General features: G+C 38.7%; 2 protein-coding genes across 6 annotated transcripts in view; one reads left to right on the top strand and one right to left on the bottom strand.

Moving 5' to 3' along the window:
• Positions 1 to 13780, top strand: part of SULF1 (sulfatase 1) — a 97998-nt gene extending 84218 nt beyond the window's left edge. For 4 of the 5 annotated variants that reach the window (XM_027905212.1, XM_027905208.1, XM_027905209.1 and 1 more), the window contains 8 exons: positions 1924 to 2170; positions 3909 to 4005; positions 4109 to 4203; positions 4625 to 4690; positions 5194 to 5366; positions 6330 to 6472; positions 6577 to 6700; positions 7608 to 8053. In XM_027905212.1, coding sequence (XP_027761013.1) covers positions 1924 to 2170; positions 3909 to 4005; positions 4109 to 4203; positions 4625 to 4690; positions 5194 to 5366; positions 6330 to 6472; positions 6577 to 6700; positions 7608 to 7714 — 1052 coding nt within the window. In that variant the 3' untranslated portion in view covers positions 7715 to 8053. Of the gene's footprint in view, positions 1 to 1923; positions 2171 to 3908; positions 4006 to 4108; positions 4204 to 4624; positions 4691 to 5193; positions 5367 to 6329; positions 6473 to 6576; positions 6701 to 7607; positions 8054 to 12789 lie in introns of those variants that run through there. The other variant, XM_027905211.1, reaches the window with a different exon arrangement.
• Positions 13781 to 26743: 12963 nt separating this feature from the next.
• On the bottom strand, positions 26744 to 60804 carry SLCO5A1 (solute carrier organic anion transporter family member 5A1). Its single transcript, XM_027905214.1, has 8 exons — positions 60644 to 60804; positions 55268 to 55494; positions 47739 to 47903; positions 44345 to 44543; positions 34458 to 34617; positions 31339 to 31580; positions 28485 to 28549; positions 26744 to 27246 (listed from the first exon to the last, which is right to left on the bottom strand). The coding sequence occupies exons 1-8, from the start codon at positions 60769 to 60771 to the stop codon at positions 26801 to 26803; spliced, it is 1632 nt and encodes a 543-aa protein (XP_027761015.1). The 5' UTR covers positions 60772 to 60804; the 3' UTR covers positions 26744 to 26800.
• Positions 60805 to 72089: the final 11285 nt, after the last annotated feature.

Genomic DNA, 72089 nt, shown 5'->3' with positions numbered 1-72089 from the left:
AGTCAACAACAATATTGTCTAAGTTGTCTCATTGTTCAGAATAGGTGCTGCCCTGATACAATTTCTCCCGTTTGTTTAATATGATCTAAGGAACCTCACAATGTGTACAAGCAGACCTATGCTGGAAAGTCTACATGCCACAGACTACCAGGGTGATTCCCAAACTGGGGAATGTTCCCTCAAGTGATATTTTCAAAGGGAGATAACTGCTGCATACCTTGGAAAGAGGTGTTGCCAAGTCACCAGCAATGACTGAATGGGAATTGCAACCAAGGGAGGTTACCTGGGGAGAGAAAGCGGGTAAAGGCAGGAAAACATCTGCAGGAGACATCAGAAAAAGTTTCTTTGTTATACTTTTCTCCTTTACAACATTCTAATGCTTCTTCCCTCCTCTGCCTCTTCCAAATCAGCCTTATCACTCCTCTGAGTAGTGGAGAGAAAGACTCATGATGAAGAGACATTGTTAAGGGAATGAGGAGTTCAGGCCTCAGTCTCCAGACAACATGTGGATGAGATGCTTCTATATTCCATCCATTCAGTCACTTGCTTATTAAGTAGTATCATCAGAGGCTGTTAAATTAAAGAAATCATCCCATCTGACCCTATGAATGTTTCTGCATAATTTTATTAAAGAGTAATATGGCTATAGATCGGAAAGATCCTTTAAAACTAGGTTTTCTGTTCAGGAAGATTAATGTCTTCACTGCCTTGACTAAGAAGTCTTTTTTCACCTGACAGCAGGCAACCCTCAGGACAGGGTGGTTTGAAGGAAAAGTTGAATCAGGCTCACTGTCTGCACTTCTAAAAGATTCTTGCAGGAGAGGTTCAGTGTGAGGTTCTTAAAGACACTGACGTGAAAACTTTGAGTAGAACTGACATTGCCTGACAAAGGCAGTACTTTCTTACAGCTGCTATTTTCTGCTGCATGAAGAATTGTTAGGTGACATAGGTGTGCTCAGCGTAGATGTAACAAATGGAAATGCCCTACAACTGATTTTTTAACAAGATGAATTTTGTATTTCTGGAGGTCTCTGTGTGTGGTTTTGCATGGCAGAACATGCTTTGGTATGGTATTGACTGTAGGTTTTATCAGCTTAGTTTGAGTCAAATGCAATTCGCAAAAGAAGTTAAGGCCTTTCAGTCTGAGCCCAAACACAGGTTTTCTTGTACTTAACATTAAAAATCCCTCAAAGAGTTAATTGTCTCATTAGTCTTACTCACATACACTGTAACTAAAAGAGCTGTAACCCTGCTAAGCTCAGAGCTTTCAAGGGGGGGAAGTGACATAATAAATCTCACTGTAGCTCTGCAATGCAGCAGTTTATTGGTGATCTATGACTTGCACACATAAATACGGATGACATATGTGTCAAAGTATAGGTACATATGTACATATAGATACATACAGATACACATAGACTATCTGATGGACTCATACCATTTCAATTCTTACCTTTAAAAAGGAAACAGTGTTAACCATTTAAAAAGTCATTTTATTTTAAAGTGTAAGTCAAACATGTCACGTGCCAATTTGCACTTGTCTCACGGTGGTGAATGGTTTAATTTTCTAAGGTGGTTTCTGATTTTTCTGTGGTCTCTGATTTTTTTGAGTATCTCTTTCTAGATACCTGATTTCTGAGATACTGATTTTATTTGCAGATATAGATACTAACTGTGGCAGAAGGCAGTACAGTCAGAATAACGTGAAAAGCAAACCTTGAAGCAATAGAAATTGCATGCTACTCGTGAAAGTGAGGGCCACAATGTGTCAAAAACCATTAAATAAGTTTCTGTAAAGTCAGAGGAAAAATAAACTGGTTTTGCTGAACATCATTCTTGCTCTTTGGGATATGTTTTGCATTCAGGGCATGGGTCATATAGATATGGATATTCAACTGGAAATGTTTCTTTCTTCTGCTTCAGAATACAAACCCCGATTTGTTCACACGCGCCAAACCCGGTCCTTGTCTGTGGAATTTGAAGGTGAAATATATGATATAAATCTGGAAGAAGAAGAATTACAGGTGTTAAAGACCAGGAGTATCACCAAGCGTCACAATGCTGGAAATGAGGAAGAAACAGGGGAAATTGCTGGTGCTGTCGGTGATGCGATGTTCGCTGATGGCACTGACGCCATAGGTCAACCCAGCTCTGTTAGAGTGACGCACAAGTATGATTGCTTTTTCTGTGCTTGTTTTTTTTTTTTCCTCTTCAAATGAAATCTCCATTTTCTAATTATGTTCTCACTCTCTCCATAGAATATTTAGGAACTTAAAACTGTCATCATGGATTTTAGATAAACATGAGTTGTACTTTTTAGGAAGTGGAATCTTTTATGTTTAGTATATGTCTTTTAAAAGGAGGCCTCTAGTTTAGGTTTTATTTCTGAGGAGGAATAGGCATCTCCAGAGGCAGATTCATCCTCCATATCGAAACATGCATCTTATGATGGATTAATCACCCCGTTAAGCTGATGTGACTGCTGTTCATTATAGTCTAGGCTTCCAGCTTAACACAGAGGCCCAAATTTGAGATGATTGAAATCCCACTCTACATGAGGATAGATTAGATCACTTACATCATGTTTCTTAATGCTTGGTTGTTTGCAGCCATTAGCATTACCTAAGATACATTAGACCTGTTTGTTCGGGCTGAGGGAGCTGTGGCTGTTCAGCATGGAGAAGAGAAGGTTCTGGGGACACCTTATAGCAGCCTTCCAGTACCTAAAAGGGTCTTATAAAAAAGTGAGAGAGTGATATTTTACATGGACAGAAAATTAACAGGACAAGGAGGAAAAAATCAATCCTAAAAGGAGACCGATTTAGACAAGATGTTGGGAAGAAATTATTTACTCAGAGAGTAGTAGAGCGCTGGAACGGGTTGCCCAGAGAAGTTGTGGATGCCCTATCCCTGGAAGTGTTAAAAGCCAGGTTGAATGTGGCCCTGAGCAACTTTGTCTAGTGGGTGCCCATGGCAGGCAATTTGGAATTAGATGATCTTTAAGGTCCCTTCCAAACCAAACCGTTTTAGGATTCTATGATCCTGAAGAAATCTGCAATCGCTTTCCTATTCTAAATGATGTTTAGATTTCAATTTTTAGCCCTACACTAAATCTAAATGAAAAGGCAAACATCTCAAATTATTTTTTAGCTTAAAAAAGCTAATGTGAGTGATCTGAAAAGCCAGGAAGATGCAGGCAACAAAAATCTCTGTTTAATCCCTTTTATTGTATTTAAAACATAAGCATTTATTTCTTTTTTTCTTCTTTCTTTTTTTTTTTTTTAAGGAAAACATAAACGTTGGTTCTGAATAAGTAAAAGTTATCCCTTTTTTTACATTGATAATTTCCAATCAAGGAATTATTAAAACTTTAAATATTTTTCCAGAAAAGTTATTATTTCTCAGTAAAGTGTTTTGACCTTTACAGAATACAGCATTGCTTTAAGAATTCTTTGATTGAGGTAAAAAACAGAACAGGATAACATGGGAAGAGATAGACGTCTAAATATTTTGTCTGCTGTTCTTCTCAAAAATTAAAAGAAGGGTTCTGATTAAGCTGGTAGTTGAATAAACAATGGCACATTTGATTAACAAGAGGATTAAACTCTGAACAGATTTTTACTTCAGTTTCAATTTAATTTCTAATTGATTAAGAATGTTAATGCATTTTTTTTTGCTTAGCAGGCAGAGAGCATCTGTCATTGATGAGGATATTTTTTTCCAAAGAAAAGAAATTAATGCAGTTATTATTATTAAGTCAGCATAAGATGGCCTGGTAGAGTTTACTTATTTATTAACAGAATATTAAAATTAATTTATTAGGCATGTCAGAAGAAAGATCAAAAATGGGTAGGCAGCTGGGAAACCACTGACTTTCTTTTTTCTGTTTCTTAAACTGACACCTACAGATGTTTTATCCTTCCAAATGACACTATTCACTGTGAGAGGGAACTGTACCAATCTGCCAGAGCCTGGAAGGACCACAAGGCTTACATTGATAAGGAGGTAAGAGGTATTTTAAAACCTGAATGAAGCTCTTTGCACTGCTGCCTTTTCAAAGAATGGTTGAAATGTCAAAATAACTGAAACTTGGAACTGTTCTCTGCAGATTGAAGCTCTCCAAGACAAAATTAAGAATTTGAGGGAAGTTAGAGGACACCTCAAGAGAAGAAAGCCAGATGAATGTGACTGTAGTAAACAGAGGTAAGAGAGATGGCATTAAATACTGAAAGCTAAACTGACTGATAAGGTTACACATTTTCCAGGGTTTTTGAGATGGAAAATAAAGAACCTAAGCTTTATTGATATTTATAATCATTGTAGGTACCTATTTTAGTTAGATACATTTTATGAGTAGAAGCTACTGCAAATCACAAGAAGATAAAATTTAAGAATTTAAGATGAAATATGTTTGCATTCCACTATTGTGTTTGAATCCAGATTTAGTTTTGCTACAACCTCACATAGGATCATTCACACAGATTTAACTTTCTTAAATGAAGTGAAAATTGTAGGTCATTCTGTATAGTTTCTTAAGAAAATGTCCAAGATAGTATTTTTCTGTTTTGGTTTTGTGGTGAAAATAGTTTCATAACTTAATAATTCCTAATTATTTTTCCTGTAGCTATTACAACAAAGAGAAAGGGGTGAAGGCCCAAGAGAAACTCAAGAGCCATCTTCATCCCTTCAAGTAAGATTGTTGTTAGCCTCTCATTCTCATAGTTGGCCTTTTGGTGACTGAAGAAATGTAGGTTTTGAGACTTGGTGGATTTTTGGTTCTGGGTTTCGTTGGAGTTTTTTTATCTAGAGAGGAAGGGAGAGTAGAGAAAAGTAAAGGTCACATGCAGCAAGCTCTGCTAAGAAACATTCAGTAGTTTTGGACCAGCTTGTGAAAACTTATGGATAATATTTTTTAAGCCTATTTATAGAAAATGGATGAAAATAATTAGAAACTGATCCATCATCTTTTTAAAAAGATCTAGAAGAATGTAAATGCAGCAGAGCATCATTTCTTGTGCTTGCTGAAGGGAACACCTTGTCACAATAGCTGGAGTGGAAGCTGAGATAGGAGCAAGTCATGTTTTCATCTTCACACCTTCAAAAAACCCAGAGATATATAATAGCTGTTAGTACTGTTGCTAACCAAGTAGAGACTGTTCTTAGTCAGCTGTTCCCAACTTTCTCTCTAAACAGAGAAGCAGCACAGGAAGTGGATGGCAAACTGCAGCTGTTCAAAGAGAACCGGAGAAGGAAGAAGGAAAGGAAGGGGAAAAGGCGCCAGAAGAAAGGAGACGAGTGCAGCCTTCCTGGACTGACGTGTTTTACGCATGACAACAACCACTGGCAAACAGCTCCATTCTGGAACTGTAAGTCTTATGTCCACGTGCAAATGTGATCCAGGTTATCCTCTGCTCTTATTACAGTTTTTCCACTTAGTGCAATCAGAGCATTATTTTGACTTCTAGTCCTGTCACAAACTTCAGAACAGGTCTACTTAAACTTTAGCATTTTTATTTCAAAGTGTATAATAAACTTATCATGAAGAAAATGCACTTACTATCCCTTATGAATTCTTCTCATTATTCCCATTTTTTATATGCTAAAATAATTTTAAAACTGCAACAGTGTAGCACTCATGTGGTATATATGAACAAAAATCCTATTAAGGCATACTTCAACATTTCTCAGTGTCCTGCATTAACAAAAAAATTATGTTTCTCGTCTTTGGTGATGGAGAAAGAAAAGTGGTTGAAAATTTTACTTTCAAAAGCTTCTTCAAGATAAGGTGATGATTAAGGTACAACATATTTGAGTCCCAGCAGAATATTTGCTAGAAACAACTTTTCACTTGGAGAAAGAAATTGTCTGTTAGTGACAATCTTTTCTGATTGCACTGTGACTTCTGTTATTATGCATTTTGCATTTTAAAATGTACCTAAAGTAGTCATATGCATGATTTTTGGTTTAAAGACAACAATTAAATTGGCTCGTTAAATTTTAACTGTGGAGTTACAAATAGATATGAAAGGAGTTCTCATATTGCTATGCATTCTAGCAGTGCTCCAGCAACAGTCATGGGGTAAAAAAAATGTCACTTTGACACAGTCTATAGTTTAAAGAAGAGCTAATGTATTATACCATTCCTATTTTTATGAAGTTTGTTCAAAAAACTTTGATACTGTTACAGTTAATCACAGTATTCAAATCTAAATAAATTTAAACAAACATATTAGGCAATGTTTATATTTTATTATTGGAATGAAAGATACTGGTAGAAGAAACAGGCATATTTTTCACTGAAAACTAATAACTTGCTTCTTTAATTACAGTGGGCTCCTTCTGTGCTTGCACAAGCTCGAATAACAACACTTACTGGTGTTTGCGAACAGTTAATGACACCCACAATTTTCTCTTTTGTGAGTTTGCAACTGGCTTCTTGGAATATTTTGATATGAACACTGATCCCTATCAGGTAAACCCCGTTCCCTGTTACAAAATGCTGTTCACCAGAATCTTCTAGGGGTTTTTTCCTTGCTGTTAACAAGTATTGTTTCCCTCCGTTCCTCTCTTTCCCAGCTGACCAACACAGTGCACACAGTGGAAAGAGGCATTTTAAATCAGTTACACATACAGCTAATGGAACTGCGCAGTTGTCAAGGTTATAAGCAGTGCAATCCAAGGCCGAAGGGACTTGAAACAGGTATAAGATAAATAGTAGTCTTTGTTTCCATTTTATTCTTTTTTTTTTTTTTTCATCTACTTAAGTACTAATTACGTGCATGAAGTGTCACTCCCCTAAGTGTTGTTCTGAACAGTTTGGAATGATCCATATACACCTACACAACCACATGACCAGGAAGCTTCTTTGAGGGTTTGCTCAGGTTATTCTCAACAGATGCTGATGGCAAACAACAGCATTTGAGAGAAATGCTACAAAAAAGATATCATGGTTTTGCAACTAATCCATAACAAGCACACACAGATCTTCTTCATAATCATAATTCTTTTCTCTGTTGCAGGATTTATTTGGTTAGTTTTTGCCTCCCAGTACCGGTTGAGGTATTAAAACTTGTGTTTACTCAGATTCCTGTCTGCCTATGTGAACAACTTCAGGCCCTACATCACAACCGAGACTTAACATTGTGAACTTCTAATCAGCAGTAGTCTCCTCCAGATTTTTAAGAAAACTATATTCTTTACAAGTGTCTCTGAGTACAAAAATAACCGGTGTTTTTGCTTCATATCTCTGGAATTCATTACACTTAACTTTGGTCGATTGAACACTGTGATTCATTTTTTTTACAGGAATATTCCCTCCTACATAGTTTGTGGTGTTGCATCTTTTCATCTCTTTCTTCATCTACAAATATTTCTCTTTTTTACAATATCTGATTGTATGGGGGTTTTATTATGTTTGAAAAACTGTGGTTTTTCAGTTCTTTTATATAAAACTTCCAGGTAATCTCTGTTGGACTGCAGCTCTGTCTTTATTTAACACAGTACATTTCTTTTTAGGAATTAGATGCTGTGCATGGAAAACTACATTGTGAATGGTTTTACAAGTTCTAAACACTAACAAAAGTTACTCTTGTATTTTCCTATATCAGGAAATAAAGATGGAGGAAGCTATGATCCACACAGGTATCCACACTTTTTTATTCTACTCAGCAGCTTCTTTCCAAATAATTGCATGAGTCCAGTTCATTCCAACTAATGTCTGTATCCTGCCATGTTGCACACAGCACAGCTTTTGATGCATGCGTTTCCTAACTACTCTACACTGAACTTGGCCATTGTTTTTTAGATCTACCATCCTGCATTTAACGTAGCTCATTGTCATAGCAAGACTTCATACAGCTCACATTTCATGCCTGTATTTCTTAGATGTTTACCCAAGGAAAATGACACAAAAAGAATCACCTCTTTTGGGTTGCTTTCATGTTATCGGGTGGATTTTGGATGGGTTGGAGGTTTTTTTCTGGTTTTCTTTAGGAAGTCTGTACACCTGCTTTTTGAATGTAAACCAAATGTGTTTAAAAAGCTTTCTGCAGTACAAAGAACCTAATCAAACCTATGAAAGTAAAGCAAAATCTTCTCACTGGCTTTAGGAAATGCTGGCAGATGCTGCTTTAAGGAAAAGCAGTGCTCAATATGAGCAGCATGTGCTCAGAGGCCAGCAGGAGACTGTTCAGTATAAGTATGGCAGAAAGATGAGGCTCCTTTGGGCTGGGACCAGATCAGACAAGCATGAAATGAAATTTCTTAAAAGGGTTATTTGAACTGAGGAAGGGCACCAGGTGAGGTTTTTTATACCTAACACTTGAACCTACATGCAAGTAGGCTGTTTGCAAGTATATTTTTCTGCTTCCAAGTATACTTATTGTACCTACATGTTTATCATGCAGAGGCCTGTGTCTGCTGCTAGAGAAACAAGCTAAACATAAAGCAAAAACCTGAAGAGACTGAAAAACCGCAGGTCTTAACAGTACTGCACTTGCTGTTCATTGAGCAGTACTTGTCCTCAGGGTGAAAAACAGATTAACATCTGTCGAGTGTCACATTTAGACTTGAATCCTTTTCACAGTTTATCAGTTTTATGCATGTTCATCTCTGTGCACTCTGGAGGAGTAGCTCCTGATATACACTGATATACACTACTTACTGAGAGGTAAACTGAGTCCAAGGGGCATACGAATCTGCACAAAACTTTTTTCACTGGGTCTTCTGAAAAGAACCTTGTCATTAGTTTCCAGCAGCCAGGAAACAATTAAGCTAACGTATTTCAATGTTTTATAGATCTCCACTTTAAGCAGCTAATTTTTCTCACAGCCAACTTTGTGTTTTCTCACTTGAGTAGTTTTGGGATCTAGGAAAATGATAAGCTTTTGTTGGGTTGGTATCCCGATGTTTGCATTGCTCGTTACAGCCCGCTGGGAACTGGTTAATGTAATGATGGAAAGTAATCCCTATAATTATGCTTTTAAGTCTTTAATTAGAAGGTGTCCTTGTAAGCATTCCTGATTTTAACTACAGATCCAACCGAAACGGCATTTTTTGAACTGTAGGATTGCATGAAATAGTAGAGCACACCTGATTAATCTTTAAATTATATCTTGCTACACTCTTTAGTAACAAAAACTTTTTAACCTCTAAAACCAACAGAACATAAAATAAACACTTTGCTACTGGGATAAATAGTAGGTATAGTATAACGCAAGCAATATTGCTCCAGACACCCAGTTTCTCAATATATGCAGATGCCTGGGTTCAACATTTTGGTTCAAGTCCCACCTTGGTGGAAAATGTTTTTCTTTTCTAAAGCAAAACGAAATTAAATTATTAAAACGAATTTATCAGGCATCATTAAAACCATCTCTTAGGGGATCCTTTTCTTGATGCCTGCAGAGAAACAAGTGGAATAAGAAAGGAAGAGCCCTATGCTGCTAAATCATCTGAGCTGCTCTTTAGGTTTCCTTCAAACCACGCACTTTACTCAGACCTGTTTCCAGTTCAGAATGCCATGAATTGCACTACTTGTGTTGCAATTAAACACCGGGGCAGCAGGCCAGTATGGAAATAGCCAATATAGTGCTGTTTGCTTAACACAGGGAGAGAGCTTCAGCAGGGAAGAACTAGTGTCACCTCTGTGCTGTGATGGACAGCATGTGGCTCTACAGGCGTAGCTGACAACGGGATGTGTGAACTGCATGTTCCTCTCTCCTCTCCCACTTGTCTGAAGAGACATAACCAAGTCTCTTCTGAGTTTTGAGACAATACATCCACAGATGGCATCATAGGACTCCAGGGTATGATAAATGGAGAGCAAAGTTTAACTAATGCTTGATTTAAAAACAAATAAACAAAAAAACTGAATAAGTTTTGCTGTGAACAGTTAGCAACAATTTTTCTCTCTTCTGGATCTGTGCCATAGCTGAGAAATTCCAAAATACTGATCAAGGAAACTACTGCCATGCTGTTCCTCAGATGTAATTCATCTGAACTTTCCTGTTTCAAATCTACTTGTAATGAAATTTCTTACAGGGGAAAACCTTTTCTTTCCTCTCTTCTTCCCTCTGTATGTTTTGATTTCAGTGGGAAAATTTCAGGCTTACTGCAATTTGTGGGACTAAGATGTGAGGTTAACTTGCTCCTTCAACCAACATAGTCAGCTCTGGGACCTTAAGACTTTGCTTTCCCATTTGTTTAACATGTATGAATACAAGTTACCTCTGTCCTGTGTGTTTAAACAAGCTATTTCCTCCTCCTTGACATGAAGATCAAAGAACAATTCCCGATGCCTTTCCAGCTGTGAAACATCTCTGGGACTGCAGAAACAGTGCCACATTTAGAGGGTAAAAGTTAGATCCAGTGTGAAGGACCATGTAGCTCAGACTTTCAGCTGTTTTGTAGGAATACAACAAACTCCTTCTGGTCCTACTCCTCCACAGCACAGTCCCATTGCCTGTTTCTCTTCACTGGTCCCATGACTTTCCCACTGCCCAGCCTGCCACTCCAGCTTGCTCAGCTCAGCCCTCTGTCCCACTGCCGGGGATGGGCAGCAGAGGCTCTTCTGGGCCCAAAAACACCTTTCTGGCTCCTTCTTTGCCCCAGCGCTGCCCTGGTCCATCCCCAAACCAGTTACCAGTTAAACACCCCTCCTGTTTCAGTTTCTGCCATAACATAGCAAATTGCTTTGGCCACTTATTGTCCCTACAGCAGTTTGTTTTCTTATACAGGCTCTGATGCATGAAAGAAAAAAAATTGCAAAACTATCAATAGAAATAATAACAGAGAAAAATTTAAATATCATCACATTTGCAGCATGGTTAAAATGTTAGAGGGTTTGGTGACTAAATTACCTGAAAAAGCGTCCCTGCCTGTGATGTTTTCTAGGGCCCTTTTTGCCTCTCAGCAGTGGAAGAGTAAGTCTTCTTTCTTGAAATCTCTGTGGTATTGAATTATCTTTTGTTTCAGGAAACAAATTATCTATATTTGACTTGCCAAGGTGGCTCTCAAGTGGTCATGACATTATTTCATCTCTTTTGTCTACTTCAGGAAAAGAAAGAAGGAAGACGCTCTGTCATAGCTGTTCTACCATATCCAAAAAGCTTGTGTTTCTTCCTGAAACAGGAACTTTGCCAAATGTTTGAAATAAATAAATAATTTTTATACCTCGATTTGAAAAAAAGAAAATATTTAAATTTTATGTTGCAAAATATTTACAGTTGCATGAAGTGAGAAAATAACGAGCAAATATTCAGGTGTTTTCAAGTACGGAAAATTATGTCCTTCTGGTGGGAGCAGAATAAGGCCCCACATCATAAGAAAATCTCAAAGTTTTTTTCTGACCACAGTGGTATTTTTCTGACTTTCTATATGATGGACTAAATATTGGAGAAATTCTTGGCACTATGAAATCCCAAGCTAGTAAGAAGCAAATAATATAATCTATGATAGACAGAAGTTGTATCTTCTGTTTTACTTGAATAATGAGAAAGAGCAATTTAAAATGCAAACAAATTAACAGAGATGCCAAGAAACAACTGTAGGGATGAAAGGCTCAGTATAGATGAATATTTGAGCTCAGTTCACACTGTTGGACTGTAGCCACTTGAACTTCTAAAGTAATTGCTACTAGCCTACCTGCCTGTACAATTTTCAGAAGGAGAATAAATCATACCAGTAAACTAATTACTAAAGTTTGCCTGCAATATCATTTGTAAGGACAAATTTGTCACTTTCCCTGGCAGACATCTCCATTGCTTGATTACTTTTTCCTTGTAGACCACTTAGTTGTTAAAATCTTTGGACTGAACCCAGTCTGCACAGTGAATTAAATAAAGCAGTGCTGTTCAGTGTTATTTGTCCATATAAAATAGGCTTCACACCACAGTTGATAACCTGAGTAACTACAGTTACAGTAGTGACTTTTTAAAATACTTTGGAAATGGGTGTCCTTCATGTCTTTGCATTTTCTGGCTGTGATCAATAAAAAATACAGTTCCATTGCTACTTTTAGACTCATATCTATGCCCTTTATTCAGACTTTTTTTGATAAGGCTGTTGGATATTTTCTTTGAAAGTTTTTTTTTAGAAAACAAAACCTTAGGAAGATTCTCTATCTGTGTATATTTTAACATTATTTTACAAAGTGCTGCAGTCCCATAAATTCATTCACACAAATTTTTTTCCAGCTTTTTATTTCCCCTAATTGCTCCATTTGGATTAAAATCAATGTTTACAAAATAGATCAAAACCACCTTTGGCTATCCTTTGTTAAATAAAATGTGTCTGGTTAGTTTGTAGATCTTATTTCTTAAGCTACCCAGAAACCAAACTCACGTGAGCATTGAAGTTCAGGTCACCAGTGACTTTCAGAGTTAGTCCCGTCTTTTATCCTTAACCATTGATTGGTTATTGCATATTTTGCTGGAGTGTTCAGGAAAGGTGAATTTGTGTATTGAAACACCTTTCCTGCCCTGAAATATCAGAGGAAAGACTGACCTCTGAATGCCATCACAAAGTCCCATTAGACCAGATTTTGTTCTTTTTTACTCAGCCCAAGGACGTAGCAGAAGACAGGGGCATTATTGCTGTGTGTTTAGCAGGAGCTGTGAATATATCCAAGGCCAGAGCCATTCATGTGATGACAGAAGAGGTGGAATGTCTTACATTTTGAGCTACCTACTATATGAACAGTGGTGCTTTCAATTTGCTTTGCACCACGTGGAAGCTTTGCTTGCACTTTTAATAGTGTTCACCACTAAGTTTTATTCTTTCTTTCAACAGAGGACAGTTATGGGATGGATGGGAAGGCTAACCTGCCCAGTTTCACTGGCGACATTGACTGGCAAGGACTGGAAGACTTGTACAGTGTGAATGAAAGTGTATATGAATACAGATACAACTTTAGACTTAGTCTGGCTGACTGGACTAATTACTTGAAGGATGTAGATAGAATGTTTGCACTGCTGAACAGTTACTACCAGCAAAATCAAACAGACAAGGATAACACTGCTCGAAGCAATAGGGATGGGGAGGAATCATCCACGCCTTTTACCTTGGTGGAAATGACTTCTGCTGAAGAGTCGAGCGGCCTGAGTGCAGAAGAGTCGCAGCTGATTGTGCCAACAGACTTTGCAGCCCTTGCTTTGAGCACAGTGACTTTAAGTCAGGAGAGGAAACTTGAATTAAACAATGATATTCCTGAGAAAAGTAGTTTGAATGACGCACACTGGAAAAATAGTCATCAAGCTGAAAAATGGATGGAGGATAAAGAATCGGACCGTTTTGATATGGATTTCAGTGGAAATGGTTTGATAGAGTTGGAGTCCCGCCATACCTTCATGCTACAGCCCATCAGCATTCCTCAAAAAGATGCTCATCAGGATAGTGACACTATGGAAGATATATTTGAGGATCAAATGTATCTTCCCATGAGGTCTGATGAACCTCTTGTTCATCAGGTTGTAAACATATCCATTAGGGATTCACCTATCAGTACCCAGAAAGCAGGAACTTTCTTAAAAAAAACAGAACAGAGTCTTGCAGGAGAAAGTTCACAAATCCTAAATGTAGAAGGCAGTGCCTCAGCTCCACTCTCCTTGGATTAGATCCAGTTGTAAACTATTAAATAAGTTCTCCTTTCTCTTATTAGCAGACTAATAAAGGTAATCATGACAACTGACATTCCATGTTTATTGTAGATACATTTTGCAGCTAAATTGAGCCCAGTTCAGTATTTGTGTGCTTTTTTTTTTTTTTTTTTTTACATGCACATGCTTTCCCCACCGGGAAGCAAGATTTCCAGTTTTTCATTAAAAGAAACAGTGTTAACTTTGAAATGCAGTAGCACGTTCTCCAAAAGCGAAAAAGTATTTCTTTGCAGTGGCTGTCAAGTTATTTTCTCTATTTCGAAATGATCCCAACATGAATGAATGTTTCATTTCACCCAGTATGCCTGCACAATGTCTTTCTCATCAATTATTTTAACCACTGGCAATTCTTAATGTCATACTTTTAAGTAAAATGCACTTTTAAAATCTGTATGCCATACCATTTATGAATCCAATACCTTACAGGTTCTTAGTTTGCTCATTGTTTCATGAAATTGTGAAACCAATAAATAGATTGACAGGAAAGAGGTAAACAGCATGGATTGTGGAAACAGACTCTTTGAATATTATTTTAGCACAAATATTGCATGGTTTTGTTGCTTTAATTAAATTTACTGTCAGAAAGGTATGGCTAATGATTGTTAACTGAAGAAGGATTTGTTTAAATTGGATTGTTTCCCTATATGTTGATACTGTCAGTATTAAAATTCCTTTTTTTTTTTTTGTTTTCTGATACTGGTAAAAAGGTTTACATCAATAGATAAATGCTTCTGTCATCCCACCTCATTTTATCTTGAAAGCATTACCATTTTGATTCTTAAATTCTTCTTTGTTTTGAACAGGCATTAAAGGGAATGATAAAATCATGTTAGATTTTCATTATTTTAGATACAAAAGGCACATGAGGTTAAAAAATAGTAGTTTAGATAATTTTTGTTGTATTCTAAATTTTTTCTTGAACTTTACCAAACATTAAATTTTGTGAAGTATAACACCAAAATTACTTTGAAAATTTGTATTACTCAAAACTTAATATTTTCCTTTGCCTTTTTATAAATTTCCAAATAATTAGCACAACAACAACAAAAGAGAATTACCTCAAACAGATGTAATTCCACAGTGTCCAACTCACGGGTGTTTCCTATCTCTTACATGTTATTTAGCGTAGCGAGTATTTTTTGGCTATTGCAAGCACTGCAGGTTAAACTTACATTCATTACATTATATTTTGAGTTGAAACTTTTTAAAAAGGAGATTCTTTTAGTAGGATTAATAATTTTAAGAAGCAGTCTTTTTGATGGACTCTGTAAATATGTTAAAATTACTAGTTCTTTATCTGATGTATGTGTCATGGGCTGATTGATAGAAAAACATATTTATGGTCATGAATGATGCTATTTGTACATAGGTTTTAAGTTACTAGGATATAAACTGTGTTTTTAAATCTTGTATAATATTTCTGTGATACTTTTATAGTACAATTCTGGCTTCGGGAAAGTCTAGAAGCAATATTTCTTGAAATAAAAAAGTGTTTTACTTTACCTGCTTCGGAGAAGTCCAGATGATCCAATTTTCCTCCTAATTAAGTTTTATTTTAAAAATATGTTAACAGTTCAAGCTTTAAGAATTCATCCACATTTAGAGCAACAGGTAACAAAATAGCACACAACATTCTGTTAGCTATAAATTATTCCTGGAGATGTGAATAATATATAGTTCATTGTTGAAGACATGCTGTGATTTCACTTTTTTTTAATGCCAAACACATCTGATCCTTTCTTCCTGGAAGTCAGTGCACCGAGCTGCACAACCAGCAGTTCCCAGAAGTAAGGCAGTGTTACATAAAGCCACGTCCTGCTTTGCTGCCCTCTCTCCTCCTTGCAGAGTTCTCCCTGTGACAGCAAAGCACAGCAGACAGGACACACACAGGGCTTAGCAAGAGTGGACCACAGATCTCTACCCAGGAGGAGTGTCTCGTTGTACAAGAGTCATCACAAAAAAGAATTTAGGTTTCAAGGTAAACTCTCTCTTATTTGCACTCTATGTTTGTTTGACAGGCTGTGAATTAAGATTAGCTTCATGCCTTTACTCAGCCTCTGAATCTGTGCTTCTTGTACTCTTCTTTCTTTTACACAGTCCTTGGACACTGATGCTCCTGCCAACGTGAAGTGACAGGTGAAGTTTGTGGGAATCAGGAAAGGGGGTGAACCTAAGTGTTCAAAAAGCAGTCACTGCAGTGCCAGATAGACCCCTGAGAGAAGTCTGCCCTGGAAAGCACACTGGGAAGTACAGGATGTATTTCAAAACAGGGTGCAGATCAGGCTGAGCCAGCGAGTTTGGGAGGACTTGAAGGACAAAGGCAAATTGAAGCAAGGTCCCACACAGCTACCTCTCCTCTCTTTTGCAGGGAATTATCCAGCACCAGCAATGTGCCCTACATTCTTTGGAAGAGCTCTGCTTTGAAAGAACCAAGCAAGATGCTGTCTTCTCTCTTAATGCTTGGGTAAAGAAGGGAATGGTGCAGTAGTGTGGTCACCCATTCACTTGTCCTTCCTACCTGAGAGCTTGAAGTACTCGCTCAGGAAATGGAAACTTCTAGGACAGTGCTCAGTCTTCTAAACTATCAGAAGCTTAGACAGTGCCCTATCTCCTAAACTAGGTGGGAGGGTTTTTTACAGCTCTCTTACAGGAATGTGGAAGAAAAAAGGTATAAACAAACTCATTCTGTAGCCAAGAGGTGCAGGGAGCAATGAATTCTGATCCTTGCTCTCTTGGAAACATGCATCAAATATAAAACTAGGCCAAGTTAAAGAGGGCAAAATCTGTCATATATTAAGTATGCATCCTAAGCAGTGTGTTGCTGTCTGAATATCTCTCGCATTTCTTTATGTAAAGCACTTCTTGTCCGTAGCTGAAGCAGTCGAGTCCACGAGCAGCACATGGTGTGACTGTCAGGAAGCTTTTACAGGCATTATGCAGTTGCAGGCTCAGGAACAAAACAAGTGCCTTAATCTGACTTCATCAGCAAGCACTCAAGGGAAGGGGAGGGTTCAGAGGAGGACCTTCTTGGCTTTTTCTGATCTGCAAAGCAGTGGCAGGTGTGTCTATTCTGAAAGGAAATACATCGTTAATTACTTTCTGAAGAGTGCCTGGAGGTGGAGAGGAAGAATAAGGTCTGCACATCTTTGGGAGGTACCACTGTTCTGGGAAAAGTTTCTCCTAGAATTTCAAATAGGGCAGCCAGTACTGCCCTCACACCCTTGGACAGAATGAGACACTTTCTGAGACTTAGCAACTGAACCGTGAAGGAAAGCAAAGATATGTAGCGCTTCATTTCCAGAAGCACACAGAATTCCAGAATGGTTTGGGTCATAAGGAACCTTAAAAATCACTTAATTCCAGCCTCCCATCACGGGCAGGGACATAGGAGCTATCGTTAGCAGGTAAATCCTGTTGTTCCTGAGGCATTAAAGTACACTAAAAGTTTTGGGAAAAAAACAAAACTAAACCAAAACAAACAAACAAACAAAACCAAACAAAACCATCTGGATCAGAGCATTGTTCTGGAGTTCAGGCACCTCTAGGTTTTTGTGACAGTTGAGTGAAGGTTTTTGTGACAATCGTGTGAAGGTTTTTTTAGAGTTCAGGTCTGAGCATAGACCACCCCCACTCTCCCCACCAAAGTCCCTTTAGATCCCTGTAGCCATCTATAGTGGAAGTCATGCAAGCGCAGTGGGAGAGGATCTGTGTGTAAAACAGTCAAGGCTGAGAAGGCAAGAACTGCAACAGCCCTGTTCAGGGAGCATCTGCCCACACCTCAACTTGAGGCCTGAGCAGCTGTAGATGGCTGTTGTCTGGTAGGCGTGATGCTGTCACAAAACATCCTTTACTTTGGGCAAAAACCAGTCCTGTTTATGTGCTCTGACACCATTTTGCAGTGAGAACCGGTATGTAGTAAAAGGGGTACAAACCAAAGAGTCATTTCGGAAGGAGATGTGTTTCTGTCCCCAGGGGAAGCAGTCACACCCCGAGCTGCCAAGGGGCTGCCCAGGGTTACTTTACACCCTCTCGGGCAGCAGATGTCAGTGCAGAGCCACACAAAGAGCGCTTCTCCTTGAGCTCTGCACACCCTGCTGTGCTTCCAGCCGCTGCCAAGGGGATTATCTGTTCGGTTTTCAAATAGCAACGGTACCCATGATGTGCTACAAATCCACTAACTTCATCCAGACCACATTTCCTTGGTTTAACAGTTCTGGTCTGGGACACTGGTGACATTCAGGGGGATCTGCAAGATGCTTTTTTCTGTGGTTATATTTATTGGAAATGAAAACGTGCAAGTCATACTTTGAACCTGAACATCAGAGAGGATCTGGACCCTATAGATTTCTCTGCTGTCAATGAACAGTAGCTTTTCCCTGGCTGAGCACAACAGCTGAAGCTGCAGGGTTGGCTGAGGGCTTGAATCTGGTAGGTGCTGGGCACACCACCACAGTTTGTGACTACGGTCTGAGAGCATACAGATTTAGGTACCTCAGAAAGACAAGCCATATCCTGAATCAGTGCACATTCAGCTGCCCCATGGCAGCCGTTTTTGCTCATTGTTTGGTCATTGCTGGGGTGTGGTGGCTCGTAGCATTCACAGTACAACAGACAGTGAAGAAGTTTCATAGAAACAAGCTGCAGCTCACCCAGCTATGAAAACTACTATAGGTCAAAAAGCTGTAAGTATAAAGATTCAATAACAAAATATGTCTAGAAAAATACATTTAACTTCACCTTGCTGTTCTTTTGATCTTGAAAGACCAGGATGCCTTGGGACAGAATTGCCAACCATGGATACATCTGTATTTTTAAATTGAGTCCAGAGAGTAGAAAACCTAGCTCTGAAGCCAAATTGTATGAGCAAGGTCACATCAACACTGCTAGGCCAGGCTGGCCCCATCAACACCATGTAGCTCTTAGCCCTGGGCCTCCCCTTGGCTCTGTGCTGATGTTCCTGTGGGCCCAAAATATAATTTCCATTTGTTCTCATTTTTAAATGTTTGTGGTAATACAAGGCCTGTGTTGCAACTCCTAGAGCTCCTACAGCGTGGTACCGCAGGGTGTGCTGCTGTCCCTGTGGTGCTGCAGGGGGACACGGGAGTCCCTGAAACAGGCTCTGCAGTGTTGGGTGGCTGCAGAGGTGGGGGAGAAACCAAACCTGGCTCAGCTCCCATGAGTGGGAGCTCTATGCACTAGAGCCCTTCCCCACAAACCACGTAGAGGCATTTAGTTGGTGTGACCCAAATCAGAGCCAAGGAATGAACTCAGCACTCAGCAGAGTGGACATCAGGAGTCCAATCCTTGGGTTCGTGTCCTGGCCCTCTTTTTATCGAGCAGCATAGATGCACATAGTCTTGCACTTTGTGTATTTTTTCCAACTGTCAATATCTATTTCAAACTTGTATTTCTTAGCATATAACTAATATCAATCAAATGTATGGCTAGACAAAATGATGGAATTTTACAGTTTAATTCTGTACAATCAATGCTTAGTTGTGATTTTGTGGTCATTGAATTCAGTGCAAAGATTTTTTTTGTCTGACAAGGGACTAAAAGACCAATCTTCATCAACTCATCCACAGTGATTACACAGTTACCCCTGTACATTTTTTCTTGCCTTCTTTTCTTCTGTTTGAAATAAAACACACGTGATATGCTGTTTTTTATTTCCAAGTATCAAGTATTCAAGAGTTTGTTTTGTAAACACATGTTTACAACAGATGCTGACAGTAGATTTCATTAAGTCATGAGTTATACAGCTTCAAAATTATTCTAAGCTCTGCTGAGAAATAAATATTAAAAAAAAAAAAAAAAACACAAAGAAAACCAAACAAAACCCCCCAAACCATACAGAAGCTTAAAGTATGCAAAAAAAACAGCATAAACCAATTATTCTCTTTTTACCACAGCACAGCACCCACACACTCATACGGTCAGACATACTTTACAAATTTCCTTAATACTCTACACATTTGCTTAATAGTGAGTTGTTTAAAAACTAACCAGTTACAGGCAGTGTGCCCACTCCATGCCCTTAAGAGACTACCCAGACTGTTGCTGTTCTGCGTAAGTCATTTGGTAGAGGTATGCATTGCAGCCAAGGGCAAAACTGCCACAAGCTCAACCGGGGGAAAGAACAGGTCTTCTTTTGAGGAAAGCCTTCACTTAACCATGGAGCTCACTGACACAAAATTATTTTCTTCTTTTTTTTATTGAAACTCAGCTCTGGATCATTTTGTACTTCTTGTTTGTTTGTTTTATTTTGACACTTCCCTCCACAATTTCAATTACAGAGTTTGTTACAGAGGTAAAATTTCTGGCTTGTCAGCCGCAAGTGTAATTAGTGCTATTAGTGCTCTTAGTGCTATTTAGGATACAGATACCTGTTCTGCATGAGTAGTCCAGGCACAATAACACAAAACAATTGCTGTTCAGAATTCAAAATGGGAGGGAAAAAATTTTGTGTTCAAGATTTTAAGCCCAAACCCCTCTGTTTTAAATCGTAGCTCACCTCAAAGTCAACCAGATTTGGCCTTTTCCCATTGCTAGAGATAGAATTTACTCTTACTGTACTCCTCCTTTCTAGTATTCCATGGAAGAACATTCATATTTCAGATCCGAATCCTCATTTTAATTCAAATGTTTATTAGCATTGCTTGGTTAAGAAGTGCCAGAATTTAGCCCAATGTTTCTTTCTTTCCTCCTCTATAGAATTTATATTTAGCCTTTGCTTAAGCAAAGCAACTAAATAAAGTAATATGCTACAGCAGGATGAATACATTCTGTGTGAGATTTCTGTGGCCTGTATAGCTTTTACCTTAGCTATTAGTGCTGGGTCAAATCCTACACTGCCTCCTGAAATTACTCTCCCACAGAAAAGCTAGGTAGGAATTGGCCCACCAGGAATTAAAACACTGTCTTTGCTGGAACAGTTCCAGACTTTAAGACCAAAAACACATGCAGTTGCATCACTGACATGCCTTGAATATGTCATTTAAGTCATAGTGAATACATCATAAAATACTTCAGTACCTATTAGCACCACAGTGTTGTTTAGTCATTTGTCCAAAGATTATCAAGCTGTCTTACCCTTCTCAAGGTGAACAATGTTTTGGATGCTTTTGGTAGCCCTTCATGAATTCCACAGCTTTTCACCTATTCTACATAATGAACAAAACATTTTTACAGAATAACATTGTGACAACTGGTTTGAGACTGAAAAACTAAGAAAATACAGTACACACAATGGGTAATGCAATCACTAGAACAGTAGAATGGAACCTGGATAAAGAAGCATCTATTTTGTAACACTTGAAGTCAAGAAAACTTTGGAGCTACTTTGAAATTGCAGAGCTACTTCTGTGTTTAAAAGGCTGTAATAATTGGGAAGAAAAGCTTCTCTTACGGACTGGAGGGGCAACTGCTAAAATCCACAGGCACTAACTGTAGTTCAATGTAATGGATATAGCTACAGGATATGGGTAACTCTGTGACAATGTTTACATGTAACCTTTTTGAATTCTTATTTGTAAAACAAGATGGTAAAAGAAAAAAACAAAGCCCTAATTCTCTACCAAAGAGTAAGTCTACCACCATTATGTTGACTGCCCATCTTCTAAGCACTTTAAAGTCATAAAAGTGTCCATAAAATCAAGTCCAGTATGTGAAGAACCTGAAATGTGTTGATACAGGTTTAATCTACAAGGGGCAAACACTCTGTCCAAAGCAACAGTGATTCAGATTGGAGTCCAGGTAAATCTCTGTTACCAGGTATTTTAAACCCTTGGAAAGCAACCACAGCTGGATGGATTCAGCTGGGGGAACCCAGATACTGAAGCAATGCATCATGACATCTCCTATTCCATTATAAAAGACACATTACTGAGAAAACAGAAAAGGATAAATTTGTTTAGGAAGTTTTTTCTATTTGATCTCTGAAAATAGTAGTAGTAACCAGTGAATAGAGTATAAAAGCTAAACAAGCACTTGCTAAAGCTCCAACTTGGTAAATTCCAACTCAAGGTATGGCCCAGTTTTTCAGCCTCAACACTGGACTGATGAGGCTGAGAATCTGGCTCCAAAATAGCAGTAAGACACTTTGGATCTATTTATTTTAATCTTCAGTTTTATGTCAACAGAATGCCACGAAGAGCTGTGGTATTACACACATAGGAAGTGCAGTAAGGCAGCAATTAATCAGGCCTTTTGGGGCAAACCCCCAAAAGAACAGTACAGAAGGTGCTGACCCCTCTCCCAGACATGCTCTTAGGAGTTACACTGAGCAGGCAATGCTCTGCTCCACTTGTGCGGGATATTGAAAATCTGTCACCTCAACCACGAGGTCCAAATTCTGTGAAAGGGCGCAATTCAAACTGACAGCATCGCTTAAGAAATTTCATTGGCTCTATGGTTAGAAAGATGCCCTTATTTAATCTACCTCCCCATGTAACACACAGGTTTTCAGCCAGATATTCATAAAATAAGTGAATGGCAGGAAGAACTAGAAGGTATCTTAGAGCATGTCCACAAAATATTTTTAACTTGAAACCTATTTGAAAATGAAAACTTTCCTCCATTGCCAGATATATAAGTAGCCACACGTAAATGCCACAGGAAAGTAGTACTCAACTGCTACTCTTTGTGCTGTTCTGGTTACAATTATCACTAAATCCATAGGGAAAAAGCTCATCATGGAAGTTACTCTTTGGGTAAAGGAATTCCTTTTTTAACGCAGATGGGATTCAGTCCCATACTTACATACATGCCTCATTTTTAAGTGCATTACTTAAGTATATAAATTTACACACATAAAAAAGTGTTCTGCTGGATCAGAGCCATAATGAATTAATGGCTAATACTACAAATTAATAAGCTATATTAAAGGAAACCAAACAAACTTATTTCCACACTCAAGTGTTTGTAACTAGTTTAGGGCCTTTCAAACTTACATTTCTAATACCTGGCAGGAGATCTGTGCCCCTGCTTTGCTTGCATAACAGCAAGTTCCAAGAAACTTTTAAAGATACACAGGCTGGCCAAAGAACTGAAAGTTTCCAAATAAATATAAATTGCATCATAATATTCAATGTTTCTTGCAGCTGCTCAGACTGTACTGAAAGGATATAAAATGTCACCAGATCCAAATTATACCCTATTATATCCAGTATGCTCATGGAGAAGAAGGGGAACCAAAACCACAGGGGTTTTGCCTAAAACTAGAAACAGTCCCACTCTCCAGATTATTCCAGACCCACAAAGATCTGTGAACCATCTCCAGAGGGTGCTGCACTCATAAGCACCCAAGGCCATGGCTACACATTTACAATTCTGAAGTTTTCTCCTTTTTGAGGAAACAAGGATGAATGGGAGGCTATGCAGGGACAATTACCTGTTCAGTAAAGTCCATGTATTTGGGCTACTTCTCCTCTCCTGTTCCTCACTCTAAATCAGGAATAAGTGGTGTAAGAGGGAATTAGTCTGTCCCTGTGAGGGCATGATGGCACTTTGTAGACTTGTAGTTAATTGCTGCTCCATATTACCACTGGCTGGTTAAGTGCAGATAGGTGACTTGGGTTTGCTACCAACAGCAGCCTGTGGGTGAGCAGGACACCTGCTTTATCTTTTCTTGTACTCGCTGCTACCAAAGCTTACGTATTTTGGGGTAGAGAGGGAAGGTGGCAAAAATTAATGGAATTTTATATTCTATGGTGAGAGGACTTCACAGTAGGAAGACAGCATGGGCCCCTTCACTGTATGATAGGCAAAGTTCTTTTTTAGTTACTGTGAAGTCGGTTTAGCACCACATGTCAATCATGACTACTGCTAGGGAGGCACTCAATTTCCCTGGCAGTTCTGCTTCCTTCAGCAACGACAACCACAGAAAATAGTGTTTGCTCAGCAGGTCTCAGTCCATATTTCAGTCAATTACAATGTTGGAATTGACTTCTCTAGGAAGTTAATGTGTCTCCCCTACGTGCCTTTATTGGTCTAGTTTAGACTGTTACAGCTTACTCACAAAAAAACCCTCCTTCAGGGATGAAACAAAAACTGGCCACAGTTTGGGTTTTCTTTCTTTCAGAGGATGATGATTTAATTAAATGATTTTCTAAAAATTTACTAATTTGCTCAAATTGTCAAAATTATCTATATTCAAAAATAGTAGCAAATTTGTTTGAAAACCAAATAATTTTGTTTTACATATAATTTTCAAAGAAAAATTAAAAAGCTATTGAAACGCTTTTCAATATTTCCAAAGTTAACATCTTTCCTTCTACATTCCAGTTTCTCAGAGATTTCAAAATATGAATCTTTTTAGAAGTGGAAAGGCCAGGATTTCCTAAAAAAATCAGTGGTCTCCATCCCAACAAGCTCTGAATTCCCTTGAAATAAGCTCAGAAGCAGCAGCAGCTGCAGATATGTCACTTCTTTCATTTTTTGGCATCAGTGCCATTAGTTCCTGACAGTCCTAGTCTGCTCTCTCTTGTTATTCATATGGAACAGAAGCGCACCCAAGGCATGAAATACAAAGGATCAGAAGAGATGATTCATCTCTAGTCTTTTACAATTCCCTAAGTGCTCTGTTTCTGAGGTATTTGAAAGATTGTCACTCTTCATTCACCTCACCCATGATCATTAAAATGGGGAAGTGATTAAAATGCATGGGTGATGGGCTGCAACTACACTTCGTCCTACTACTTTGCCTCAAGTTTTGTCATGGTAGGAAATTCCTGGTGCAACAAGCATTTGAGACTGGAGCAAAAGGAAACATTTATATCATCTATTCTGATCTCCTATAGCAAAAAAAAAAAAAAAATTATACCCAACACCTTTGAGCCAAGGAAATTTATTTCTCAGGATAAGAAGTGTAGAAGCCAACATCTCAGGTGGCATGTGCTGACTGAGGACACGTATCTGGTGGCTGCATAAGAGACAAAAACATTCTGTCTTTACCCCAAAAACCTGCTCACATGGACAGAATAGTAGGAAATCATCAAAACAATATTCCTCTATGTTGTAGTTCAGGGTAGAAAAATCTGAGTTTGCACACAGAAAGAGTGAGAATTGTTACAAACTACACAAATGGACTAAGACATTCTGAAATAAGCAGCCATCATTTCAAGCAGGGCAAGCAGCCCTATGGGTAGTCCCATGTGCTGCTCACAAAGAATCAGCAGATGGCAAAAGGCAGTCAGCAAAGGTGGAGAGGGAAATCTACTCTTCCCAGGACAACTCAGTGGATGCCAAGGAGAGTACTGCCTTTAATTTCAAGGACTTGGTTCCATATAATGTTTGATCAATTTACATATTATAAATTGAAAAATCAGGAATAACTCCGTTCAAAAATATGTAGAAGTTCTGCTCTATTTATTTTCACACAAGCTCTCTACATGGCAAAATCCAAACCTGACTATCACTGAGTCATATGTAAAGACTGCTTTTAATTTCCTACACTTCTAAGACTTCCTCTACAGGGTACAATACAGCTTTGACTTCCTGGTGTCCACCTGAAATCATTCTCTGCCCTTTGAGACAGCACTAGTACATCGTAAGCATGGCATTACAAAGCCTTCAGAAAAAGAAATGAAATGCCAAGCACATCTGATTAGAAAGTCTCAGCGTCTCTCAGGGAGAAAACACACTACAGTAATTTGAAATAGGCAAAGGCCACAGCACGTGTTGTGAGTCCACACTTGCTGATAATTTCTATTCTTCTAGCTCTTCTCCTGGAAGGCCAAAGGAGAGATAAACTCATCCTTTGCCTTCACAGAAGCTTTCAACAAAGTTGGGAAAAGGAAAGGCAGCCACACATGGGACAAACAACAACTCTAGAACCTCCAGACCTGTGCCACCAGCCTGCCCAGCACTGGGGAGCTGCAGAGGCAGAAGTGTGGCAGAAACGAGAGGGTCTGAGCTGGAGCTCCCTCCCCAGCTGTCCTGGATGTCAGAGTGCACAGTGCCCTGGCAGCGCCAGGAGAGGAGGGAGAGCCTCGTACCCAGCACCATGAAGGGCAGGCTGCTCTCAGCCCTCTTAAAGGGTTTCTCTACTCGCTCCTGCAGCAGGTGCAAACAGCACCAGCCTGAACTGTGCGCCACCGCTGGCTGCAAGGACCCATCAGGTCCCAGGCTGCCACCCAGACACAAGACAAGGCCATTAGCTCCCCTCGGGACTTTTCCACTGAAGTTGAATTATACACAGAATTCTGAAGGACAGCCAAACTCTTCCTATCAAGCTATAACCGGCTGTTTTTTTCTTCAGGAAAATATGGATTCGGTGCTAGTAATGGCCACCCAAATAACTTTAGAGAAACACGCACGTATCCGCTCTGGTGTGTGTGTATGATTCCTACATCTTAATGTTACTATAAATCAATACTGAAGTTTTTTACTTCAAGCATTACAGTTTCCTAGCCTGTGTACTTTGTGAAGAATGACTACATCCCATCAAATGAAAATGAATGCACATTTTGACAGGATAAAGATGTTACAACTCAACATTTGCAAATGTTACCTGATGCGTAACTCCTGTATGGCTTGACATGTTATTAACAGTACTTTAAACCTTATGTTATTTTTTAATTTAATGATTATGTCTGAAAATAGCCCCTTTCAAATTCAGTTGCAGTAATGTCTTTAAAAGCAAACTTTAAACTTATTTTGCTGCACATACAATTATCCAAATAAGTTGCATAGTTTAAATAAGTTCAGTTGTGCTTCGTAGCAGAACTCACAGTAACTACTCTCTTAAAAATACAGTTTGCAGATATGAAGTTGACAATACATTTAAGCATTCTTGTGAGTCTAGACATCAACAATATGAGTTTTTGTCAGTCTTCCACTGACTTCTGCTGTTCATAACACCTCATCTTTACAATGATATTAGATCAGAGCACGGACATCTAATGGACACATCTGAAATAATTACAAACACCATTTTTAAAACTCCATTGTTGGGAGGGGAGGAATAAGAACTTGGGTTGGTTTGAGGTATCCAGCCCTCAGGAACATATTATGGTTGTTTGCATCAAGCTTTGTTGGTTTTATCATGTTACATTTAGATTAAAAATAGAAGGCACAGGTGTTTTACAAGGCGCCGTAATTAAGTCAACCAACAAAATTAAATATTACATTACCAAGCCAGGGGCCTATATCTCAGCAGTGACTTCTTCCAACACATTTTCATTTGAGGAATTTATTGCTTCTGAAAAAGGGTCGGGGTATGTCTGTTCTAAGCAGTTCATTCCTTGTGCCACATTGGTGTCTCCTCGGGAACTGAAGGTAGGGCAGGATCTAGTCCGTGCATAGTTTTGTTGGGGTCCAGCTTGTCCAACCATCTCACTCACAGTGTTCACCAGTGAAGCCCTCCATCTCTGTCTCTGCTGCTGTTCTTCTTTACACTTAATGGAATACCAGGCCAGGAAAATAAAAAGGAATCCCACGAACTTGAGAGCAGCTGCCAACCCAAAGTAGACAAAACGAAAGGAGGTGACATCGTATTCCCAGCAAGATCCTTGTACGCCGCAATCTTGTTGCCAAAGCATGCATGTGGTGTCAATAACAGCCCCAAAATAAATCGGAGTGGGAATGTAAGCTGAAATAAAAATAGCAAGAGAAATAATACGTGTTAGTACATTGTGGAAAACTCCTAAAGAAACCATACGCCTTAGCCGAACAGCGTAGGTCAAAAAATTTTTGAGATGTCTACTCTGCTGTTCTTACATGAAATGTAAAACATGGAAAAGTGGTCAGCCAATCTTGCCACCAACACTGCTTTATACACATGAGGCCTACTACAAATAGGAGAGAATTCAAACAAAGAAGACAATGCAGCAGCACCTTACAGCAGGTAGTGCTTCAATCTGCTGTCTCCAGACAGCTCTTGAACTATGTGTCCCTCAAAAAAAATTCAGTTTTGCTCTCAGGAAGCAATACATGGGAGAGGGTCATGAGGGTCGTTATCTCTGTAGCATTACTTGCTGAACTTCCAATGCTCATGAGCTGGGAAAGGTGCTGCTTTTAGATTAAGGAGAAAAAGCACCAAAGACCACAAAATGTTTCTCTTACTGAAGAATGGATGGAAGTGGTGAGACCGCTAAGATTTTCAATTTTCTTTTGAATAGGTCTTCGTCAGAAGCAGACCTTAACTTCTAAGGCAGCTAAAAATGCAGTCAGTCCACTGAATGTTCCTGCTTTTTCCAGAAATACAACAGCTTTAAGACAAGATTGAAATGTCCTTCCTCAAACAAAACTTCCAGAAGCAGCTAAATGAGCTTCCCCTCTGGTCCTCTTAGAATAGTCCTTGCTTGCTCTAGTCATATATTTTGTAGTACCTGAACACCTGGAGTGTTCTTTATAAGCAGGATTTTAGAAGTTCAAGAGCTTGAAAGAAGCGGCTTTGTTGAATACTTTTAACATGTACCCCTTTTTGCTTTGAACTACTTGAAATTAGGTAATGAATGCTTCTTATTTTAAAAATGAAAAAAACTATTGTTATTGCTGAAAGCAACAAAAACCAGTTTCTAAAAGAGAAAAAGTCCTAATAAAACAGTATTTAGTAACTATTAATTTTTATATACAATTTGAAACTGGAAAAATGTATCTTTCTGGGACAAAAATGTTGTTCTAGAAAGTCGGAATAACAAAAAAAAAAAAAAAAGATAAATAACCGCATTTTCAGATACAATGTTTTCAGATGCTATTAATTTTAGGTTCCTAATGCAGTAAATCAGGCAAATAGTTCGAGATTTATGGAAGTCTAATATTTTTATAGTACATTTAAGCTGAACATGGCGAGCCTTTATGGAAATGCTGAGCTACTGTAAGACTTACCAAGAGTTCGTAATAAAACAAACTGCATTCCTAGTGCAAAGGGCCGCTCCCCATCTTCCACAGACCTAGCAGGCAAAAAGAAAACTCCACTATAGAAACAGTCACAACAGTTAGTCATCATGGTATGTTCTGGCTCTACCTCATGGGTTTTTTTCTGAGCTATAGAAAATTTTTGTCTACATTTCTTTGATTTAGCTTCTACTATTGTTAACTCTTATTGTTAGGAAAAACTACTGCCAGCCTCTCCTGAACCTGTTTAATCAAAACTGCAATCACACCTTTTAACCTGAAGGCCTGAAGAATTTGATCCAAACCCATTAAAGAAATTTAGAGAATCCACCCAAAATGTTTATGGCTTCATATGATACCTTTCTCTTATTTCATATGTCTTTAATTTATTTTTCTTAATCTTTTTGCTGTAAAATAATAATTAATGGATAACTAAATTGCTGAAAGTTGGACTCAGTGTCTGAATTTAACAGATCTCTGCATAGCTTAAGAACTTTGGAGCTACTTTAGGAAAAATATCAGTAGAAACATCCAAACAGTCTCCTTAAACACTGTTCCTTTTTGATAGAAATAATACAAGATTCTTTCAGTAGGTTTCAAAGGAAAAATGTCTAGATTCAAAAGACTAAATACAAAGTAACAAGATTCCACACTGCAACTACAATTTTAATAAGCCACAAGTTATCTACTGATTTAAAAAATATTTTCAGTTCTTAACCTAAAGGTCTGAAATTAAGATAGACAGCTTCTAATGACATTGAAAACATAAGACAAAAAACTACAGAAAGTCCACAAAGGGGTCTGCTGTAAAATCAAGGTTTGAGTCACGCCATCCAGAAACTGGAGAAACAACCTGGGCCACAAACCTTGGACTGATGCACAATATGTGGTTTGGGACTGTTCATGTGTGTGGGCCACCAATTTTTTACTGAACACTACAAAATCCTACTGGAGATCTCCCTTACGCACCTCATTATTGTGTGGCTCACTGCATTATTAATGCTCACTGATTGTAGTTTTGCCTTTGTGTGACTGCAATGCAATGGCAACGTTTTTTAATTAGTATTATTTTAGAGGTGGTAAACCCAGAGACAGAAGGAATAAAGTCAGAAGTCTCTGAATTATAATGGTGCTGTGCACAGAGTAGTTGAGGTATGGCTGCATAAGCAACTGGAAGTCTGACATGCCCACCTCAAGAGTCTGGCTTCACTGTCCTAACAGTGATCCTTGAACCCATTTTGTAGATTTTTTGAAAAGTAAACTGAAAGACAAATTCCACGACGTGACATGTGTCCTCTGTGTGTCAGCAGCAGGCTTCTGCATAAACCTTAGCCCCTCGAGCTGAGAAAATGTCAGCAAAAGAGTGCTTGTCCTTGCAGGGGATGAGACAAAGATGTCTGCCAGAGGGTTTCTCAGCTGCGCTCACAACTGAGCGTAAGGATAGCGAAGCCAAGTCCTGACCTGCCTCATGTTTTCTAAGGTTCCGTGACCTATTACAACAATTTGCCATTATTAGTATTTTACAGGGGACTAGTTTTGAGCAGCAGCAGAACATCAGTGGTCTCAGAATATCAGAGTGAAGCTCTTCAAAGACAGCGTTACCAGGAAAAAATCCCACTTTCTTGGGAGGACCATTCTCACAGAAAGAAAAGGCCCAAGATTGGTTTAGAGAAAAGCTCAATTTGAAGACAAATTTTACACAAAAACAGGACAAAAGGTTGTCTCTATGTTAGCAATTAATGCAGCTAAACAGCTAGTGCTGAGGACTCAACATGTACACCACGAGCATTTCAGGTTTTGTAGGGATTTACTTCAGATCAGCTCTAACCTGGTCCCAGGGACAGCATGCCCATTTGCATCTGGATCATTTTGGGTGTGCTTCTGAAGAGCATCTGAAACACTGGAAGAGGCTTCCTAGAGAGGTGGTTGATGCCCATTGCCTGTCAGTGTTTCGACAATGCCCTTATTAACAGGTTTTCTGCTCAGTCCTGGAGTGGTCAGCAGTTGGATGATTAAAGAGACTATTTACAAGAGCATGTACTGACAGGACAAGGGGGAATGGCTTCAAACTGAAAGAGAGTAGGTTTAGATTATGGGTGTGCTTTGTAAATTCTAGTAATTTTCCTCTAATTCTTTCTCCTTCTCTTTAAACAGCAGCAACATAGATTACACAAATACAAAATTATTTTAGCAGTATAGCACACTACGTTATCTCTGCTCATTTCTCTTTAAAAATCAGCAGAACTTCACTTACAGGTGCTGTACTATAAATGGACAAAGATGTTACAGGGAGTGATTACTTTTATCAGACTAGATGGCAGGGATGGCAAAAGCCAATCTAAAAATCTGAATGCTTTTTTTCAAATTGAAAAATAAATGCCACTGCCTTTTCCTACAAAGACTGTATTATTCTCTATCCTGAAATGACCACAGTGATAACATCACTACTACAATAGAAGTTCAAAATTCTGGTGAAGGAAAAAAAGGAATACTCAAAACAGACGTGGTAGGAACGAACAATTTTAGGAAAGAGAAAAGGATAATTTAAAATAGTAATTTTTTTCATTTGCATTTGAGAATCCAGACTATTGCTCTAAGAAAATTGAAAATTTTTCAGGAGTAACTTTCTTACATGATGTGTTACTTATTTTTTCTTTTACACCTGGAATTCACTGGTCACTTCTTGTTTCCTAAAGTGGGTTATCATGTTACATATTCTAAATACAAGCAAGTTTCACCCTACCCTGTCAGCCTTATTCTATCTACTTTTTAAGGATACACAAGCTACACAAGGCTTGATAGCGGACACAGCAAAAATACTTCAAAGCCATCACTGAGTTCTCACCTGAGTGTCACTATAATTGCTGATGGCTGGGCACAAGCTGTTATGAGGGTAACAATGAAGAGAAATATCAGGAACGGGATAAGTGTGTTGCAGGTTCGATCACATTTCCCAGAAACAGCGTAGCCATTCTCATTCAGGTAGGTTTTGACAATCACTAGCCGGAGCTGACTGCGCTGCCCCACTGTTGGTGGAGTGATCACCTGGCGACTCTGGACACAGGCACATTCTGTGTAATTTCTTACCTAGGGAGAGCAGAAAAGCACATTTCCACATGAAAAACACAGGTAAGAAAGACATGCACAGAGACACGGTATGACAGTTCCGTAATATTTCTCAGTCTTCTGCCTTGAGCACCATTACACCAAGTACAAGCGAAGTTACCTCTCTAACTAATTTTAAAGCTGATCAGGACTCTCCATGGTGAGATTCCCTTTCCATTGCTTTATTTAATTTGAGTTTTAAAGAAAAAAATCTGGAATATTTTTGGAAAATTCTGCCAAGGCAATTTAATCACTCCTGATAGGGAGCTAGAGAAAAATATTGTTTCTGCTGTACTAGGAAACTGTGAGGAAACACTCTTTAGGCAGCACTGACAATGCTGCATTCCAAAATTTGGCAGGCTGCTGACTTTCATATTCAAGCAGTATCTTCTGCCATCTTAATGGAAGGCTACCCAGAACTGGTCCAAGAGCAACAAGCTGCACTTCATGCTTGAAGTCCGGGACCTTCCATCTGGATGCAGGGGTGGATCTGGACAGCAGCAAAAACAGAGAATAAGGGGAAAGCAGAGACTCTAACAGTGGGACTGAAGGAGATGATGGATTCCTAAATGGACAAAGACAATGAAATTAAGAGATTGAATAAAGAAGTAGCATTTCACAGGCAAGGAGGACCATGATTTGATCAAGGTGAGGAAGAGCTAGATGAGAAATAAGCCTTCTTTCCCATTTATTCTACTTCTATTCTCATGTAATCTAATGCAAAGGGGTATGCAGCAGATCAGAATATTCCAGCGCTAGAGAAGAAACAGGTCAGGACCTATTAGAAAAAGGAGTTTTTTGGTGCCAATTTTTGCATTCATCAAATAGTAGACCACACATGTACAGAAGCTACAAAACCTTTTATGTTTGCAAATTTAAGCACTTGGACAACAGGACATATCCAAATCATGGTTGTTTGTCAATTTTAATGTATACCTTTGTAGGCATCCATGCTATGATATAGCCTCACATTTTTTTCCCTTGGGATTTAGCTGAACATCTTAATAATGTATCTATTTATCCAGTATTTTACCTCTCATTTTCAGAATGTGACTCCAGGTATTTTTTTCCTCACACTAAACAAATTCCACTACAAAGACAGAATGACTCATATTTCACATGGATTTTTCTATCCCACTCGCTATTACAGCTTAACTCTTTCAAAAAGGAGTAATTTATCTTCAAAACAGTTACGAGGTATTGATGTTGCTATCTCTATTTTGTAGCAAAGTAACTGAAACAGATCAAAACCTTCACAAACATGGGTGACTAATTTGAGACAATTGGAATCCTTTTTTTCAGAATGTTTTCCATTAAATACAACTAAATATATCCTAAATGTAAATTTTCATGCTTTCAAATGCAAATTTAGGCACTCAGTGCATCTACAAATTGCACTTTTGGTTACTGTTCATATTCATCATCCAGAACATGAAGAATTCACCATCAGCAACCGAGTTAAAACTTCAAGCCTCAAAGCATCTTTTCTTAATACCCCTAAAGTATTTCCGTACTAAATTACTTGGTGCCAGTTTGATATCAAGTGAAATGCAGCAAAGATCAATCCTATGTCTTAATCCAGAAAAGTATAAAGCAGGTTTATACAGACACTGAAAGTTAACCACAGGCTCACATCACAGGCTTTTTCCATATCGGGCCAAAGCAATTTTCTACTAAAAATCAGCAAGATAATCTAAAAAAAAAAAAAAACTTTAAAGGAAACTAATCTGTTCTCAGTGACATCTATATATGAACCTTCTTTTTCAGACCTGACAAAGCTCAGTGGTGAACCTAACGTCCTCCTGCTTCACAGGTTAGCTCAGGACTGCAAATCAGAAGACTGATGCTTTATAAAGTAAGCTTTCTAGAAAGTACAATCAAGCCCTCAGAAAATCAATGTTTACATTACGTCTTGTCTTTCTTAATTATCCTTTTTTAAAGGACAGTTCTGAAACAGAAGAATTTAGGAGTTCTTTTTTTTTTATGAAACTATCATGACCATAATGCTCTGCTGATATTTAAAAGTCAGATTCTACTTTTCAACTGTTTTCTTGTGCCCAGTCCTCAAAACTGCTGAATTTTCATGGCTTCATTTTACCATCAGGTAAAGAAAAAGGTTTAGAAAAAGGCCATTGGACTGGTCAAACTGTTTTACAAGAGAAGAATACAGTCTTTTACAAGAGAAGAATAGCAGTCTTCACCTAGATGGGCAAAGAACAGACCTATCAATACACTCGTGCAGGTTCAAGAGCTGCTTGTGCAAAATCATGAACCTGACACAAACACCAATAACATTAAATAGGCCCTAACTAAACTTAAATAGAAGTTTAAAACACTTCCAACAACCTGAAGAGTTAAGTTCTTCCTTCTATTCAGAAAGGGAGTCAAAAAACCCCTCAAACTGCTCTAAAAATTAACATTGAGCTTGAAGAAAGACAGTATGATATGGCCACCCACGTTAGCAGAAAGCTGAATTAGATGACACTGACTCAAGGTGCCCTCTCCAAGCCCTGCAGGAACAGCAGAAATGCGGGCCACTGCCATCAGGGATTTTGGGGTCTGCACTGGAAACACCAGCCCTCTCCACCCCAAGGCACTCTCTCAGTTGGAGGGTTCACTTGGTCTGAATGAACTTGTGCCTCAAATTTGTACATAACTGAATGGAATAGGGGTGGGACCATGCAATAGTAGCATTACCAGCCTTTCAGAACATGGAAAGACTCAGAGATGGGCAAGTAGAGCCAAGTACTGAAGCTTAGAGGAGGGATGCTTGAGCTAGAAACTGAGCAGTCTTTGATCTGCACCAGCCCTGTGGGGTTACTCGCGGGTTGTATGTTGATGGGTGGGTGAAGCACTTACCCCTGTGCTGTGGTTCCCACCACTGATGCAGCCAGCTAGGCAAGGATTAAAATATGTTATTCCATCTGATCCACAGACAGGCTCGTACTCATGAATCTTACATCCGCAGTTAACATTACAGCTTCCAGTCAAATTCCTGTGGGCCATGGCAAGAGTGGGACTGAAGAAAGGAAAAAGGACATGCTAGTAGAGCAAGCACAGATATCCATATCCTCCTGTACAGAGGGAGCAAACATCCTACTCATTAACTCTGAAACTTAGACTTGATTATCAGACAAAAACTGCATTAACTCTAGGTTATGTAATGACTTAAACAATACAGAAAAATACCAAAGTCATTCCTGCCATCAACTAAAAACACAATAAAAAAAAAGTTTAAAATTTTTATCATATTTGCCTAGTAATAGCTATATTTTTCCCATTTTTTTCCTTTAAGAGTTAAGACACCACTATTTTACATGCCTATCCTAAGCTGTTGATTACTAGTGAAAGGCTCAGTGACAAGATGTAAGCATTCTGTGCACTAATGTGAACTAATAGGCATCTCTTCCCACATACCAACAACTGTTCAGAAAACTTACTGCTTATATAATTCATATGTACATGTGAAATCTACAGGAAGTTCTCTAGATCTGGGAGGCTGTTCTGCTTTTACAAAATGTCTGTAAAAGAACAAATGCTCCACTTGCCCTAGACCATTCCCCAAAATCTGGCCAAAGCCCAACTTTCTAGGTGTTCCCCTTTAGGGTTTGGTGATATAGAATGAGAGAACTAAAAGGAATTTCAAAGCTGAAGGAGATGTACACACCAAAAAGCAGGTTCTTCACTATTATTGCTCTAATGAAATACGGTAGTTGCAATTCAATAAGCCACATCTAATGTTAATTAATACCATCACATCTAGTATTACCTGAAGGCATTGTGTAAGAAGGTACCTGAAGGTAAAGGGATAAAGTACTATCTTTTATCCTTGCTATTTTTGAACATGTTAGTTCAGGTACCAAAAAGAAAATAACTGTTCCACTTCAATATACATAAAGGCACACCCTGAAACCTAAGTTATTTCCTGCTGTCATTATGCAGCCAAATTACAAGCGAGGTTTTTTAAATGGCCCATATTATATTTTTATCTATTTTTACTACACTTTTCACATTCTGTGACTTGCTTCAGGTTGCTAAATTAATTTTAGTAAGTGGAAAAGCAAGACTCTGCAGCGTGGTTTATTGCTGGTTCAATTTTCTGCATCTCATTTGTAATTTCACCTTGGTTTAAAATACTGTCAGCAACATGAATGCATTAAGGCAATGGAAAAGTTACCTGAATGATCTTATTCATACCAATCTATTTCCAGGTCATGGGGTTGGCTGAAAGCTAGGGGTTATAGCTCTTATTTCCTAAATCCCTTTCTGTTTAAAGAAATCATGGCTCCTGAATTTGGCACCCACTATCCCTCTTCACTGCACAAGGTGATTCCGAGCCACTGAAAAGTGAAAAGCAGCTGATATCAACGTTTTCACATGGAGCTGCTCCTGTTACTCAGGACCTCTTCCATTTTATTAGGTTACTTTCTGTCATAGGTGCACTTCAGGATTTTAATTGCTGAACAGGTGGAGAGAGGCTACCACACACAAGGTGGGCAATTTTTGTAGCAACCAATCTCCTGACTTCATAGCAAAAACACACTGTCAGGCAGTTCTTATCTCCTCCACAATAACTATTAAACACAGTGGCCAATGCTAATAAAGCAGGTATCAGTGGGAAGCACGCATATATGCCTTATGGATTCAGACATATTTCAAATGTTTCCTTCCCATCTTTGAGTCACAGCAGCTTAAATACCTGTACCAACACGGCTCCCTAAAACGTCACAAGAGTCTGTGCTTAGTCTCAGAGAGCTCTGGCCAAAATAAAAACAGTAGTTTGCTTCACTTCAGTAGTCCTTGAGAATAGACAAGATACTAAAGACTGAGATTCAAGAGTTAAAAATATGCTTAATCTCGGTTTTGAAAAGACTTCACATAATTTCAAACATGTCCCAAAGTCTTTCTTCAGTCAATGCACTCTACGTTCTCCACAGTAGTCGCAATATCAGAGACCTAGTTTAGCTCAGAAGACAGAGCCGTGCAGTCTGTCATCTGCATGGATTCGTGACTTTCCATAGCTAAAGTGTGTGGTAGCTGAACGGGGAAAAAAGGTGGTGCTTTGAGAAGGCAGTTTCAAATAATTTTTTATCTTGTGGGTTTTATTACAGTGGTATCAGAACCCTTCAGTGTGTCATTACATTAGTTTGAAAGATTAAATACTTCATGTGTCACCTTTCATCAGTGTTTCAGAGACTGCAAGACGCTGCAGCTCATGGCTACAACCCCTGGTCTCAATCCACAGAGGGGTACAGCTTCTGGATCCACTCCCACAAGGCTGGATTTGCCCAGCTCTGTGTCACAAGGTTGTCCCTCCTTCGTCTTCCTGCCTAATACTTTTAAACTAATTGACAGTCTTTTCACAGATGGAAATGAAGTGTCCACTGCATCACTTATCCAGCAGTTCACTGATTAGACATAAAAACTCAGTTCTAAAGAATACGGAAGCAATCCATGCAAGACTAAATGGGAAAAGAGGAGAGGTTGCAGGAGTGAAATTTAAAGGTCTTTTCCAGAAATTAGAATATATGTATGAAAATTCCCAATTCCAGAAAAAGACTGTGCCCTTTGCCTTCTCACACCTGAGTGCTAAGCAGAGTTGCAGGCTCCATCCTATTTCTGCCAGTAGTGCATGTGAAGTCTGGTCCAGAAGACCTGAATTTCTAAGAATAAATGCCAGTATGAACCCTGCAGAATCTGCAAAACCAGATAGAGCTAAGTACTGAGTTCTGTTGGGGCATGAGTATTTGCACATGCACCATAAGCAAAAATCTTGCTTTGGAAAATTACAAGAGTATGCAAAACCACTCCACACCAGGCACCGCAATGTGATGCTGAATTAACCCTTCTGCCTTGTTTGCCCTGCTCTCAATACTGCTCAATGGCCATTACTGTTTAAAACTACCTCAAGTACCTCTACTCTAAGCAGATCAGTAGATATCCAGGCAATTTCAGCACCTCCTCACTCAGGCAGGGGCTGAACAGGAATCTGGATCCCCAAGATCCTGTACACATGTTCACAGCCTCTCATGGCTGCAGAGCCTGACATGGGCTGCTGTTAGCTTTTCTTCGCATCTGTGATGTGTGAGCAAGACCACCATGAAGATAAACAGCTAACATCAGACTTACTGCATCTCAGCTACCCCACGGACCAGAGGGGATGTTCTCCTGCTCTCATCTTCCACACCTGACTAGAACAGGCTCAGCTCGGGAGCCACTCTTCTCATAGTAATTGTCATGTATGTTGTCTGTCACCTCACCTGCTATCATCAGTGACACTAAGTAGTACAACTGCTGCTTAGAGCATTCCACTCGACTGGTTTCTTGTATTTATACACCACTATTTGCTTTCGCTGAATATGCTTGTCTTTCCAGCTGCGCACTTTTGCAGTCAATTAAATATTACTATGTAGCTTTTAAATATTTATTGATTGTCTACTGAGCACACAAAACAGGTTCACAAATTTAGCTCTGGGAGCTACTTTACACTTTATGGTCTAGCTGGATGTTAACCAAAGACTTTCTGAGTGTTTTCTTTCTTGTTCCACAAACAAACAAGGCACACTTTCAGCAACAAATTGCAGCTTGCGTAGGAAATTAAATATCCAAGACTAATACTGGCTATTTCGCCTTCTCAGCTATCAGCTGAAACTTGTCTTACTATATCACACTGGATTTCAGTAAGCAATATGCAGCAACACGTTATATTGCAACAGACAGACTTTTCCACTAATCTCTCAACAGAAATTTTTCTCCAACAGAAAACACCAAATCATCAAAACATTCCTCAGGAACATATGGATTTCAGCAGCATAGTGACAGAAGTTTTTCACACCAAGAGGAGAGGTAGCATTTTTGGAGTTTTACAAGATCCTAGTCTGCCTTCTGAGCTGGATGTCCCAGATGTTTGAATATTTGAGGTAAGAAGGGTCTCCATGGCCTGTCTGAGAGACCCTTGTGCCCACGTCCCTGCTGACAACAGGGCTCTACCACACTGCACAGGGACAGCTCCAGGGACAGGTCAGACTGCCAGGAAAGGCACAGCTCAGATTTCTCTCTCTAGCCTCTCCCACTCTGTAGGGCACATTCTTTTGACCTCTTATCCCTCCATCACATAAAACCCTTCCAGCAGCAGATGAGTTGGGTTATTCCACAGGCAGGAGAGCCCATTCCCCATCTTGATCTGCTTACTAAGTTGCTTCAGCTGCATTGCTGAGAAGTACCATGACACAGGGGTTAGGAAATCAGCTTAAAAAAAAAGAGATGAATGAAATCAGGCATGCAAGAAATGAGAAGCATGAAACTGAGAACTGAAGTGAGACTACTATGATAATTTAATCTCAGGGACATTTTTTTGTTTGGCCTAGAAGACTTAAGTTTACAGATACACAAAGCAAATATGCTCAAATTAATAACAAACTGTGCGAGACATGCTGTGTCTCTCCAGCTTTCACCACCTTTTGTACTTCAGCATATCACTGTAAGGTTTATGTGGGGGATTTCTTTTTGGTTTTTAGAGCAAATGTCTTGCACACAAAGAGTTTTGCATGCTTGGTTTTTTGCATGCTTTCAAGACCATGTAATACACAAAATCGTATATTAATTTGATTTCCAAAAGTTCATTATCATGTAAGAGGTTCATGGTTTTATCTTTTTACCTTCACTATTCACTCACTGTTCACTCCTCTCTCAGTGATGGGAAACTCTCTACCACACATATCTACATAACCCCATATTCATCATACAGGATCTACCATAACAGATTTCTTGAACACTTCTTTCAGGAAGGGATTGGTTTTTTTCTTGAAGGTATGCATTTTTCCAGAGTGAGCTGAACCAAAGCACTCTACTAATCCTGCCTTCTGACACTGGGAGGCTGCCTACTCTCCACAAAGGAAAATAGAGCATTGATCCCTGAATTACTGCACAGCACAGCACAGCACGGATTTACCTGCATCAGTCATAAAGAACAGGCTCTTATGGAAATTGCACCAAAGCTAGTAAGTCCTGCTCATGAGCCGATCTGTGGGAAAAGCATCCTAGTTTCTATGCACCAACTACTGTAGATACACAAGATGTCTGAGAAACAGTCACTTTGCTTGTTTCAGTGGGTGTAGACGCTGTCAACTTGCAACACTGCTGCACCTGAGCTGCCAAGGATACCCAACATGCACGAGCACACTGACAGAAACCAGCCCCAAACAGAAGCATTTCCTGAACTATTCTTTCAATTACAAACAATGATGCCACTCCTTTCATTAAAAAGACTGAACTGCAAGTTTGCTAAATGTATGCTGTGACAAAACCCAGAATCCCATCTGACAAACTGCACTTGTTCATTTCTCAAGGAGACTGTTCTGTGTCTCCATAACACAGTGATAGTAATGCTAATAAAGAGAAGACCTTTATTAGATGTGACTAACAATGAAAGGGACTCCAGTTTCTAACATTTTTTTCAAAATCCTAGTCTTCTCTCCAACTGTTACTCTGTGGAATGCTTGTGGTATAGGAGTAAAGTAAGAAAAGTGAAAATATAAGGTGAGACTTATTGCCTGGAGTTTTTAGAACTGTGACCTGTTATTTCACATACTCAGGCCTGGACTGAAACCTCATTGTGCTGGCAGTCAATGCACATATATCAGGGGAAAAAAAAGGTGGACCCTCTTCCTACAAGGCTACAATCTAAATGAAAAGCAGTTTAAAAAATAAAACCAAACCAAACATGTCTGACTATATTTTGGCAACATCTAAACAAAGAATTGGCTTGCACATGGTTTTATTCATGTTTATTTAGATCACTGTAGTAACCTAAAGCACCAAGGAAATACAAAGGAAAGGAGATAATCCCTTACCACATAATTTCTATAACCTTAATATTAGGCTATATGATAAAAAGGATTATGTTAATTTGATAGCAATACTTTTGGTTTGGTATTGAAGGGCATTCTGGATGGCAGAGATCTGCAGTCTCCTTGTTGGCAAGCAGCTGGAATTGAAGCAATGATGCAATTTTTGTGTAGCTGTAAAACAAGGGACCCTCTCACTGTGTTAGCTGGAATCTTTCTTTGTTGTTATTGTTCTGATCCAATTAGTCACTGCTTTCAAGTTAAGGGAACCCACTGGCTGATTGGACTGAAATAGATACAAAAACTCAGACTGGTGGTACTAGAAGAATACAATTTTTTTATATGAAGGGCCTCAGTAAGTCAATTCCATGCTTTAACTAAACCTTAATTGCACCAAAACAACAGAAAGCAATCAAAAAGGATCTCTTTCAATTCATTACATATCAGAAATGTGAGAGATGGAATTGAACTAATCCAGGAATCTGTCACTATGAGTAAGCTCCCCACGGAGCCTGTTTTAGCTGCCTTACACCATAAAACATGGAAGAGACAGGTCTGAAAACAACCAAATCTCTGCTATTTCCCCTTTATTCAGCTCTGATGAGGCCACACCTGCAGTGCTGGATCCACTTCTGGCTCCCCAGTAAAAGAAAGATATGGATATACTGGAGAGAGACCAATGAATATCCACTGAGATGATGAAAGGACAGAAGTATCTCTCTTCTGAGGAAAAGCTGGGGCTGCTCAGCCTAGAGAAGGCTCAGGGGGATATCATCAATGCCCATAAATACCTGAAGGGAGGGTACAAAGAGGACAGAGCCAGGCTCTTTTCAGTGGTGCCCAATGCCAGGACCAGAGGTAATGGTCACAAACTGAAACACAGAAGGTTCCTTATGAACACCAGGAAACACTTTTCACTGTGAAAGTGACGGTGCTGACCAGGTGGGCTGCGGAGCTTCCCTCCTTGGAGCTATTCAAAACCCATCTGGACAAGGAGGCAATGCACTGACTCAGGACTTCCCATCTGGATACTGGTTACGGTGCAAGGGAAGGGATGCCATATTATGGTTTGACATAAGGCTCCTTACACTGCATTCAAATACCAAACATGCCCTCAGAGACAAGGCTGGGGCATGGAACAACAGGTTCTAAAATGCTGAGATGTATAATACAGAGGTGTCCTTGATCTTCCTGATAACAGAAATGCTGATGACACACCGACAAAAGCAAAACTGCTTGTGCCCAACATAAAACAGCAGAAAATCCTTTCTAATGTATTCTAATCTGTGCATGCCTCCAGGTGCCATCCACTTCCTCACAGCTGGTACAGTTGGAAAAATACTGAGTTATGAAACATACTGAATTATGAAATGTCATTGCCTACTTTCCTGAGTACTGCTACGCACATACTTCTATGTTAACTGAAACCCAGCTTATCCTTCTCCTCTGTATTGGTTCATGGCTCAGTTCATCAGATTAAAAACCCCTACTTTTTAAATGTATAAGAAATCAACAGTAGAAAGGAATATGTTTGTCCAGAGATTATCCTGCAGGGTATGTCTACACTGCCAAATGCAGCTGAGATCTCTGGGTTGCTGCCAGTGCAGGTAGTTCACACATCAGACCTGGCATTGCCATGTTAAGGTAGAGCATCATGCAACATATTTGTTCCAAACCAAGTAGCTCTACTGCTTTTTTTTATCTGATCTAGCCCATTGAACTGGCTTTGATGTCCATACGCTGCACTACATTGAAACTAGAGAATGAAATGTGTTTTATTAAAACTCAAAATGAAAGCATACTTTTTCATTACATGAACAGTAACATTCTTTGATGTCTGAGTTAAAGAGCTGCCTATTAAGTAAATGACTTGAAGCTATCAAATGATTGACCATAAGGATTAAGAGAACGTTTATCATGTCAGATATGCAGGATTAATTTATGTGTAGTGCTGTCATTTTACTATAATTTTGATAATAAATCTGGATTTGATCTCTGTGTTAAAAAAAATGTGGCTGAAACTCCTGAACTATGCCTTATAACATGCTAGTAATTCTCAACTTCTGATGACATTACAGCCTAATTACATTCATTTTTATACTCATTTCAAAGAGTTTATATACATCAACACTTGTGAGAATTTTGCCATTACCATTTCTCACCTCTTTTCTCAATAAAAACAATTAGATGAAGGTGATAAAGAAGTAATGCTACTGCAGATTTTCACAACAGCTGGGAATAGATGCCTATTTCAATTTATGTTACGTATTTATTGCAAATGTTATTGACAAAAAAATATTAGATACTCTTACAATTCCAGCATGAAGGCTATGGGTTACATAGCAATAGTATGCCATGTCTTCAGTTTAGAAATAGATTTGAATCAAATAGGACTTTTTCCCCACACAGAAAGCTACAGTTTTCTCATTAGCCAGGCAGGGACATTCTGACTTGCCACACAGATCAACTAATTGTTATCTGGAATTTATATTTTCATTCCTAATAATTTTCAGTTTTTCATCTACACCCACAGGCTGTCATAACATTAACAGCAGGTGGACATTCAAAGCATTCCACCCCCTCCCTTCCCATCCCTATTCTCTCCTTCTTCAGCCCACTATGCAGATGAGGATATATCACCATGCTACTCCCTTCTACAGACAGCCCCTCATCACCAAGCTTTAACTCTAGGTGTAAAGAATATAAAGGAGTAAACCAGCTTTCTATCAGCTCATGATTTTCAGTTCCTGGTTTTCTTTGCCCAAGGATTAAGGTTTGACAGCAATGTAGTAACACCCAGCAACAAGCCATGCAAAACATTCTCCATGTAAACAGTGTCTCTTTTCTTCCTCCCTTGACTCCCATTTTGACTCTGTTTTTCACTTCCTAGATCACTGCAACACTCTATTTTTTCCCCATTTGACCATCTCCTTTCGTGCTCAACACTTCTATATTCTCTTCAAAACGTTAAAAGTCCAGAGCTGAGCCTTAAAAAGAAGATATACAAATGGATCTGATACCCAGTACCGGGTCATAAATAAAAGGTAGACGCTTCTCAGATGTAAAAGCAAAGGGAAAAACATTGCTTCAGATAGATTCACACTTACTCTGTTCTTGTTTTTAACCTACATGAAAAAGGCAATTTTGAGAAAAACTTTATGTACAAAGTAAGAAAGAAAATAAAAGCGCATTATAGGGCTTCCAAGGAATCACCTTTGAGTGAAACTCTCAGAACTTTTAGCACACTGTCTTCCCTCCAAATACCCCTTATTTTTTTTTAAAATACCCTTCCATGCATTTCTTAATGTCACAGCCTGAATTCCTCACTCTCAAGTCTTTCCTACATCAACATCTTTTTTCTCATTACAGCCTTCTTCATTCTCAATGCAACTTTAGGAGATATGATCTCGTAACTGTCTTGATGATGACCCAGCAAGAACTGCAGGGCATTCATACAGCTAGTAAGTGGTTCAGAAGCAGTGCATACCAATAATGTTGATAGCACATCTGCTCAAGTTCATCCTCTCCACAGGGACTGCAGACCTAAGACACCATTATGGTGATAATAAATAAACTCATTCAGAAATAATTTTTATAATCCCTTTAAGTATTCTAACAATTTGCATGAGAAGAAAGTATTTTGAAACACCAACTAAATTCTAAGTGATCTATAGAGGATACTATTCTTATTTTTCTGCAACAATCACTGAAGTTCATTTTAATGCATTATAAACCAGATGTAAAGAAGAAGGGCCACATAGTAACAGCATGTGTTTATATCACAATACTCACTGAATTCTCATTTGAACATGTCGCTTCTTCAGTACATCAGCTATCAGCATTTTTTACATTTCTAGATCAGGCTTATTGGAAAAAGCTGGTTTTGCCGCAGATACTTACCCCGTTGTGTAAGGTATATTTATTCCCCCTAAATTAATGCTTTCACATCCAACAATGAAGAGCGTCGAAAAGCACAGCAGAGATACACCACTGCAGATCATAGCCAACTTTGCAGACTCTCTTGCACCAAGTTTAAGCTTTTTTATAATGTAGCCACCTAGGACAATACCAACACCAGCACTTGGAACAATAATCACACCTGCCGGGAAAAAATTCAAACAACATTAAAACAGGACCTACAGAAATGGTATAAAACATAAATATTGGTTTCATGCCCTAATTAGATGACTGCTCCATTGTCTGATTCTCTGCTAGCAAACTGAGTCAGACTTTTCAAACCTTTGGAGTGTTGTCAAAGAATCTATAAAAGCCTCCTTATGATATTAGCAGCAGCTAAAGCACTATAAGAGAACTATTGTACTTCCAAGCAGAAACATTGCTTTGTATTTATTTTAGAATGGGGAGAAGGACTACATATTGGTCCAGTTTAACTCCTGAAAATTTGAAGAAATCTGGATTTGGACACAAATCTTCTTCTTCTTACTTTCATGATTAATTCCAGCGAAGCACAAGTGCTAACCTCAGGCAGGACCCCAGAAGCCTAACCACCCTGGCAGGTGCACATGTGAGCCTGGCTGCAAATTCAGCCTTCTTGATACTTTGAGCAGCACCTTCTCAGCCAACCAGCAACAGGACAAGAGGAAATGGCCTCAAGCTGCACTGGAAAGGTTCAGTTTGGACATCAGGAAGAATTTCTTCACTGAAAGGGGGGTTAAGCTTTGGATCAGGCTGCCCAGGGTGGTGGTGGAGTCTCCATCCCTCGTTCAAGACATGACCAGATGTGGCACTTAGTGCTCCGGTTTATTGACATATTGCTGTTCAGTCAACAGTTGGACTTGATCTTGGAAGTCTTTTCCAACCTTAATGATTCTGTGATTCTATGATTCCTACATCAGCACTCCAACTCAGCACAGATATGTGGACTGTAAACTGATCAAACGCAGTTAAAGAAATTAGGATAATAGAATTAGGGTAAATTTAAGACATAAGGACATGCCTATGAAATTTCTGCTGCTCTACTGCTGCAGTTACAAGGTGGCACTACAGCAACACATCCCTGGGTTGTCCTCACTTGTCGGGTCCTGAGGTCATGTTAAGTCAGCAAATGTCTTGCACTTTTCTTCCCTTAGCTTTTGCTTCTCACTGACGTGTGAGAATGTCTTTAAATTAAGGCTTTGCTAATAAAGATTCATTCCACCTAAACATGGAATTTTAACTACTTTTGACAGCTGCATCTACAGAGAAGCTGAACTTTACAATACAAATTCTTAGAAATGTTGGTCTCTTTAAAGAACCCTGTAAGACTATCACTTGCAAATGCCTTTAATATTACTGCAAAGTATACTCACTCTCTGTTAATTTGTCTAAAGGTGAATGGAACATTACATTTATAAAAATGTTGATATTGTGAAAGTAAGAATAAGAGGTAAATTAAATGTATAAGCTGCACAAGTTCAAGAAATGAAGTCTGGCACATGGCATTTCTGACGATGATTAATGTCAGGTTTGTTTTAAAACAGAAAGAAACTGAGACTTAATTAAAGAATTGCTGTTTAAGAGACAAAAAAAATTACCAGTAAAACCTTTACATGAAGAGATTCAGGAAGCACATGTACTCAGCCAGCAATTATCATATTAAGCATAGATATATAATGTAAATAACATGTAAATTCTCCTTTTGCTAATCAGAAGATTTTTAAACTTGACATGTCTTTTACTACACTAGCCAGTAGCAATCTAATACAAAATCTCTAAGTATCCTTTTCCCTTTTTTCTTACAAAAAATATTTATAAAATTAACAGCTGTTGACTTAAATACTACATTTAGGAATTGGGATTGTGGAAGCTGTGCTCACTTGTTCATGTTGCACATCCAGCCTGAGATATTTCATCTTCTTCTTCTTGTTGATTATAATAGTCTTTATCAAGTGATTTATAACAGGGAAAACAACAGATGTTAATAACTTCACACCCTGGACAGGGTGACACCAGTTTTACCTCTTTTAATGTACTGGCTGTTGAATATTTTTTCTGGCAAGAATGTTTCCAGTTTACCCTGAGAATGAAGCAAGTTATGGAGTAGCAATCCTATTAAGACTTGTAACATGAGTGTGTAGCTACTCTAAGCTTCAGAGAGCATCACCATCCCATCAATCGATGTTTCTTCCTTATATACATAACACAAGGATTTCATGCCCTGAAGAAAATCTCACCCTAGAAAGCTCTCAAATAGAAAGCACCACATGGTGTGTCTGACTTTTCCCCTTCACACTCCAGAAAGATTTCTTGCATTTCTTCCAGCCACTGAAGGTGACAAGTGATTCCCACTTGAAGTCTGTGTGTCTTCCCTCTTCTGCTACTTTTTATATTTTCCTTGACTGATGCCCCTGGGCAGCTTCACCCGTGTCCCCACAACTCACTCCATTGCATTACTTCTTCCCATGCACAGTATCTGAAAGTATGGGGGAGCAAAGAACTACCCAGCCTCCCAATTAGCAGCTATTCTATATGGCAACCACTATGGAGAAGTTAAAAAGATGCTTATAAAGACAAATGTCTTTGATGTAGCTAGAAGAGGAGGAAACTCATCTGCATGACACAGGCCCTGATTCTGCACAACATTTTGGCCTCTTTCCCTAGAGAAGTTGTAATCTCTTCCACTCACAGAGCAGTACAAAGCTTTAAAATTTGTGGTTTGTAGCTCTGTTAGAAGTTGGACATGGCTGTACATTGCTGTGGCAGCAGGGGAAGCATCACACCTGCAAAACAGGAGTCTCCTGAAACGACAGGTTGGAGAGGATTTGGGGAGCTCTCCTGACTCGAATGGATTGTTGTGCACTCAGTGTCAATAAGTAAATAAGGAGAAAACCATCAGACTGGAGGGGAGAGATAACTGAAGGATAGGACAGATAAACAACTTGTCACTGGGGGAAATAAAAAAAGATAAGGATATTTTAAAGATCAAAGAGGAAGTAAAATTCACAGAAAACAAGAACAGCTTTAAGAGATCTTTTAAGGCACACAAATTGCAGCAATGTCTATGGGTTTTCTAGCTTGTTTTTGTATTTCCCCCCTTGGAGACCATTAGTAGATGAGAAAATGCCTGTCTACGCTTATGCAAAAAAACCCCAGCCCTTTAACAATATAAATGGGTTCACTTTTTACTAAACACTCATAGCAAGCATCAAAAAATGGTCTGAATATCTAGCCAAATGCAGAAAGCTGGATCCAATCACCTGTTCCAACAAACACATTTTTGGCTCATTCCCACATTGATTCATTCCATTAGTCAAAGCTAACCCTTGCAAGGTTATACTATGTGGCAAAGCCTTACCAGTGTAGATGCTGGCATTGGAAGCTGGGATGCCAAACTGTGACTCGATGAACTTGGGAATGAAGGTAATAAAAGCTGTGACAATGGCACTCTCAGCTGTGTATGACAAACTCACAAAAAGGAATGTCATGTTGCTTAAGATCCTGACAGCTGCTCTTGGAAGCTCTATAAAGTGACAAAAATGACAAACGAATGTTATAAACAATGAGTGAGAAACAAAAGCAAACTGAAACAAGACCAATTGATTTTCTTTGAGACAGACTGGCAGTAATGGCTTGCTAGCATCTGGCTATGTTTGCTAAGCAGAGGAGGAGAGTGCATACTTGGGATTGCAGCCCTTTGTCTGCTCTTACCCTATCTCACTGCACTGCCCCAGGGCTGCAGTCCCACTTTGCAAACACAACTGAGGTCTGTTTTAACAAAACCATCTGAAGAAACAGGGCTTGCTATAATGGAAAGAAAAACAGCAATAAAATGTAGTGATTTTGGAATTATTCTGATGTTTTATTTTGAAATTTTCTATGAGTTAACACATATCACACTGCTGAACTGACAGTACTGTGTTTTGCACTCCACAGGAGGAAAACAGATCATATACTCCCCCCTGAACTCTCTGCTTCAAGGACCATGCTCGGAAAGCTGGGGTAATAATACTCTCATTTAAAAACGAACCAAAATATTTTAGTTAAATATTTTTCTACATGATTTAAAACCGTTTACAGTGACGCAGACAAAGCATAATGAAAAAATTACATCAATGATAACAGTGAACCTCAACATACATTACATACAACTTAATATTCTCAGAAGGGATAAACCAATCAATTAAAAACGAGAGCACATCATTAACTTAAATTGAAAAAGTATTCATAGATGTTGTAATTATTCTCAAATCAAATATCAAAACCCCATGAAATTCAACACTGCAGTTAAATGAAACACTTACATATTTTTAATTCAGTCCTGTAGTGATGTCTAATTATCATCACAAGATGATGATGATAACTCTATTCAGCTCTTAATTTTTTTTTAAATGAATGGTGTGATTTTAAACATTTTTTTTTAACTTGGGGCTTCTACCAAGATCAGATTTTCTGTTCAAGTGTTATATCTAGCCTACTAGGGTTTTTTTCATTTGCTTCTCACCTGGTACAAAAATGGAATGGTGCTTGAATCAAAGCCAACTGAAGTCAAAGACAAGAGCACCCATTAGAAATACAAATGTTGAGCAAGAACAACTGAGTGAGAATTTTACTGATGCTATAAGTTGCCAAGACAAAAATCTGTCTCACTTTCTCCACTAACTCCAGTAGGTTATCTAAAAGTGAACAGAATTTAGACTCTTGTCAAAACTTGTCAGGCTGCAAATTAGAACTTAAGTTGTCTGACTGTACTCAGTCTTAGCTTATGCCAGTTGTCAAAGTTTATACTGAATTCATTATCAGTACTGGGTTTATAATTTTAATGTAGTCAAATGCTCTCCTGCTGCCTCGATAAAGAAACATATTAAATGTTAAATACAAAATTTGGTAGAAATAACTAATGAATAAATCATATTACGAAGCACTCATATATTTGATTCTTAATGGGGTTTACCACCTACAGCTTTTTTGGTTTGGTTTTTTGTGTTTTTTTGGGTTTTTTGGTTTTTTTTTTAAAGAGTGGCACTGTTTGCAGTAGAAGCAACAGGAGCAAGCAGTTATGACCATGCTGATGTTGCTGTGAAAAAGTAGTCAGGAAGGAGAAAGAGGAAGTACCAGGATAAGTCCTGCTGGAAACTGAGTTATTTGATGGCAGCTGCTCACCTGGGCTGAAAACGTGGAAGAAAAATAATAAGGTATCATCACTGAGAGAAATATCATTTTATTAGGATGATGAAAGGTGTGCTCTTTGTAGAAAGTCCCTGGTCACAATATGAACTCAAGATCTTGGCTAAATTTTAAGGAGCCTGATCCAAATATCATAATAGCTGGTACAGTTTAGCCCTTCCTGACAGAAATGAGCTTCAGGAAAACGTCTGGTTTAGAATTTTCAGTCTAAAGATACTGAAGAATTAATTAGGCAAAGAACTGCAGAGCTAATGAACATTTTCCTCTGGTTTTCATATGTAGAGCTTTCTGTTGACTTCTACTTGCATCTCATCTGAGCACTCAGGCTAAAGGTCATTATTCATTTCAAAACTAATTAGTATTTTGAAATTGGATTTCTACTGATAAACAGATAAAACTTCGTGTCTTGGAATAAGTACAAGTTCTCTTACACCCATGTGAAGGATTCTTCAAATAACAGCTTTGCTGATTATTGTACATTTTGGCATGAAATAAGAGTGTATTTCTGCATACCACACTTGCCACCTGAAGCAGCTGAGAGTTGAAGCTCTTTGTGATTTCAACTGTTTGGCACACAAGGAAAAGCTGTTATATAGTAAGAAACTTGGAAATAAAAACATATATTCAGAGTTAAGTTTTCCCTGATTTACTCCTATGATCACCATCAAATCCTGTGTGACAGCATCTATACCACACTTCTGAATTTAAAAACCTGTAATAAAAAGGTACTATAAGTAACTCATATCCTTCAACCACACTAATTTTACTAAAAAGCAAGAAAGTGAAAAACTTTAAGGATCCTTTGTACTACACAATCAATCTTGCTTTTAAAACATTTCAGTGTCAGATTACTTTTACGTGACTAGCCATAGGCCTAGGCTTTGATTTCAAGGCCATTATTAAACCTGTCAGGTTTGATTTTTATGAGGTCTTCAAAAGATATTGCCCGTTTTTCCAAGTGTGCATCAGAAACAAACCTATGAGAACTTGTAGTGTTCCTTCATTCTGTCATTTAAACAAATAAATTTTTACCAATTACAGTCCTAAAACTAAAACAATCTTTTAGTATGGCTGCAAACATATTTACACTTTTGTGCAGTAACTCAAATCTTAAACATCCTCATCTTTCTTTTTTTTCCCAATAACCTAACATGTAACTAAGACATATTAAATACTTAAACTAAATTGAAATCTGCCTTGCTGGACTGGTTTGTTAGTCTACTGCCAATTTTCATACTTTCATGAACTTTGACAATATTTTTTCTCTAGTCAGCACTCGCTTTCACTCACGTGCTGGACCACTGCTTGATTCATGGTAAGGGAAAAGCATAAGAAAAATCTGCAAATAATACAAGTATTCATAAATACTGTTCTAAACAAAATTTTTAAAGCACTCTAAACAGAATTTCAAAAGAAACTCCAATAATTCAGACTTCACCTCCTTTTTCATCATTTAATGTATTTTCTTTTATTTCCTCTTCCTACGCACTTAGCCCAAGGTAATACAATGAATACAATCACAGGAATAAATCATCCCAGTCTATCGCAGTGCCCTTTTGCAGTCTATCAGTGAAGTCCCTTGTACAGGTGAGAGAGATGTTAGCTAGAGGATACCCCTTCTGCTGATGCTCCAAGCCTGGACTGCAGCTTTGAAAGAGGCTGCCTCCACACTGAGGTCTCAGGAACAGCTTCTCCTCTTGTGCAGTAAAAAGCAGAGCCAAGATTTGAGACAGAATTTCCAATTTGTTTATCAGAATGGAAACTAGCAAAGTCCCACACTACTACTTCAAATATATCCTGCATGGAGCTAATCAGTAAACTCTAGAACAGTATTTTATATGTATGTCATTTAATTATCTACTCGCGCACCATATAAACAACTTCATTCTACTCTCAGGACGTGGTGCTTTAAGCATCTAGGTGGTGGCCAGATAGGTGAACAGCCCCTAACATCCTATCAAGTGTACAGGGATTTCAGTACCAGTTTGATACAAGTATTCCTTTTGTTAACTTCATTTAGAAGAGGTCCTAAAAGCTCCTAAGAGCTAACACTGCTAATCACTGCAGGGAGCTATGCCAGCCAATCTTTTCTATTTTGAGCTCTTCAGGATGGCCTAAGGAAGGATGAGAGGGGAGCAATTTGCTCAAGGTCAGTGGCATGGCAGGACCTCCAGCCTGCTGGAGCTCCAGTCTGCTGAACCCTCTGACATTTGAAGGGCTCACCTAGAACCCTCACACACAGACCACTGTCCCCTCCTCTCCTTCAGATCCCTGCCAACTAATCTTCAGGTAGTGCAGAACCCCCAGTCCAGATCCTTGGGGAAGCACTGTAGTGGGCTTATCCTGCAGCCACGAGTCCCTCAGGAATTTCTTTTATCTTTGCTGTTGTCTTGACAGTCATTATTATCCTGTGTTTGTCCCTCATAGGGACTGACCGGGAAAAGCATACAACAGCTGGTAGATATGAAAAGGCAGACAGCAATATTCTACATTTAAGAAAGGGTTGTACATATGGACCAAAAAAAAAACCCTAAAGGCTATAAAATACATGTAATTAATTAGATTAATTATTTAATTCAGATTAGATCAGTATATTTTAGGTAATATACACATTTACTTTCTTTACACTGCTCCTTTATTCAATTGCACAGTAAGTTTCATTACAGTGGTAAGTGAAAGGGACTGCAGATACAATTTCCACGGTACAAAACCTTAGGGGTATCTAGGTAATAAATGAGAACAGTAGTTTTGTCTGCTCAGATTCATGTCATATCTGCACATATGGGATTGAATTGTGGTTTCTTCATTACAGATCTCCTCCAGCTCATGTTATCTACATTGCCTATATTTCTCCCAATAAATTACATCCAATTTTCTTCCTCCTGTGACCTACTAAATGTTTCATTTAATACTTTGATAACTGACTCAGAAGCATTCTCCAACTCACATTTTCTACTTGAAACATAAATAAGAAAAGAAAGAGGATTCCAAGCCCTTGCAACTCGAACCATGTGAAAAAGCAGAGACTTATCTGTATTTTTATCTGATCTCAGCTTTACCATGGGGCAAAATAAAGCTCAGGTCACTGAAGTTGGAGGCTACTTGCAGATGGAGACAGTTTAGGATTATTTCTTCAGCCTATACTGGCAGTCACTGCAGAAAAAAAGACTCTGGCCCTCTCTCATTATGACTTTCTGATATCTTTTCATTCATCTAGAGAGCTAACTAGGAAATTAGAACAAGTTCCAACAAGACAAGAATCACTCTGCCAGGCTTTCCAGGTAAGATGACATCATACTGGAAGAACAAAACAGTTACTTTCCTACCAAAGCTGCACGGATTTCACAGATCTGATGTCACTGACCTCTGTCATGGCAGACTGTGACATCATTGATATTTATAAGTACAGAACAGAAGATATGACCTACTAAATCATCAGTCTCCAGCTACTGCCTAAGTGGAGTTTCTGCCCATCGTGCTATAAAAAGATGAAGCTCTGAAATTCAATGGGAAGTATAAAATGTTCATTGCATCTCAGAAGAAGCAATGCTAAATGACTTAGATACATACAATACTTTTTTCCTTCCCATAATAAACAAAATTACCTCAACTGAGAAGCTTGAGGCATGATCTCATTCCATAAAGCCCACTTAAACCTGAAAAATAATTAAATGATAGTGCATTCCTGCTGCAGGCCTTCTTTGCTAGGCTAAATGACACCAAATGGGAAAGCTATTATCAGCTTATATAGCAAAATACTTTTCTCTGCATTATCTCCACTCGCTTGGTATCATTCTGACATGTCTCTTTTCACTGTTCCACATGGTGAAGTTTCTCTTCTGGAGAAAATGAAAACTTCTGTATAGCAAGACCTCCATTAATATAGAATTTTAAGGAAGGTATGGTACACATTTAGGCAGACACCAAAGAAACACATGCTAAAATGAGACATACAGAATTTTTCATTTTTGTTAAAATAAAGTATTAAGAAACATTCTCCCAAGCAAATACCTGTTTTCTCTGTATCTTATGTGCCTGTAAGCACATGACCTAGAATGTTATGCACCAAAACAGAGAACTAGCATCAACAAACTCATCCAGATGTATCTTTACCAGGCACAACAGCAGGGTGAAGCAGTCCCGCTGCTGTGACATTGCCTGCAACAATCAGAAAGGACACCAGACAAGACTGGACTCCCCTTTCTCACTTCTTTAAGTTACTGAGAAAATCTTGACAGGAATAACCCTAAACTACTTCCACTAATCAGAAGCCAGTAGGTTTGAACACAAACAAAATCCACAACTAGTTTTATGGACTGAGGAGAAAATATTATATATGGGGACTCACAAATACAGAGAACAAAGAGTCTTCAAAGAAGGAAGGAACAGGCTTTTCTTGCTTCACCACTTTTTCAACTACTTTGCTAGCAAAGGGAGCGTGTGGTCTGAAAGATCTGGTATTTGAAGTTCACCTTTCTTGCTCTGTCCTTGTTTTCTGCCTTGATTAAAATGCTGGTTTGACAGCTAATAAAATCACTCCAAGGAACTTCTGGTTTCTTCTTTTCTCTTTACTTCCACTGAAATAACAGTAGCTTTAGGTATCCTGAGAGAACCCATGTAAATGCAATGTAGAGCAAACCAGTATGGAGATGTGCAAACATTACTTAGAATTACACTTGTTTTAGTCTAAAACTAGCTGGTTTTGCTAAGCTTTGTCTACTCAACGTAGTGATCATAAATGTGTCATTAAAAAGTCTGCCAATTATTATATCCTGGACTGATATCCAACTAAAAAGTAACACTGATGTCCATGTCAACAAACAAACGCTTAGAAGTTCTGAGTTCAAATTATGTCTAATGGTACAAAAGATATTTCATGATTTCTTCCAGTCCCATTGCATTCCCCAGGCTACCACAAAATGGCATAAACAGCGTTTGCATCATGGAATCCCAGGAGGACTCACTGACAACACAATGGTCATTCATTTTTGTCCTGTACTATTCAATATTATAATCCTATTAAGTCTATATAATCAATTTAAACTTTATGTGCTTCATATTAATTAATTTTTAGCAACACTGTCCTTCTTCCCTCAGAAATTTGCCAATTTCTACTTACTACCTTTTACATTAATGATTTACTTCTTGAATAAAACAAAAAATCTCTATTACTTGTCAATCTTTTGATCTTTTCTTGTTTCAAAATTAGCACAGGTTTTATTGGTCCTAATCTTCTGAAAATAAATAGCCAGCCATATAAAACAGACAGTAAAAGCATATGAAACAAATAATCTTTCTCAATTAAATTACCCAAATGCATGAATGTAATCAAACTCACATACCAGAATTTTTTTCACTTGTTTCATTTATATTGTAGAAGAGCACTTTATTCTATGAAGGACAGCTTACAAAGCAAGGATGACAGCTATGAACTGTAAGATGCACAAATATATCTGGTAATAGGGTCCCATAACCATAAGAAATAGCCTACCTGTTTGTTACAGGCATACAAACACATAAAAAATTAAAGAAAATTGATGTTCTGCTGCATTTTGTTCTTTTAGAAGATGACTATTTAATAAAATCGCAAAAGCAAAACTTATTATTAAATACAGGATGTCAAAACTCTGCATTCAATTACACTCACACAATCCTAGCATACAAAATTTAAAGCATTTAAAAATTAAAAAAAAACTTCACCTTTAACATTCTTTCCAAATCCCATAGAGGCAGGAACTGCACTGTCTGCTTGTATTTTGCTATTTGTCTTCTCTTTCATCACATCATCATCACTTGAAACATCATCAGAGTTCATTTTCTTTTTCTTTTTCTTTTTTTTATGTCGAGGAGGGAGCTTTTTCGGAAAGGTAAACATGGGAAATATGACAAGGAGCATTGCAATGGCACAAAGGAGAAATCCACTCCACCTAATGAAGGAGACAGGAATAGAAATAAAAGCCAATACATTATATGAAATTAAAATTCAAAGTGATTATTAGAGGTTGCACTGGCTGGAAGGACACATTTGCAAAATATGAAATATGATAAGAATAAAGGATTGGAGCGAGGAGAGCCTCCACTGCACTAAACCTCTTAATTAGAAGAAGTCTCTGTTGGCTTGTCTACTGATAAAGGTATTTATCCAGAACCCACCAGATATGAAATAGTGTCAGCTCTAAGTTCCTGCAAATTTTCATTTTTGGTATATAGTCAGTACCAAGTGCTGAAAATTAGATACTCACTTTTACTTTGCCTTTCTTGGATAATCCCGGTAAAGCAATACAGTATTCCTCTGGAGAACATGAAAAAAGTTATCCAGGGCATGAGAAGATAAAATGTCCAGACAGATACATCAGGGCTAAATCTGTTTTCCTTTCAGTGCCTACCTCTCACTGCCCTGACTGTCCAATTCTCTCCCTTCACAATGACGAGCTCCCAAAGCCTGACTGTAAACAACTGATGTGCTACAACTCAGGCCAAGGTTTATGCCCCAAACTCTGCAGCTCTGTTGCTCAACCATAACCCAAAACAGCCATTCACAAAGAATTTCCTCTTCTCTCTCTCTGTCTTACAAGAACGGGACATAAGAACAACCCTGACATGATCCCTTGGCTCCCAGGCAATGACTTGGGACATACCCACAGGAAGAACAACATATGGGATACAGGACAGAGCTCTCCAGGTTGAAGGCATACAGTTATCCTCCCTGCAGCCAAAAAGCATCATGAACTTTACCACAGCATCACAGATGGGCAAAAGGGCCTTACTAGAAAGTTCTCGAGGGTAACTAGAGTCAGTAGCCAGATGGTTGACAGTAGGGTATCAGATAACTTCCCCTCTGAATTCTAGCAATGAAAGACTATGGGAAACGTGGATAACCTCACACAGATGGTTCCACAAAGAAGGACAGCCTAAGAATCCCCCCACAGAGTATCACTCACTGAAAGCGCGGTTTTCACTACAGACTAATCTCATTGTACTGGGTTTACATGGCAAGGTTTTGGTAGAAGGGTGGGGGCTGCAGGGGTGATTCTGAGAGATGACACCATGAGCTGTCCCCATGTTGGACAGAGGGAACTCCAGAGGCTTCAAAACAGATACACCCTGACCCAATGCTGAACCTATCAGCAATGCTGGTGGCACCTCTGTGGTAACTTATTTAAGGAAAGGGAAAAAACACTGCACATCAACTGTGTGAGGGGAGTGAGAAAATACTAAAGAAACAGAGGTGCAGGCCCAAGGTGAGAGAAGGAAGGAAGAAGGTGCTCCAGGTGCACAGATACCTCTGCAGGACCAGGGTAAGGCCACAGTATCCACCTGCAGCCTGTGGAGAACCTGCATGTGAGCAAGCTCCTAGCAGAAACTGTGGCCTGTGGAGAAAAGTCCACACAGGAGCAGGTTTTTGGACAGGACATGTGACCCATGGGGGACCCATACTGGAGCATTCTGTTTCTGAAAGACTACACCATGTGGAAAGGACCCATTCTGGAGCAGTCAATGACAGACTGTCTCCCACAGAAGGAATCCCATGCTGAAGGGAAGAGTGTTCAGAGGAAGGAGCAACAGAGACAAACTGTTATGAACCGACCCAGCCCCCTGCATCACTCTAAAGGAGGATGTAGACTACTTCTGGTGTTGCACAATTTTTTTTTTCCTCTTCTTAAATATGTTATCCCAAAGCTGTTGCCACCATCACTAGTGGTCTCAACCTTGGCCAACCTCCTCTTGGAACCAGCTAGCATTGGCTCCCTCGGACATGGTAGAAGCTTCTCACAGAAGCATTTGGCCTTATATCTGTAATGCAAAGATATCACAACTGTATTTTTCAACAAAGGCATGTGTAAAGGTTTGTATGGTAATTGGTTACAACACAGGCTAACAACAAACAAACAGCCATGTGTAACACCATTTTTGTTAGAAGAAGCTTACACGAAGCTTTTGCAAGGCAAATATAAGTGACTGAAAGTTTTGACTAATTTTGATATTATGTAAACAGAAAATCCTCTATTCATTCATTTTAGCTGATAACATACAGGGATTAGAAAGCAGACTTTTAGGAGGATTAGTCAGCACTGTCAGACAGAATAAATCGGCAGACTGTATATAAATGTAGTAACATCCCTTTCAGGATCTCAAAGGCATAAGCTGCAAAGACACTGATCAAAGAAACAATCTGTGGCAATAGTAAGCAGAAATCTGCAACCACCCACTCGGGAGAAAACAGCAAAGGATGTAGCATGAGATGAAATTCAAATCCAAAGGGACCATTATGATAGCGTACCAAATGCTGGAGATGTCACAAGTGCAGCACTGGATGCAATTATATGCACCGTCTACACTTCACAACTTCCTCAAGATATATCAAAGAATCGGAAAACAGACAAAAGATGGCATCAAAAATAATAAGGACACCTACAATGGGAAATCTGAGAGGTCAGAACAGGATCTGTATTAACTAAAAATCCTTGATTTTCTGCCTTCTAAAGTCAAAGAAAATATGCAGAAGAATACCTCAAAGGCATCTCCACAAGCCTTAGGACCTCAAATAAAAGCAATTACAGCTAAGGAAGAACCAGACAGTGCTGGAGGAATTCCTTTAAACTTCTTCTGTGGAATGCTGATGAAAGACTATATAGAAAGATCCAAGTATTAACCAGATTCAGTACTAGGAAAACACTCAGAAAAGCATCAGCAAAAGAAAATTGGATTCAAAGCACCTGACAGACTGCCAAGGGCTACTCCACAACTAATGAGGTCCCTATATAGCACATTAACATTTCTGAAAGACAACAACATGATGAATGATTTCTAACAGATATCCCTACAGTTACCACATTTGAATAAAAAGCCATTTTAAACATTTGATAGGCTGGCATAGACAGCTGCCCTGTAATTTAGCCCAGAGCACCTACAGAAAGCCCAGGTGTGCAAAACGCAGGAGCATAAACCTGTGACACTCAAGGAAGAATCAGATCAGAAATAACCCTGAAAAACAACCACTTACTTTAACAGGTTTCACGAGAGATAAACTGAATTACGTGTCCTCTAATAAACCTTCTAGAAAGGAACAGCTTAAGTAAAAAATAGGCTATACTGCTTTTTTATTGGTCATGTATCATAGTTATTGTACTCACTGTTTTGTCTGTAATCATTACTTCCTTTAACAATGGCAATTTTTCACAGGGTCCCCTGATAAGTTACATTAGAAACTATAACAAAGCAAAGATAGGAATCAAAGACACTAATTCCCTTCAAAGGAGACAAGACTCAGAAAATCTCATATATGGCTTCCCATTAACTTATCTCAACTGAACCCTACTTTTAAAAAGTGTGTCAGCTGAAGTAAGTGCTAGACTACTCTTACATTTCAAATTGTTAAATTGCATAAATAAAAATAAACTTGACTATGCAGCACTTCCCCACAAGGAGAAAATGTCACAGTCCCAGAAAACAGATTTCAGTGGAATGAAAGTCTACACTTCCAGAATTATCTACAGCAAGGCAGTCAGTGAGCGGCAAGGGAAAAAGGTTTAACCCTCACACCATGGAAATCTTCATCTTAATTGGTAGACACAGCTTCAGAAAGAGAAAAGAGAATGAGATGAAGATGCTATGAATGCCAATAAGCTTCTATGAAAGGCCACCACAGTGCAACAAACCACCACAGATCTGATAGCAGGGGATACTCCTTAGAAATTTAAGAGAGAAAAAAACGGAGATAGTCAAAAATGAAAAAGTAACAAAAGGACCTGGAACACCCTTCAGAGAAAGCCATACTCTACAGATTTAATCAACATGATAGAATAAGTAAACTTTGAATGACTTCTACTTTTCTCAAAAAGTATTGATTAGATGCTGATTGCCAGTTCTGACATGTCCTTAAAAGCACATGAAACATAACAGTTTTGCAAAGAATGTATATTTTGCTTTGGTTTCAAATCTTTTATCCTAGAATACTCTAAGCAAACTTTTGACACAGAAGCACATTCAGTATCTTTTCAGTGAGATAAGCCAGTGGATACATGAGAACACAGAGTCATTAACACTTTTTGCCCTCCTCTTGCCAAAAATTCAGCTAGACAGTTCTGTGCAGCAATGCTCTTGGACTAAGACAAATAAAGCAGGACTAAATTTCAAAAGGTTTAAGAAGACTCCAAAGAGAGAATTTTTCACATCAAACCTTCAGGAGAGATCGCTGCAGAATAAACAGAAACAGCTACAGACTGATTGCAATGGTGCAGTGACAAACAGTAACCCAGGGCATGAGAACTGACACTCTGCGCCTTGCACTTACAAAGCAGAAGTCTCTTCCTGGGATAGTGAACAGCCCTTTCTGGGCTTCAAGGAGAACTTCAAGGCAGATTTATGAATTATCTAAGAAAAGGCAGTTAAAGCCTCCTCAAGACCCGCTTCCTCAAAGAGCCATTTCCAAGGAGGCCACATCTCAAAGCCTGCCTGAAGACATCAGCTCACAATTACAGCTGTTACACCTCTGTGCTGCTGGAAGCCTACTCTTTACTAGAGAACAATGTGATGGTTTACATCATCTGCTGCCTAAACACAAGCCATCACCCTGAGAAACAAGGACTGGAAAGGACATCTTCTGACCCCATCCCATCTCCCTCTCCTGGACTGGGGTAAATGAAGTCTACTGTTTCTCATCTAGCCATCCAGAGCTCAGTGTTTCATGCTGCCTCCTCTGAAAAATCAAAGAAGGGATTAATTCACCTTCCAGCAGGAAGAGGTTGGTTCTGGGCAGCAGTGATCCTCAACGCTCTCCTGCAATATTGATATCCCACCCCATCATCCCTGAGCATTGCCAGTCAGAGTTCATGTGGTCAAAGACAGTCCTGGAGCAGCCAAAGTAGGGGAGTTTCCATGCAACGTTCCTGTGCAATTCTGTGGCAAACTTCTCTTCTCTGCCAGAGACTAGTGTGCAGTAACTGACAGAAACATCATCTTCATTGGCCTCTCTCTACAATCTAAAACAAATCCTCCAGGGATACAATTTTCCAACCTGTCTAAATTCCCTAGCAGCAATTTAGAGAGTAATTTTGAAAAACGTTTGATCCTTACCAGTTTCCAATGAATCGGGGATCACTCTGATCAATATAAACAGTTGTCCTAGGATCAACATAGAAGCCAATAAGAAGCCCTCCTAGCAAGTATCCAGCTGCAGGTCCGAGTGCTCCCATTACGTACATGATGGCTGAGGAAATAAAAGGTAAGAGTCATACATTGATAAAATTGATGTTTCATTAGTTATCTACACATAAAATCCAAAAGCAAATGATGCTTCTTAAAGCAGCAAGTTGTGCACCCTAAAACTTTCAGGGCTCTTCTCTGCAACCAAGGCAGCAACTTCTGCATAAGTTTCATACTGCTTTCTGTATGCTTTCAGTCAAATCATGGAAGTATACACTACTTTGGTATTCTGAATGGAGAGCGTACTTGACTAGGATAAAATTTTTCATATCTGGTAACATTTCCTTTAAAGAGAATAAAAATTAAACACATAAATAGAAAAAATCTAACTAATGTTAGCAAGGGATAAAAATTTTATGAAACACCAAAGAGCAAAGTACAACATTCCAACTTATTTACCATCCGTCTAACACTGTATTTAAAAAAACGACTGAAATTAAGAAATCAAATACTTCTATTTTAGAGATTGATAGAACAGGGGTTTACTAAAGGAAGGTCCTATTTAACTAATTTGAAATACTTTTACAACAAGGTCATCCACTCAGTGGATGAAGGGAAGGTGATGGATGTGGTTCTTAGTAATGCTTTAGATACTGTACCTCACAGCATCCTTCAGGACAATTTGTCCAGACGTAGGATGAGGGGGTTCACGGTGTGCTGGGTGAAGAACTGGTTGAAGGGCAGACCTCAAAGGGTTGTAGTGAATGGGGCTACATCTGGCTGGGGACTGGTCACCAGTGCTGTTTCTCAGGGCTCAATTTTAGGGCCAGTTCTGCTCAATGGATTTATCTACAACCTGCAGGCAGGAGTTGAATGCACCATTACCAAGTTTGCTGATGATACCAAACTGGGAGGTGCTGCTGACTCTCTTGAAGGAGAAGAGGTCTTGCAGAGGGATCTAGATAGACTGGAGCATTGGGCAATGATTAATGGCATGAAGTTTAACAAGCTGAAATACCAGATTCTGCACCTGGGACAGATTATTGTCAGATACAAGTATAAACTGGGAGAAAAGTGGTTGGAGGGTATCCCTGCAGAAAGAGATCTGGGGGTGCTGGATTGCAGCAGGCTCGGTAGGAGCTGGCAGTGTGTCCTGAAGCCAAGAGGCCAAACCCCATCCTGGAGTCCATCAAACACAGCATCAGCAGCAGCTCAAAACAAGTGATTATCCTGCTGTGTTCAGCATTCGTGCAGCCTCACCTGAAACACTGTGTGCAGTTCTGGGCCCCATAATTTAAGAAGCTTGTGAAGGTCTTTGAATATTTCCAGAGGAGGGTAACAAAGCTGATGAAAGGGCTGGCAGGCATGTCCTATGAGTAGCATCTAAAGAATTTGGACTTGTCTAATTTGGAAAGAAGGGGGCTGAGGGGTGACCTCATTGCTCTCTGCAGCTTCCTGTGGAGGGGAAGTGAAGAGGGAGGTGTGATCTCTTTTCTCTGGTATCCAGCACATGGGAATGGTTCAAAGCTGCACCAGGGAAGGTTTAGACTGGACATTAGGAAGCACTTTTTTATGGAGAGGTGATCAAAGACTTCCTAGGGAGGTGGTTGATGCCCCAGGTCTTGCACCATTTAAGAGTCATTTGGACAATGCTTTTAAGAACAGGCTTTAACTCCTGACCAGCCCCAAAGTGGTCAGGCAGTTGGACTAGGTGATCGTTCCGACTGAAATGCTCTGTTCTATTCTGTTCTGTTCTATTCTACTTATTCCATTCCATTCCAATTCATCTCTTTCCTTCCTTAATGCATCCTGCATCCTTTTAAGATGCTTCTGCCCTGCTTCCTGTACTGTCTTATTGTAAATACAAAAGGCAAAGGGCTGGAAAGGATGGTCTCTGCTCTCCACTTGTGTACCTTGTACCACTGAAACCTGAGCTGCAGCACCACAACACCACTTGCTCAGCTGCTGCAGATCCTCTAGCAGCACATGAAAAAACAACTGGTTATCTAATTCTCTGTAATACTCTCTATGTCCACATGGACATTGTGGACCAGTCACTCCCCATGATGGCAGTATGTAGACTCCATCCTTTCCGGTCCCACCCTCAATCAGGCATGCTGAATCCTAGACTGCAGCAGCTGAAGAAGCATTACCAATTACAGTAAATTATATCTCATGGATAAAATAAGTGAAAAGAAATCACTAAATCTGCCTGATTATACCAAAGTAACTTGCATATTTTCATCTTACACTTTGAAATAAGAGAATGAAGAAAAAGAGCATTCTCACAAGTAAAGAGGGACTGCTGAGAGCCACATTGCAGAGAAAAAAAAAATTACAGAAACTACCACAAAAGGTAAAACTGCCTATAGTAAAAAATGCTTCAAGATGACAAATTGATTACAGAGTTTTATCACTTCTAAGGTACTTTTAGGTTACATTTTTGTAAACACATTTTTGGGTTTTATGAAACTGCAATTTTAAATAATTAGATTTTGCTGAAGTCCTTTTTGCATAACTGATTTCAGACCATGTTCACTATTTAAATTTATTCCAGCCGTGTTCCCTACTGGACTGATTGTAAGCAACTCTTGATATGCCTAAAATGCTCCATCAGACATTGAAACATTGATCTTTAGCAGTAAGTAGTTAGATAAATGCCACAGTAACTGTTATTTGCAAAATTCACATCATGAGGACGGGAAAATAAACCAACCTCCACATTCCCACAACCTCCATCCAATATAATAAATTTTTTTCTACAAATGTTTACTTGGAAAATCGAATCAAATAACTACAGCAAACTCAGATCTCTAAAAATTTTACAGAGGAAACACAAAGGGAGTAAAAGAGAGACCCAGTCCATTCATTTCCTTATTCAAAAAAATACTTAATACTGCATTAATTCAGCTTTAGTTCCACCATTGAAACCAGCAGAATGCAGCAACTGCTTAGGCTTCAAAGCACTACCTAAGCAGTGTATTTTATACACCTGAAAACTTCAGAGTGTTTTCTTTGCAAGCAGACATGCTGTACAGGAAAGATAAAAGTAACAGTGTACACTGTGCTCCTTTAGAGGCGGAAGTGCTGTCGATAATTTCAGAAGTATTTTTAAACTACTGTATGCTGTTCAGGATTCAAGACTTTTTTTTTAAATATAATTTACAGACAATGTGTAAATTTAAGAACCTTTCAGAAAACACAGAGCCTCCACGCTCCTGGTCAATGGCAGGAGGAAATGTGAGCAGAAAAGTTCCACAATTGCAATTTTAAGTTACATTGCAGCATCTTTCTCAGCACATAGTAATGGTCACTATCAGAAACTGGACACCAAGTGCAAGAAACTGATTTGGACTTCTAAATGGGACTAAAGATCGAGTATGGCAAGTATAAGATTTTGATATTTCAAAATTAGGTACTTGAAAAAATCTGCCACCGACTTCCAAACCTTGCAGTGGAAGTGAAGGGAGAGCCATCTCCATGCATCAAGCTGGCAGGCTACTCCAGTATCTTGGACCCTTGAAATTCTGGTCAGAGGCCTCACAGCTATGTTCAGGAATAAAGATGTTTTTGATTCCCAAGTAGGCCACCAGGATTACTGGGTGATATGGAAAGGAAACCGCACTGGAAACAGATTCCATAAGTTGGATGGAAGAGAGAAAGGGGAGTCAAAAAAACAGTAACCTAGTTACACATGGAATTTACCTACCAATGCGAAATAAGTTTAATGTCATTCTTCTCTACTGAAAAGTTTATCCTGGGACACGTTGCAATGAATGCTGCCATTGTGGCAACCTTTGACAAAATTATTATATTGTCTACTGCTTTTATTCACAGAGATTCTTCTTCAACAGGAGAAAGCTTTACATAGAAGCTATTGCAGCACAGTCTTTACAACTACAATAAGATGGGCTGAATCCTCTATATGTCCAAAAATCTCTGTGTTCACATCATATGCATGAAATAACTTTGCTGTCAATTTTTTTTTTTTTTAAAATCTACCCGCATACAGAAGTATAACGAGACAGGGGTCATAAAAATACTGTGAATGTCCTTTTCTTCTTCTAGTCACACCAAATGATATCTTCAACAGGCTCTACACATGGGAATATATAACATATGTTGCTGTGGTACCCTCAAATCCTTAAGTTAACTCTCTGACTGTGCCTCTTTATATTAGCCACGTTAGTACCAATTAAAGTCACAAGTCACATATTGTGCCCAGATGAACAGACACTACACATCAGTGAGCTACCACAGGCTCTCTGGCTTCTGGGTTCTAAAGAAATCCACTTCGGTTTCAAAAGTAAAAGAAAAAAAAAAAGGCATATATTGCTCAGGCCTTCTCATCTCTTCTGTGTGCACACACATGACACCACACAGAGTTTATCATTGGAGGAGGAGGAACATTTGTGAAAGACCCCATTGTTCAAATCTTGGCAGCACATCACCATAGTACAACTGTTCATTTCATACATGTGTAAGGCAGAATTTGACCTTTATTCTATTTTCATCTGAAGTCTAGAATTTGCAAAATCCTGCAAAAGCTAAAATGTGCATTCTGAAGGTATGTTATAGATACACATACATGTATACATGTATGTATATGCATGTTTTTCCTGTCAGAGTAGTACAGCAATTTTAATAGATTTTGCAGGATACAAAACGAATCCCCTATAATTGTGAAGTAGAGTGGGAAGTCCAGAAGTATAATTTTACTACCACACAGCAATAACTCAGTTTCCTACTTGCTAAACAACATTCATCCTGAAAAAACAGCACAAAGCAGAATAAAAACAACAACAAAAAGAAAACATTCATATGAATTTGCAGGAAAAGTCCTGTGTTTACAGATTACCTGTTTACAACTTGAGGAGTGAACTTTAACAGAAATCCAAGTTCAACTTTATATAATCCTCATCTTTATGTGTCAGGAAATTTAGAAGGCTACATGTTAAAAACAATAGTGACAGGGCTACTCTCTGGGATTTTGCAAGCAAAAGAAGCACTACCATGCTATGGTACCGTAACATCCTCCCCAGTCCTACCAGCAGCACATCTCCTTAGGAAGCTGTACTATGCTGTCACTGAAAAATAAGCAGCACTATATTTTCTCTAGGGTAAAGAGCAGGTTTTGGTTTCCCCACACTAAAAAAGTGATAGGCACAGATTTCAATGGGGAACATATATCAGCTCTCCCCTGTTCCCCTCATGTTCCTGGCATCATGATGGGGTAACAAAAAACAAAGATAAAGGAGCTTTCAAAGGAGCATTGCTCCCATTCATAAAGGCATATTTACCCCATTCTGTCTAAATTCATCCACACAGAAGCTACCCAAAAAACATGGGGTTTAACCACTCTTTTCCGCCTGAGGCTACAAAACTGAGTTGTGAGCAGAAGCCAGGCAGTCTTCTCAGAAGCTTTTAAGTCAGGAAACTGGTTCACTTCCTTCTTTTCTTCATGAACACACAACCAAGCCTATCCATACATGCTTTAGGATTTTTTCTTTAATGTGGTTATTTGCTCAGGAAAAAACAATGCTTTGAGCATTACTGCAGTTCAGATAATAATGTACAGTTCAAATCTTTAAACCACTTCCCTTCAAACCGTATTAGTGTTACTACAACTTTAATAGTCTCTCAGATCCAGTGCTCCACTCAAAACAATAAACAGAGCAACAAAACTGCTCTGTAGCCTCCCTTGATCTTTGTATAGAATATATTTGGCACTATTTTCACAAGCAGATTCCAAAGATCTGGAAGACAAATTTTATGGAGAAGCATAACTAAATTTTACATGCCTACTTTGCAAGCAAAAATGAATGGTCCAGCTTAAGACTCTATTAAAAAATGCTGGAAGTCAAATTAAATAAAATATGTCCAGTGACTTGCCAATACCTGAAGGAAAGCATTAGATTTTTACTTTTCTATTACAGCTTTATAATTAAGGTATCTTTTGTATCAAGACTTCATTTCCTGACTTAAACAGTTAAGGTCCTTCATGCTTTGTACTCTCCATTTGTGGTCATATTCCAAAACATTACAATCCTTTTCACTGGAACCAATTCTAATATCACCATAAAACCCCAGAAAAATAACCCCAAAGAAAACAAAGGCTATCTCAAAATATGCCTCTTGTACACACTGTCACTGCAATGCTGCTCCAAGTCACTTGCCATGCTGTGGGGCCACAGTGCCTACAAAGTAATTCAATTTACATGAAAATTCCACAGACTCAGTTACTTGTCTTTTGGTTACACTACCAACAGATGTGTGCATCCAATCCAAAATCTGAAAATAATGAAGAAGAAAGGCTTACACTTGAACCATGTTATTTCAGCCTCAGAGATACTTGGCTTAAGAAATTATTGCCTCAAGAAAAACTACTCCAGTGCTTAAATGAGAGTCTTTATTTCTTTATTCCTAAAACCTGAGAACTATGGAAGTAGAAACCCATGGGGCAACTAGAGATTGTCCCATTCTTTAAAGACAACTGTTTTGTTTGGAACACACATATATTATTTGGGGCTTTTCTTCAAAATCTGTCTTTTTTCTCTTTATACTCACCTATAAATAAACATATGCTGATAATATTACCAAGCATGATTGTGGTTAGCAAATAAACATGAAAAAGACACATCTGCTGTAAGAGATTAATAAAAACAGATGCATTTTCTGAGTGCAATTTCCTATCAGTTTGGTTAACTAAATTTAGACACCAAGCATGAGGAAATTCTTAGATTGGATAATTAAGCAAATCAGGTTTTCTCAGCTTTATCAGTTTTTAAACCAATTCTAACAAAAGAACTTTCTGTGATGGTATTCCAAAAACACATACAACTATCTTGGACTTCAAGCATATGGGAAGTCCCCACTGATGTGAATTGTTTGCGTGACCAAAGATAAACATGTCTATACCTGCATGATCAGAACCTAAACTGAAAACAAAGATACTCTCACATTATTTCTGCAGACCTGGAGGCATTGGTTCCCTCAAGAGATAGGGTTTTTTTAAAAAACAGAAGTGTCAACAACTGCTTAAATGCATAAAAGAGCAATCAAAACTGTCTTTCTTAACACTCTCTTTTTTTTTCCATACAGAGGAATTTTTGGTATAGAAAAGTGCTGTTATTGAAATTCAGGTCTCAGAGAGATGCACACACTATCTGTGCTGAACAGTCAGAATGTCCAAAGATGAAACAAAAGGCAAAGCTCTGCCCTTGGTTGTTATTTTCTGGAAATCAGTTCTCAAGAAAGCTCCACATCTTCAAGTTTTTCAAGTCTCTCTCTTGGTATCCTGCATTACAAACACAAGATAACATATCCCAAGAAGTTCACTAGGTGTAAATTCCCAAACCCTGACTTTTCAAAAGAGCATGTTTCTTAAACATGTTTTCTTTTGTGAATATCTTTAATTAAGGGAACTTAGAAAGAGACGTTGACCATTCCTGTTAACACCTACTGAGTGACTCCTCGGTTCCTTGTGAATTCCTAATCTGTCAGCATTCCAAAGTTTTGATTTCCCCACAGAACAAAGCAATGAAATGTCATTAAAGTAGTGTTCATTTCCATACAGAAAATTATCTATGGGGTATAACTATTAACCCAAATCCTAAGCAAGCTACTACTACAAATTATTTTAAAAACCTTTAATATCCCGAATTCAAGAAATAACTAGTTAAGATAATTTCACTGTATTATTTCCCATTCATTCAAACACCGAGAGCTAAATCCACAGCAGTGAATTTAACATTTGCATTAGGAGTATTCTTGAAGTCAGTGTGGCTACTCTCACGAGGCAGGAAGGATTTGGCACTTCTGTGCTATTACTCAGTGATGTTCCTAATACAAGGACATTGAAGCTGTTGGCTGTCTTTAGGGTACTGAGGCAGCCTCTTGACTCATAGTCATTCTTTCCGTTAAGTCATGTCAAATGGGAGTATCTCATCTCTGCCTTTTAATTGCTTGGCTTTGGGGTTTTTTATAATGGTTTGGCAGTTGAGGCAACACATACACATTTAATTTTCACTAGGGATTATCCCCAGGCACGTGCTTACAGACTCTGTTGATCTCAACTTCTTAAAACTAATTTTAATTTCTTTAGCACTACTTCTTACTAAACTAGAGTGAGGCTGGGTTGTCCACTTGCATGTCATCCCTTTTATTTTAGGCTATTATAACTGAAAAATATCAAGCTGTGAAAGCTGAAATTTGGCCTTCAAGCAGACCTCATCAGTTAGATCACAAATAAGGAAAAAAAAAATCAAATTTTAAATCACAGCAATAAACCCCATGTCCATAGCTACAAAACTAGCAGAACCTAGCCCAGAAGAGTATTTCAGAATATTTGTATTGTGCTTTATTTGTAATTTGGTTTATATAATCTTCAGGAAGTCCAAAAGCACAGGCCAACAGGAATATATTGTTCAGGTCCTCTCATTTCTCTGAACTGGAGAATGTATCCACTTCTGGAGGAAAAGCAGGGTGAGATTTATCTGGCATAGGACCAGATATTTCGAGTATGCCATCATGCACCATGGGAAGAACTAGAAATAAGAAACAATTCCTTAGCAAAATCTACATACACTAAATACACTAAATACTCAAGGTCTATGGATCTGGGCTTTACCAGTTATTGTGCACAAACCAGTTAATGGCATGCAAATATCTGTTTTTCAGAGGCAAGTTTGACAGGTACTCTTGCATACTTCATCATTATTCAAAACCAGATCTTTTGTGCCTAGGAAAGAAAATGTGAGGAAGTAGCAAAGATAGACCAAATATCTACTGATCTGGAAGGTTAGGTGCTGATAGTCAAAGAATATATTCACTTTTTCTTTGTCTCACCAGCAAGACAACAGAACAAAAAAGGGAGAAATTACTTCAATCATATTCTCTCAGAATTAATTTCCTTTCAAAAATTGGTTTCTGCCTAGGAGGCACAGGTTAATTATTGAAAATGTTGGTGATCATTTTTCCCTTCACTACCTCTCACTAGCAGACTGCAAGGAAGGGCAAGCCGAACAGCATTTCTTCTTATTTTTTTTGTAAATTGCACTTATATTTTTATCTTTCAACTGAAACAACAGGAATTACAGTTCATTACTCATATCTGACCAAAAATTTGCCTGTAAGCAAAAGCACATTATTCCAGTAATTTGCAGATGACCCTGTTAGCTTTATTAACATTTATTGTATTGCTAAAGAACTTATTTTTCTACATTAAAAAAGGTTGAAAGCTGCAATAGCTCAAATAAACAAATATATTAAATGACAGTTGGCAAAGTGAAATGCAGAGAAATATATTTTAAACAATATTGAAAATATTATTACAGATCAAAGAGTCTGAAAAACATTTCCATCCATGTGTAACAGTTATAAACAACAGAGGGTATTTATTTTAGCTAAAGGACACCACCACCATTTTATGAAAACCTCCAGAGTTTTAAAATGTGGTCTTTATCCTCATAGGAACAATATTGTTTGGGCACTTTCATGAAATTGGAATTACGTAGATGTTTGATTCTAGGAAAAAAGCTTGAGCTTTCAGTTCTGGGTAAGGGTCTCTCCTTCTCTGTTCTCCACAAAGGAATCGTAAGATAGCTATGAGAACTCATTCAACTCCATGCTGCGCTTGGGGTCAAAAGAGTTTCTTGCTGCAGCACCAAACTTGCCCATTCAAGGACAGCTTCCTTATCAACAACAGACAGGTGATGATGAAAACAACAGGCTTTCCCTGTCTTCTCCACCACTGCCCACTACAAAAAAAACTTTTGGTTTTGATGCAACAGCAGAACGTTCTTAATGGCTCTAATCACAACTTCTAATAAAATTAGAAAGAAAAGGTGCTTAGCCAGATCTTCAACAGCCTGATCTTGGATCTTAGATCAATACTACGCAAATAAAAGGTCTTTGCAGGGAACCCAGGTCATCACAAGCCTGACCACAGACTACATGGCCTTATGTACTGCATTTGTGCGGCAAGGCTTTGGTAGTGGAGAGTCTACAGGAGTGGCTTCTGTTAGAAGCTGCTAGAAGTTTTCCCCATGTCCAATACAGCCAATGCCAGATAGCTCCAAGACAGACTGCCGCTGGCCAACTCCAAGCCACACTGGTAACGCCTCTGGGATAACAAATATTTAAGTTATAACATAACAATTTGTGCAACACCAGCAGCAGTTAGAAGAGAGAAGAGTGAGAGGATGTGAAAGAAACAGCCCTGCAGACTCCCAGTCAGTGAAGGAGGGTGAGGAGCTACTCCAAGTGCCAGAGCAGAGATTCCCCTGTGGTTTGTAGTGAAGACCATGGTGAGGCAGGATGTTCCCCTGCAGCCCATTTCTCATTATCCTACTCCAAGTGGACTGGTAATAAATTCAGGTAATTTCCCCAAAACGAGTCTGGTTTGCCCATGATGGTAATTGCTGAGTGATCTCTCCTGGTCCTTATCACAACACACAATTTTTCATTATATTTTCTCTCCCCTGTACGGTTGAGGAGGGGATGATGGAGTCATTTTGGTGGGTGCCTGGCATCCATCCACAATCAACCACCACACCACAGCATCAGCAAAGCAGAAGAAGCTTCCGTGGCAAACACCAAATACCAGGACCACTGTGAGCTATCTAGGCCTTGACTTGTATTCACTGAACTAAAAGATTCCTGGGACTTAATACCTTGAATTAAAGGGGAAACAACGCTGACTTAGGGGAAGGGTTATCTTCCCCCTTGTGTAGACATCCCAGCAACACAGAAATGCTAAACACCCCAGCAGTTCCTTCCTTTCCCATGATTAAGGAGCTAACAGGTGCTCCATGGAGAAACAAATTGTTCCCAAATGACCCTGACACTCTTGACACAGTCCCATGAAATAGGACACAGAAGCACAGCCCTGCTGCTGCAGATCCCTAAAAAGGTCCTACTAAACCCCGTCAAAAGACATAAATTGTCAGAGATATAGGAGAAATTTAGAAAAAAATGAAACTGAGAACTCTAAAGAGGGGAATACAGTTTTATAAGAAATCAAAAGGAAGGAAATTCATTTATATTTTTGCTTTGAACAGAAAACAACCACAGACACCATTTGTTAGTAACAAACTGATTCTATAAATAAATGTGATTCTATAAATACATATGCTTAGACGGTTTAGTCAGGCTCCCATGCCTCACAGGGAAAAGTCAATAGTGACATGCAAAGCCAATATTAAAACAAAAATTATGAAAACATTATGTTTTGACATCTTTAACTAATGTATTTTACATGGTTTGGTTTGCTTTCCTTTGGTTTGATTTTGTCTAAATGTGAGGCAAAAAAAATTGATTTTTTTTTTTAATGCTAACCAGTAGTCCTACATAAAGGTCAAAATAATGCAATACAAGT

Source organism: Empidonax traillii, unplaced genomic scaffold (assembly GCF_003031625.1).
Source record: "Empidonax traillii isolate 1590-97213 ecotype Southwest subspecies unplaced genomic scaffold, ASM303162v1 scaffold1130:size175532, whole genome shotgun sequence".
NCBI lineage: Eukaryota > Metazoa > Chordata > Aves > Passeriformes > Tyrannidae > Empidonax > Empidonax traillii.
This window is presented reverse-complemented; position numbering and strand designations above follow the sequence as displayed.

Coding starts and splice junctions, on each gene's coding strand:
- SLCO5A1 (XM_027905214.1), bottom strand. CDS start 60,771: ATGTACGTAATGGGAGCACTCGGACCTGCAGCTGGATACTTGCTAGGA. Junction 44,544..47,738: donor CAATGCCAGCATCTACACTG/GTAAGGCTTTGC, acceptor TTTTCCCGGCAG/GTGTGATTATTGTTCCAAGT. Junction 34,618..44,344: donor AATATACCTTACACAACGGG/GTAAGTATCTGC, acceptor TCCTTTCTTCAG/TCCCACTCTTGCCATGGCCC.